Source organism: Xyrauchen texanus, chromosome 13 (assembly GCF_025860055.1).
Source record: "Xyrauchen texanus isolate HMW12.3.18 chromosome 13, RBS_HiC_50CHRs, whole genome shotgun sequence".
NCBI classification, from domain to species: domain Eukaryota; kingdom Metazoa; phylum Chordata; class Actinopteri; order Cypriniformes; family Catostomidae; genus Xyrauchen; species Xyrauchen texanus.
In genome coordinates, this window is record NC_068288.1 from 25,135,259 (window position 1) to 25,207,347 (window position 72,089).

At 37.2% G+C, this 72,089-nt stretch overlaps 1 protein-coding gene across 2 annotated transcripts; it reads right to left on the reverse strand.

Annotated features, from left to right (window-relative positions):
• Positions 1-11,587: 11,587 nt before the first annotated feature.
• Positions 11,588-58,901, reverse strand: LOC127654082 (leptin receptor-like). Of its 2 annotated transcripts, none has more exons than XM_052141062.1 (20): positions 58,663-58,901; positions 53,253-53,305; positions 51,395-51,447; positions 47,721-47,936; positions 45,861-45,987; positions 42,751-42,932; positions 40,532-40,677; positions 37,581-37,719; positions 34,561-34,833; positions 32,673-32,778; positions 32,025-32,245; positions 31,672-31,823; positions 31,280-31,433; positions 26,307-26,389; positions 25,720-25,933; positions 21,849-22,052; positions 21,654-21,731; positions 21,057-21,150; positions 14,504-14,579; positions 11,588-13,241 (listed from the first exon to the last, which is right to left on the reverse strand). In XM_052141062.1, coding segments are annotated over exons 2-20 (3,321 nt in total). In that variant the 5' UTR covers positions 53,255-53,305; positions 58,663-58,901; the 3' UTR covers positions 11,588-12,440. The 2 variants fall into 2 exon arrangements, with proteins under 2 accessions (XP_051997022.1, XP_051997021.1); XM_052141061.1 differs by having other exon boundaries at positions 58,634-58,901.
• Between the last annotated feature and the right edge of the window lie 13,188 nt (positions 58,902-72,089).

A 72,089-nucleotide genomic window follows, 5' to 3' on the forward strand; every position in this document is an offset into this window, starting at 1 on the left:
CCCACAATACTGATTATTACCTTAGGGTCACCACTTTGCAACAGATATGACATAATATAAAAGTAGGAACAAATCATTACAGTTCCTGTGGAGTCTGAGATACGTCCATCAAATGTAACCTAATGGAGTAGCTCATAAGAAATGCAGATTCCAGCAGGAGCAAAATTTTTGACCTGGAAAAAGAGCTACTTAACTGCACTTAACCTGCAAAGATTGTGCCATACAAACACAGCACAATCCGATTCCATTTCAACCCATTTAGTACTATCTTCCCAGCCACAGGTTTTCCACTGAGCTGTTTAGTACCTAATGGTTGATGTGATTTTATAAAAGCTTTAGAGTTACTGTCCATACAGGTTTGCGCAAAGGATTTTACCGGCTACTGAGGCACAGGCCAACTGGTTTATCTATAGAGGAAAAGGTTTTGCGCCTAAACACTTATTGTAAATTAACTAGTGTGTCATACTTAAGAGTAATGGTTCAACAGAAATTTAAATTCTGTGATTAATTAGTCAGCTTAATGTCCCTTATATACATGTTACAAAACACTTGAACACCAACCTGCGCCATAAGTGGCATATTATTTTTGAGAGCTGCAGCTGCGATTGCAGTATAATGACTTTCATTTCTGTCTATACATCATTACACAAACCATCTTATGATTTCAGACTTACAAACAACTGAAATGGATATGACATAAATCTCTAATTTGATTACACCCTCCACAGTTTTCCAGTTAAACATTGCCTGCTTGTACACCATCATCCACAACACTTATGTAATAAAATATCATTTCCAATATTTTGACTGTGGGGGTGTCAAGCATGTGAAGCATTTCCTTAAGCTGTGAGGTTATTTAACGTATTTAACAACAATTTAAACCAACTAAGCAGTCATTTCAACTCATTAAGCAGTTATAACCACCTTTAAAGGAATAGATCAATTCTTGAATCATTTACTCACCGCCATGCCATCCCAGATGTGTAGGAATTAATTTCTTCAGCAGAACACAAATGAAGAATCTGTCCTCATAATACGAGTGAATGGAGGACAGAACTTTGAAGATCAGAAAGCATATTAAGGGAGCAAAAAATAAATCCATAGAACTCCTGTGGTTAAATCCATGTCTTCATAAGTGATATGATAGGTGTGGGCAGGTCCGGATTAATGCACAGGCCTGCATAGGCTGCAGCCTAGGGGCCCAACATGTGCAGGGGCCCCGGATTGGCCAGACTATTTTTTTTTTATTTTAAATGTATTTCAGTGCGAACAAAAAAAGACCCTCATTGGCCCCATAAGAAACATAAAAATAAAAAAATAAGCAGGTGATTGGATAGATGTGACTTGGGTCACATCTGTCTAATCAGCTGCTGGTCAAATCATGTCAATCATTTTCATATATGTCACTGTTATTGCTAGACGGCATAGCACAAAAACGGAAAATACAAAGGTTAAAGGAACAACATGACCAAGATATATTGCTAAAAAAAAATCCTTAAATTGACTGGGTACTTTAAGATCTACACAGGAGCAACTAATCTGCAGAATAAATATTCAGGTGATCTAGAGGAGGATTTTGTGGACCAAATTGGACAATTCAGACAATTTATCAAAGAAAGCGAGGACACCTCAGCAAGGTCACTGCTGCAACTTATAAGAGCAAGGAAACTACAATCAGTGTTTCAAAATGTTGATATAGCACTCCAGCTATTTATGACTTTGCCTGTAACCAATGCTAGTGGGGAGTGCTCTTTTTCAAAACTGGGACTAATTCAAAATAGTCTGAGATCCACGATGTCTCAAAACCACCTGTCTCTGTGCCCACTGAAAAAGATTTTACCAGCCTCATTAAGGACATCTCTGCCAGAAAATCAAGAAAGAAAAAATTCTAAAGGTAGGAATATGCAACAAAATGTACATATTCATTATTGCATTGCCATTTCATTATTGCTGTTATAATAACAGTGTTAATATGTGCTGCTGCTGTGCTGCTGTTTTTATTGTGGCTTTGTTTTAAACACAGTGTATTGCACAGTGGTTTGTGTCTCAGTAATGATGTTGTGATTTTGCCTCAGTAAAACAGGGTGTTCTGCACTGATGTAGATGCTGTAGCCTGCCTGTTGGTTTATAAAGCTAAAAGCTGTTAAACCAGTTTGCAGTTGAACTTTGAATGCAGGGAATTCTGTGGCTTTGCTGTTTATAGTTACATATTTCCTTTGTAATTGTTTTGTGGCTGTGGTGGCAGAGGGTAATATCTGGTATTATTTCCACTTACATCTCTGTTGATGTTAGTTTTGGTTGTAGTGCCGGTGTTTCTTGTGGACCATGTATATAGCACTAAATACATTTTTCCAGTAAAGCATAATGATTATGGGGGGCTCACACAAAGAACAGCCTAGGGGCCCCTGACCACCTTAATCCGCCTCTGGGTGTGAGTAAGAAACAGACCAATATTTAAGTAATTTTTTAATATAAATATCCCCATTTACTTTCACTTCAAAATTCTTCTTTTGTTTTTGGCCATTTGCCATCTACTGGGCATGGAGGAGAATTTATACTTTAAAAGGACTTAAATATTGATCTGTTTCTCACCCACATCTATAATATCACTTCTGAAGACAGAGATTAAACCACTGGAGTCCTTTATGTGCTTTTTGGAGCTTCAAAGTTATGGTCACCACTCCCGTGCATTGAATGGACCAATGGAGCGGAGATATTTTTCTAAAAATATTTGTGTTCAGCAGAAGAAAGAAAGTCATACACATCTGGAAAGGCATGAGGGTGAGTAAACGATGAATTGAGAAATTAGAGAATTTACATTTTTGGGTGAACTATTCCTTTAATGTTAGATGTGACTAAATCTTGATCATGAATACTCTTTCTGTCTTTTGAGATGTATTCCAGCCTTGAGATATTTATACAGTATACCTGTATAAGTAAAGTCGCTTATTTAAACTGAGATCTTCCTTTAAGTAACATGCATCTATTGCTGTACTTGTACAGGAAGTGTGATACACAGCAAGCAATTGAAACAAATGTCAGTTATTGTTGATGTAGTAGTTTTACCATTTGAATAAATAGAAATATTGCCTTTTAATCTCTACTACCACCACCACCAGCACACTTTTCCGATAAAGTCATACAAGCCATACATACACCGCTCAGTTTGACCACGTTGAGTTGCCTGTGGTCACTACCTAGACTGATTCCTACCCAGCGGCCACCAGTCAGGGGGATACTGTCATGATCCCGCTCTGTCTGTAGTGTTGTCTTTGTCTGTTTCTCGTCTTTGTGCATTTGTACTGTATATGAGCACATGGCTGAGCTTAATGTTTATGTTTGCCATGTATTCTCCCAACTCCATTCCCTCTGGAATCTCCCCTAGTCTAGTCCTTGTTATGTTTATTGTCTTCACCTGTTCCTCGTGTGTACTGCCTGTATACATTTTTTCTCTCCTGTTGTTCAATCTGTGTTTCATAAAATAAACTATACCTACAATACATTAATTCTCTTTAAAGGCTCTATGGACATGGACAAGTCTGAGATTTCACCTTGATTAGAGAGGTTTGTCGATATCTGGTGTATTGCTGATATATTTTCAGGCAGTTGAGGATTTTCTGTGCAAAAATTTTTATACAAGAGAATATTCCAAGGCACTCACATATTATAAATTAAAAATCCTTATTTAACTGGGCTACAACATCTAAAATGGCCAGCACATTTCAGCTAAGAAAGCCTTCATCGAGGTACAATTCCCCAGTACAAAGAGGCACAATATCTAGATTTGCCATCAGTAACAACATCAACAGCTGATCAAGTGGGAATGGCTCACAAATTAGCTGTAAAGTTGCCAAATATTCAGATGAAGTAGAAAATTAACCAACAGATAGTACACATAAAACAACAGCAACATCAAAAACAACAAAAATGACAAACACACACATCACGCATACATACATATATGTTAATTCAAATCAATATTTATAAGAACCTATAAAAAACGTGTAAAATATATTTCTTCGTTAACACAAGGTAACGCAGTGGCATGGTGTATATATATCCAAAAAGTTTCTCGTTGAAGTAGAAGTTTTAATCAATTACCATCTCTTGAATTGCATATTTGTGTTCGGCCAATCTCATCTTTTTTTTTTTTTTTTTTTTTTATTGAGTGGAAATTAGGCACAATCATGCAGGGTGACATAACAATTGACAGAGTAATACAACTCGTTCCACGAAGTATCAACCTTCCATATTTGTTTTAGTTTTTTTTACAACAACATACAAAACAAAACACAGAGGGATTAGAAAACCATAAGTAAAAGGGGATAAAGATTACCTAAATTCAATCATCAGGTAAAGTACATAGAGAATAGAAGTATGTTATAAGGGGTTGCCATTCATCATGAAAGGAGATAGCTCTATCAAAGTGAGAGCATCTTATCTTCTCCAGCTTCAAGAAATGCATCGTGTCCACAAGGCACTGCGAAGTACCAGGAGGATTGGAAGATTTCCAGAGAAACTAAATTCACCTTCTAGACAATAAAGATGAGCACATCTAATTGAGGAAAACTGAGTCCAGTCCTTAGGGACTCCAATAATGGCAGTAGTAGGGCACCTATTAACTTTAACTTTAAATATTTTAGTCATAGTTTCAAAATAATTGTTCCAAATATTGCATAGCTTCGGACAAAATAAAAACATATGACTTATATTGCAGGGTGAGATATGGCACCTATCACCTCAATCATCAACATTAGGGAAAATCGCAGAAAGCCGTGCTTTGGAATAATGAACCCTATGCCATATTTAAACTGTATGAGCCCCAGCTGTGCACACATAGAGCTAGTATTATTTCTGTTAAGAGCCTCCCCCCACCATTCCTCCACAAACCTCTCTCCCAACTCACATTCCCAGGCATTTAATTTTAACTATGGAGCAGTCCTCTAATCCCATTAACTGATAGTAAACCTTGGAAATAAGTGCCTTATGAGAGGAGTTGAGGACTTGAGGAACTCTTCCCAAACGAGCTTGGGCGGCAGGCATGGACAATTAGGAAGTAGAGAACGTGAACAATACATAGCCTGAAGATATTGAAACAGGTGGAACTTTGGCAGCTCAAAGTCATAGGACATCGTATTATAATTGTAAAAGGTGCCATCCTTAAAGAGGTCTCTAAAACATTTCAGTTCTTTATCACACCACATTTTAAATACAGTGTCCGTACTCGAAGAAGGAAACATATAAATTGATGCAGAGATAAACAGCTAAATTATTATCCAATAATAACAGAAAATTAAATCTCCAAGGCAATGAATAGCAGGGTCGAGCAGATAGCTGGATGTCTACAATAAGGGGACCATGATCAGAGACAGCAATAGTATGATACTTAACTGATTAAATGTATATATATATACACACAAATAAATTGTCAATACAGGAATATGACTGATGTACTGAGAAAAAGAGAAGAAAAAGCCCTGGCCAGAGCATTATGAAACCTCTACACACCCATTGCAAGCCATAAACTCTGATACTGCCGTGGACATAGAAGATGGAGTTAGAACACAAGGGATTTACTGGTCCAAAGCAGGATCGATTACACAATTAAGATCAGAAGCAAAAATCTACTTATGAGTATTCAAGGTTGTGAGGGTTTTGAATAGCCTATTAATGAATTAGGTGCATAGACATTCACTAACAGCACGGGGTTCAGCATTAACATGCCTACTATAATCAAATATCTGCCGTTTTTATCAGCAATGACCTTGGTGAGGGAAAATGTAACTCTTTTATTTATTAACACAGCCATCCCTCTGGACTTAGAATTAAAGTTAGAGTGAAGAGCCTTACCTACCCACGAAGCCCTGAGCTTCAAGTGATCTTTATTTCTTAAGTGGGTTTCTTGTAGAAAGACACTATCACTGTTAAGAAATTTCAAGTGGGAGAAAATCTTCAACCTCTTAACTGGATTGCCCATACCCTTAACATTCCAACTCAAAAAGTGAACGGAGGATCGCCTGGTACTATTACTAGAGCTACTAATGTACCAGTCATTTATTATACTATAAGAAGAATGTAAACTCTGATCCCCCAAAGAGAGACTTGAAATATGCTTGTGCCTTGTCGGCCAACTGAACTACTTTCCTACAACATCGTACATGACATGCAAATGAGCTGGGTGCCGAAATCCAAACTGGACACCCGGAATCCCTCGCAGCTGCCAGCGCACTTCCAAAAATACTGCTTTGACATGAACCAGCTTAGAGGTAAGGTCCAGGAAAAAATATATAGTTGCATCCTCGAACTTGAATTGCTTCGAGTTCCTTGCCCGCCACAGAATGTCCACACAATCCGAATGGTAGCCTAATGTCGATAACAGGTCGATAATGACTGTTCAGTGTACTCAATCGTAATTTTCATGGCTGACATGTCAGCCTGCACCGTAGCCATAGTATTGGTACATTCGACTGGTGAAAACCGCCTGCAGCTGACTCTTAATGGTCCCTCAGCATATCTTGCAGCTCGGAACAAAATATCTCTGAAATGTCCTTACGTATTGATGATAAATGTTCCGTTTTAGATGTGCGTTGTCGGCCGGTGGATCCACCTGAACGATGAGGTCACTCAAAGACTGCAAAACCGCAGGTGAAGCACATGGAGTAGGCCGCTGATATGACAATGCGTGTTAGCACCTTTACCAGATTTATTCTTCATTCTTCGGCGAGCAAGGCATGTTCAATATAATAAAAAACTATTAAGTAACACGTATAGACAGGGTGGATAACATAAATAAATTAAAAAATTTATGAAGAACTCTTTGATTGCAACCTACTCCATAGCTCACCAAACCGGAAATCCCAGCCACTCTCATTTTGCGCTTCCTTTTTGTTCGACCAATGAAAAAATGGGCACATTAACACTCCAATTTATAGACAACATAGGAAGAATTACAATTGATAAAAGACTAAATTGGGTTTATTTTATTTGAGAAAACATCAGTAAAAGTTTTGGTTTTAACCATGTTACTGCAGTGATTGCAATCCCCACAACTATGATTGCCTACTGATTGCCTAAATCATGTTCTCTTTTCAGGAGTAGGGAGATAGCTACGAACAACTTTATCCCTAATAGTATGTGCGTGTCTGTTACTAACAGATGGCATTTCCTAAAAGACAGCACTGTTGACAATATTCCAATTAGATTTAATGATTTGTTTATTTGTGCTGCTTCACGACTATAAGCTGTCACTAATTGCAACCCATTATTCTAGTGCCATTGTTATTTTTAGAGAGCAACAGTAGTAGATCTGACCCTTTCAGTGGCACGTGTGAGAGTCTGTGAGTCATATCCCCTTTGTTTGAATCTATGAAACATATCATTCAACTGAATTTCAAAATCATGCTCTAAATCACAAATTCATTTACATTTTTTGAAACTGGCCAAATGGTATATTTTCAATCAACCAAGGCGGATGGAAGAGGTATATAGAGGACAGTATTATGGCCCGATGGTTTTCTGAAAATCAAGGTATGTAAATCACCATTAGGATATCAGATTATTTTCAAATCAATAAAATGTATCTCAGTCAATGAGAATTCCAAATTCAGTTTCAAATGATTGTTGATGCCATTAACAAATTCATGAAAAGTATGAAGTTCTATTTCTGAACCTGAACAAATCCAAAATACATCATCTATATTTTTGCCCCACCATGAATGGGATCATTCAATTTGGTATATCCAATGGCAAAATATTATAAGCAAGCAGGCCATTGTAGTGATGGCTCCCTTCGAGTTACAAGAATATAATCCAACCATGTTCAAGAGGTGGTAATATATTAAACCGTCTACTTAAAACCGTGCCATTACTTTACCTGGTGTTAATGAAGAAATAGATTTTTACACGTTTTTTGTAGGTTTTTATAAATATTGATATGAATTAACATATGTATGTGTGTGTGTGTGTGTGTGTGTGTGTGTGTGTGTGTGTGTGCGTGTTTTTGTGATTTACGAGGACAATTTTGTAAGTTACAAATTAGTAATTACAAGGGTATTATGCTATAAATGTGATTTATGAGGACATTTCTAGTGTCCCCATAATTCAAATCGCTTAAAAATCATACTAAACAATGTTTTATTGAAAATGTAAAAATGCAGAAGGTTTTCTGTGAGGGTTAGGTTTAGGGGTTGTGTTAGGTTTAGAGGATAGAATCTATAGTTTGTACAGTATAAAAGTCATTATGTCTATGGAAAGTCCTCCTAATGATAGGTAGATCAACGTGTGTGTGTGTGTGTGTGTGTGTGTGTGTGTGTGTGTGTGTGTGTGTGTGTGTGTGTGTGTGTGTGTGTGATTTTGTTGTTGTTGCTGTTGTTTTAAGAGCACTATTTGTTGGTTATTTTTTACTTAGGATTAGGGTTTTTACTATTTTCAATATTTGGCAACCTTACGCTAGTTTGTGAGCCACACCTACTTGTTGATCAGCTGTTGATGTTTTAATTAATCTTCATTTTTGTTACCCCTTTTTCAAATGAGCACCAGTGGCTATCGCTACTTTTTCCCCTTTTATTATTTATTATTCTAGAGGACTTGAAATTATGGTAAATAATTGACAAAGCACAGATCAGAGACAATGTCAACCTTTTTATGGTGTTTCAAATGTGCAGCTTAAATAAAAACTCACTGCAAAACTGACTGACACATCCAACATACAGATAGATCAAAGTAGTGTCTCAAAGTACTAATATAAAGTCCAGACGTTTTCCTGCATCCATACAAAGCATGGTACAAATCAGAGAAAAACAGCCCTCTCTGGGATGCTAGGCGATGACTGACAGATCTAGATCAGATTTAATGTTGCGCATAGAGCTGCCAAGGGATTCTCCAAAAGTACAGATGTGTATTTGTTGATCTGGATAAAGCAGGATATAGGAAAGTATGTATGACAAGCTGACCTGTTGAGATAATTAAAGCTGTCTTATGTAGATTAAGGAGCAGTGTCAAAGAGTAGAACAAATGAGGATTGCAGTCTGACCTATTGTTTAAACTGTTATTGGATTGAGTCCGTTTTTTCATCTCAAGAGGTATAAGGAAATATCCCCCTTTCATATTTGGAAGCTGAACACATTACAGTTAACCATCTTAAACATTGCATAAGGCATGATCAAGCATGCTGCATTATGTGTAATATTAATGACAGGTAAGTACCCTAATGGTTTTATGGAAGCTCTGTCTTTATGGCTGTTTTAGATGTAAATATCTTTAAAGCAAATTGCATTATATTTAATATTTTTTTATATATTATGTAATTAGGACAGTCATGGCATGCAAAGACTCAGCACAGAAAAGTGTGCATGTCTTATTACATAATTGAACACTGATATGGCAGGAGTATTTATGTTGGCATTTAAAATGCAATCGTATAGTGCCATCTGTCGGTCGTGCTCGAAACAGATCATTATGGGTTCATTGACTTGGAGAATAATTATTTATGTCAGTTAGAATACAGTGAGAATACTTTTTAAAACAAGAACAAAATAAACAAAATTATATTTAATGTTAGAAGTTGCACTTGAAAACATTGCTCACATTGTGCATGGACAATGAAGGGTTCACTTTGTTTATTAGCATGTGATGCTTTCTAACCTGTGTCTTTGTTCAGTTCTCAGGGACGTACTGTCCAACACTTGCTTTTAACATATATATATATATATATATATATATATATATATATATATATCTATGGCTCCCTAACATTCATTTTGCAAATAGAATAGAAGAACGGGAGCCCAGCAACAGATGGCATTGCCCCAATATATATTTATTGCAATAGTAATGTGCCTGTAAACATAGGCCTATTAAATTCAACTCTCATTGAATAGTAAGGAATCAAACAGTTAATCAAAAGAACCATCTCAACAGGAAAATGTGTTCATTAACATCAAAGTTTGTGTTCAGAGCTCAACTCAATAAATAATCTCCTCAGTTAACAGCTCACCGATATGCAAGATTTAAGTTTTCAAGTCAAGTCAAGTCAAGTGGTTTTTATTGTCATTTCAACCATATACAGTTAGTACAGTACACAGTGAAATGAGACAACGTTCCTCCAGGACCATGGTGCTACATAAAAACCACATAGGACAAACACAGGACCACATGAGACTACACAACTAAATAAAATACCTATATATATACCTATATAAAGTGCACGTGCAAACATGTGAAAAAAGTACGGGACAGTACAAGAAATTTCTGAAAATGAACAGGACAATAGGCACAGTGAGAGACAGTGCAGCGCCGACCAGTACACAGTAGTGCAAGAAGATGACAGTTTCTAAAAATATAAACATAACATACTATGAGATAGTGTTCTATGCACATAGCAGTTATTGAGGTAGCAGACAGTTATAAAGTGACAATAATTATAGTGCAACTCAGGACACGTGTGTGTGTGTGTGTGTGTGTGTGTGTGTGTGTGTGTGTGTGTGTGTGTGTCAAACCAGTCTCTGAGTATTGAGGAGTCTGATGGCTTGGGGGAAGAAGCTGTTACATAGTCTGGCCGTGAGGGCCCGAATGCTTCGGTACCTCTTGCCAGACGGCAGGAGGGTAAAGAGTTTGTGTGAGGGGTGTGTGGGGTTGGCCCTAGCTGTTCTTAGGGCTGCCTTATCGCCTGCTCTGAAGGCGGAGTCTCGGGTCCTCAGCAGCCATCCATGGCTTCTGGTTGGAGCGTGTGGTGATGGTCTTGAAGAAGGTGACATCATCAATGCACTTGCTAATGTAGCTGGTCACTGATGCTGTGTATTCCTCCAAGTTGGTAGAATCGCCATATGTTGCAGCCTCCCTGAACATGTGCCAGTCAGTACACTCAGAACAGTCCTGAAGAGCAGAGATGGCTCCTGCTGGCCATGGCCAGCACAAAACCGCTCCTGCTGGACATGAGGCACAAAACCGCTTCACAAGCAGGTGAAAACCTGCAGGTTTTCACCTGCTTGTGAAGCGGTTTTGTGCGTCTGACGAGCGGTTGACTTAAATTTGGGTAGGTTCTTTACACAAAGCTATTTAAGAAGACTGAAAAAGAGGTTTTTGTTGTATTCGTTTACTATTTTTTACTTTACAGACATGGTCAATGTTAACTGTCATTTAAGTACAGAAAAGAAGAACCAAAAGTGTTCCACAGACAAAATAACAACATATGACTTTGATAATACATGAGGGTGAGTAATGACAGAATTATTAGTTAATTATTGAGGGGAATTTGTGATTTGCAAAATAGATCTAAACTATATAATATTCATAAGAGAAATTCACTTCAGCTTCTCCCAATTTATTCATATTTATGTACAGTATTTGAAATATTTTTTTTTCCTGCATTTGTCAGTCTAATATAATATTGTTGGCACAAAACACTATAAATGTTACATAGGCCAAGTTAATTTGAGAACTACTACTTTTCAGGAACTGAGCAGAGATAATCATTGCCCTAGACTCTAGAGTAGGAGACCGTTTTAGCCTTTCCCTCAAAACTACATGACAACCAAAATAGAAATGATGTGGTGGATATAGAGTCACATAACAACATCTGACTGCAATAAATAGTTTATTTGGATCAGAAAAATAGACAAGAAATACCTGTATGTTGAATACACATTCTTACCGATACTCTGTCAGTGAATAAATCTGGCCATATATGTTGCACTTGCATTCAAACATCTTTTCATTGGAAAATATCAGACAATGAAAATAGACCACATTTTATGCTCAAAATATTTGAGTTTTTAAAAGAACACAGACCTCACTGACAAAATACACATTCATATTGAATGATTAAGCCCAATGCAAATGCAGACATGAGAGGCTATTTCTTCACAAAGCAGATATCTTAATGGATGCCACTTAAACTGGACATTAAACTGCAGTTTATGAAGCTAAAACATGACTGTAGCCAGTGTTATCAATGCCACACAAGGAGAAAAAAGAAAGTCCTTCAAACTCTTCTAGTTAAAGTACTACATTCAAGTAAGTGTGGTCTGTTCAAGATTTTACTTCAGCCTTCAAATGCTTATGAACGATGTAATAAAGAGTGGAAAGCAGCAAGTTCCAGTAATTACAGTCTTATTAATCATCAACCTATCAGTGAGACATTCAGAGTTTAACTGTGAATGCCCTTAACAACTGAACCTGTAGGATCTGACTGTAATCCCTCAAAGGTATAATACACAAATAAGGAGTCAAATCGATGATAAATGTTATTTCAAATAATGCATGTAACACTGGGATGGCAATTGGTGACTTGTTACAGAATGCATGAAACGATCAGGGCAAGGTGGTAAATGTTGACAAGTACAGTCTGAGGGTGGAAAGTCAATGAGGCATCTTCATACAGTATTTGACCTCCAGATCAAAGATCAAGAACATGACCACTAGGGGGAGCTGTTCTAATTACATCAGGGTGGATTAATGCATTCAGTTTGAAAATGAGGCAGATAAAGAGGAATACTGTGAGATGCAGCATTCGAATCACTGGCCGTAGAATTTTTGCACTCCAAAAGAGGCCTGGGATCCACTCCCAAATCTATTTCCTCTTTGCAGAATGGGAATTCTCCATTCTTCTCCCATCCAGCTTGTGTTTCCTCATTAAATTCTGTCTTTTCCTTTTCCTCCACGTCCTTCTCCTCTTCATTCATATCAAGGCAGTAGAGGTATTTTGCACCGCCTGGGCTTTCTGAGGCTTCGTCCTCTTGTTCTGATGTTTCCGAAAACTCTTCCACAGAGTTGTAGGAGCTGGAATGGCAAGGATTGATGCTGTCAGAGCCAGCATGATTCTCCTGGTCCCAGAATCCCCCAGGGAAGGAGCCAGAAATGTCTGAGTTGTTGGCGGAGAAGTTGCCTTCATCGCTGGAACTGCTCAGGCTCTCTTGCTGCTTTCGAAGGAGCCCAGGCTGATCAATGAGGAGAATGGTTGAGTACGTCACTGAAGACTGGCCTGATGTTTCTGGAGTAGCAGCAGAACTGGAGGCCTCCAAAGATAGAGGTTCTGAGGAGTACTCCAGAAGAGGAGAGCTGATGGTTGTCCTTTCAATGTCTTCTGAGTTGTAAAGGAGAACTTCATTGTCTTTTTCATGTTCAAGTGTAGGATGATGAGGTTTTTCAATTATCTCCACCTCACATATGCTCTCAGAAACTAGCAGTAGTGGACAGGCAGTGAGACCTTCTGGGTGATGGAACAAGTTCTCCATGGTGTCAATCTGCAAAGGAGCGATAGACAGATTTTGGCAATGTTCTAACTGTTTTGTCTCAGCATTAAAAGTAAAGCGTGTATTAATGCCAGACTATGCCAAAATATATTCAAACAGAAGCGACATTTGCAATAGGTGCAGACAATCTCCAGCCAATCACACTCACATGTTCTGGTCCTGTCCAGGACTGAGAGAGTTTTGGTCTAAAATATTTGAGACTTTTGAAAGAACCTTTAATATATCAGCCACTCCAAACCCTTTTACAGCTCTGTTTGGAAATCCTTTAAAGCCTAATCTGCCCTCAAAAATACGAGAGGTTGTTGCTTTCACCACACTATTGGCCAGAAGACTTATTCTCTTTAAGTGGAAGCATACGTCCCCTCCTTCATATGATCGATGGATAAAATAAATTATTTTGTGTTTAAAGCTGGAAAAAATTCGTTTTTCTTTAAAAGGATCTTTGAAAACCTTTCATAAAACATGGAAGCCTTTGTTCAATTATATTGATACCATTGATCTGTCACTTGAAAATGCAGATGAGAATTAACTTTTAATGTAATTGTTTTTATTTATTTGTATTATTATTATTATTATTATTATTTATTTTTTTATCGTACTGTACATTTATTGTATAATTTATCTATTACACATAGGAGTATTGTTATCGTTATTTGTACTTCTTGTATGTGTTGTGTGGTTGTCCTTGTATGGTTGAGGGGGGATATTGCAAATGAAATTGCAAAGATTTAGTTGAGCACCTTGACTGGGCTGGCCATAGCAACAACGGGGAGAGTTTTGAGCAGGACTGTATTTATGTTTGTCCAACTAATGAAGTGGGTGGGGAGTGTTTGAAACTTTTTTTGAACATAGGCATTTTATTTGCTATTTTGTTGGGTGCAGGTAATGGTGCAGAAACTACACACTTTACTTTTAAGATGAATTTATTGAAATAACAATGTACCTAGCCTCTCATTGATCACCTTCTTTTTCTGATTTATAGTATAATAACCTAATTGTTGGACAAATAATGACATTTAAAGAATGCTTTATGGCTTCGTTCATTAATTTAATTTGTTTGATTAAAAGTGTATGTGCACTCTGCTTGAGAAAGATGATCACATACATTTCTCAAATGCATCTAAACCAACCTCTGTAGCCCCCGATGCCAAGGTAGGAACACTAAATATCGATATATTTATACTGTATGACAGCAAATTTCAAAGGAGAACAACATGTTTAGCTTTTTTTATATAAAGGCCATTCACACTGACCTGTCTGAAGTCCATTCCCTTGGCCCAAGAGCAGTTGTTGGGATTTGGAACGTCCTTCCACATCAGTTTTCTCATCCTGCAAGGTATAGATTGTGGGATTAATTTAAAATGTCATTTTAAAAAAATGGGCTTTCTTTAAAAATAAACACAATTTTTAACCATTTTGTCTTTCTATTATGTTTTTTGTGCGTTTATAGTGCAAGTCCCTTTTTGTGGTTCACATAGGCAAGTATTAACAGGAAATACCATGTAATCAAGTCTAAGCAGATGAATACTACTTCTAAGTTATTTCATTGAGGATCATGTGAAATATCTACCCTCATTTATTTAGCTACAGCTATTATTTTTTTCTTTTCTTTTGTCAAATAAAATCACTAAATATTATCACTATACAGTATTTTACAAACAGGGTTTGTACAGTCATGGAGAAACCTGGAAAGTGGAAACATCAGATAATTTTAAAGGTGCACTCGTTTTAAAAAGTATGAACAGTAATTTTGAATATAAAATCAATGTATAAAATCATTACTACTCACATGAAATGAAGACCTCAATAAAAGTATCTAATAAAAGCTGTTTTATTATACATGAAGAGGGCCCCCTAATGGGGGCTTCCATGGTAGGATCACGTGACCAACCCAATCCTACAGAACTCGCCCTGTTATTGGACACTTAAACACATGGATTACATTAATTATGGATAACTACTGTGTTTAAATGATGCTGTATCCATACCAATAGGTGTCGGTGTAATTCCAAGAGGACAAGTTAAAAAAATTACTGCAACTTTAAAATTGTTTGCAGGAGGGGGAGTCACGTGACGCCATGGGAAGTTAGGATGAGCGATGAGCAAGATCTGCTCATTTTGCTAGTTTTAATACTTTTATGTCATAAACGGTGAGATTCGATACACCCTGATCCTTATCTGTTCTAGGAAGACAATATGTCAAAGAATTCAAAATCCTCGGGCTCGGGAGACATAAAAAGACACTTACGTGCTCAAGCTAACGCCCCCAAGCAGGCCTTAAGGCCGGAAGCTGATTTGGCCTGAGAAGCGAGAATTGTTGAACGTGACGACAATGCATACGAAGGTCGTTGCGGACTTGGAGGATCTTGCTGTAATACGTCGATCGATCTCTACCATGGAGACGAAATTCACTGAGGTGGTTACAAGAGTGGGGGATGTCAAGAAACGGATCGATTATCTGGAGTCATTGGAGAGGGAATTAGCTGCTAATCCACTAGCAACCAAGATGGATTTGGAGCGCGTCCGGGAGAAGCTGGAGGACTTGGATAACTGTAACTGGTGGAATAACATCAGAATTGTTGAAATTCCTGATGACGAAGAAGGTCGGGATATGGTGAAATTCCTGGACGAGCTCTTTCCTAGTCTGCTTATAAAGATCTCGTGTTACACGAGGCGAGGAGTAAAGGAAGGCTATCTTAGAAGAACGAATGCATTTTCTTGTTCCCAGACTTTGAGAATTCGATGAGAGAAATGTGATCGACTCAAGGAATGTAAGAAATTCTTACATCAACGGAAGGTTGCTTTTACACTGATGTTCCTGGCCAAATTGATAAAAGATGCTAAGGAGAGCCGTACAAAATGTACATGTCCCAGGCAAGCAATGTCCTTTATAAAGTCCATGGACAGAGTAAGTTATTTTGTGGTACTCACGTTAGAGCCAAGTGGACCAACTCAATGAACATCCACTTGATCAACCGAGGAAACTGAGCGCCTTTTTTGTTTCTTTTTTGTGTTTTTTGTAGCAGCACTCCTTTGGGACAGATGAAACTGCACGTTCTTTGTGCTTATGCCTCAGAGTTTTTTTGTGGAATATTTCTTGCAGGACATTGGAGTGATTGGGTCATTTGTTGCACTCATGTAGCAGTCGAATGGGCCGGCTCACTGAACATTCGTTTGATTGAGGAAACTGAACAACCTTTTTTTGTGTGTGTGCTGTTCCGCTTGGAGTTTGTTTTGTGGAGGAACACCCTCGGGACAGTTATGTGGATGAATCTGCACATTATTTGTGTTTATTCTTCCTATTGGCTTGAGTTTGTTTTATAGATTATCTTCTGTTCTGTAATTCTGTTTTACAAAATTTTTATAGAAAAAATGGACTTGAGCAATCCAAAGGCAAAGTTGTTGCGGGAGCTCTCGTAGGCATACATGGACTGTTTGAGATTAGAGGGATGAATGCTAGTTGGCGCTGTTGTGTGCGGGATTAATGTGTTTTTCTTTTTTATGTCTGTTTGGTTTGCAGGAAAGTTTGGGGTTTAATTGTTGCACTAATGTTAGAATATGTCTTTATAATTTTATTTTGGATTGTCACATGGAAAGTGAATGGGTTCTGGCACCGTATAATAAGAAGGAAAGTTATTTCTCTTCTTAAATGTAAAAATATGATATAGTATTTCTTCAAGGAACGCATCCTTCCCCGCAGGATACTGAACAATTTGGGAAGATATGGGCTGGACATGTTTTCTTTAGTGCACTACACTGATAAGTAAGCATCTACAATTCAAATGTCTCAAACAGATTAAAGATAAATTAGGAAGAGCCATTATAGATTTAGCAGAAATTCAGGGGCAAAGTTTGATTTTGGCTAATATTTACACATCTAACACTGATGATCAGGGCTTTTTTATAGATCTTAAAGGGATGTTGCCAGCCGCTGGCACCCTTCATGACATGATATAATATTGGGAGGAGACTTTAATCCATTTATGCTCTCAGTGCTTGATCATAGTGAAGCAAATTATGTAAGCCCCATAGAGCAACACTGACACTTTAAAGGATGTGCAAAAATCTTGGTCTTACAGATATTTGGATACTTTGGAACCCATCTGGTAGAGACTATAATTTTTTTTCATCAGTCCAAAAGATTTATTCTAGAATAGATTTTTATATATATATATATATATATATCTAAGTCCCTCATTTCTTCTGTTGTTGATTGCTCAATTCGAAATATCTTAGTCTCACTCAGATCATGCTCTGGCGACTAATGTATCCCTTTTGTGAAATCCTGAATTCCAACAAATGTTAAAGTTTAAATGTAGACCAACTGGTCCTCAGTATCCTCTGTGGGTGTGGCTTGGGAGGCAACTAAGGTGGTTATAAGGGGTCGGATTATACAGTATGCCTCATTCATCAAAAAATCGAAAGCACGAGAACTTGTGGAGTTGGAAGGGAATATTAAAAGTGCAGAGACAGAGCTAAAGCGCAGAATGTCGTCTGATGGCTTTAGAGAATTGACCCGATTGAAATATAGATATAATACTATTTTGTTGCAGAAGGTGGAGTTTTGGCTATTCAGGGCAAGACATACATACGGGGATAAAGCAGGGAAGCTTTTGGCTAGATATATAAAGCAGAGAAGCAAAGCTTTTTCTACCATTCCCTCAGTGAAATCTGGTGGTGAAAGTTTTACCTCAGCCATTGATATTAATAATGCTTTTAAAGAATCTTGATCTCTATAGTTCCACATCTTTGTCTACTGATGAAGATATTACAAACTCTGTGGAACCATTAGACCTCCCTAAACTGATGACTGTCACGAACCCCGCTCCCTCGCTCCGCCCCCTCGAGCTTCCACGCTCGTTCCGCCCCCTCGAGCTCGCACGCTCGTTTTGCTCCCTCGAGCTCGCACGCTCGTTTTGCTCCCTCGAGCTCGCACGCTCGTTTTGCTCCCTCGAGCTCGCACGCTCGTTTTGCTCCCTCGAGCTTCCACGCTCGTTCTGCTCCCTCGAGCTTGCACGCTCGTTTTGCTCCCTCGAGCTCTCATGCTCGTTAGCAGGTCTCCCTCCTCGGGCTCGCAAGCCCGCTCTCCGTCACCACATTAGTTTCACCTGCACCCGTCTGATCACCCATCATTGTTTACACCTGCACTCGCCCCTATATATATCACAACCCTTTCGTCTCACGCCTGTTGGTTATTGTGTTTAGTTTACCTCTTCGCTCTGTCAGCGCTAGTGTTCCCCTAGTTTCCCTTGTCTTTTGCTCCCGGTAGTCCCGTCTAGTTGTGTCCTGTTTCCCGGCTTCGACCTCCCGCTCTCGTTGACCACTCTCTCCCGGATTTGCCCCTTTACCCTATCTTGATTCCCCGGCTTTCGACTCACGCTCCCCCTTGACGACTCTTCACTGGATTTGCCCTTTTGTACTGTTGCCTGTTTAGCGAATAAAGCTGTTTTTATTCGACATTGTGACTGTCCCTTCTTGTGCGCGTTACAATGACTGAGCAAAACAATTCTCTTGATTCTGAGATAACCTTGGAGGAGCTTGGCGAAGTAATTAAGCCGGGGCCAGACACTAAATTGTTAAGATCTTATTCTACAGAACTGGCTCCACTATTGTTAGAAGTTTATATAGAATCATTAAAGAATGGAAAGCTTCCTCCAACCATGACACAAGTCCAGATCAGTCTGATTCTTAAAAAGGACAAAGATCTAAGGGAGTATAAGAGTTACTGTCCAATTTACCTGATCCAGCTAGACATTAAAATATTGTCAGGGCTGCAGCTCTTCTGATAACATTAGGTGTTTCATTAATATCATGTGGTCGGTGGCGAATGATCAGACTCACTGCCAACTCACTTCATGCCGAAAAGGCGATTGATATTGTAGAATGGGATTATATTAAGATTTTGGAAATATACAGGTTTGGGAATACTTTTATTGGATGGATTAAGTTACTTTATAGACAGTATGTGCCCAGTAGTGGCAGTACAAACAAATAGATTAATTCCACATTATTTTACTCTTTCACCATTATTTTATTTATTATTTTCCTGGAACCATTAGCAGCCACGATAAGAAAGGAAAATGATTTTTCAGGGGTGGTGGCAGGAGGTATGGCGCATAAGCTTTTGCTTTACACAGATGATACTATATTATTCGTCTCCGACCCCACTAGATCTATGCCTTGCTTCCACAGATTTATTAATTCCTCATCCAAGTTCTCAGGATACAGAGTTAATTGGTCTAAATCTGAAGCTTTGGCTCTGACAGCATACTGTCCAGAAACGGCATTTCAGCCGGGCGCCTTCCAGTGTCCCTAACAGGGCCACAGTATTTGGGCATTTTATTCACAGCAAAATTTTTGTGATTTACTTAATTTTGACCCCTTAAAAAAAAAAAAAAAAAGGTTCAAGCAATGTGGGTAGGTGGGCTTCATTACATTTATCTATGATTGGGAAGGTTAATGTTATTAAAATGAATTGTAAACTAACCGGAGATGTTAAGTTACACCCCGGTATCTCGGATTTGCACGCGGTATGGACAGAAGTGTCAAGAGACTTTAATTCAGACATTTATTTAAATGTTACCTCAAGCATATGGCTAAACCCAAAATTATGTATTAATAAGTCCCCATTCTGCTGGTCAGAGTGGATTGTGTGAGAGTGGAATGTTGAGATCCTTTGAAAATATGGTTCAATATTTTAGGATACCCATATCTAAATCTCAAAATGTTTTAGGTATTTACAGCTGCACCACCTCCTCTGTACTATTTTTGGGAGTAGAATACACCTCCCTAAAGTGGCAGATACTCTGGAATTGGTGATGACTGCTTTTGGATAATGTCATGAGGCATCAGTGTATTACTCACTATTAATTAAGAGTCTGGGGAATGGAGCTTCAACTTCTCTCAAGAGATTATGGGAGAAAAATGTAAACTTGGAATTGGAGGAGGAAGTGTGGGCTAGGATTCTAAAAAACATCCAAGTCTACATCTAGAGATTCAAGGGTGCGTCTGATGCAATTTAAGATTTTACATTGATTCTATTGGACCCCCTTTAGATTGTATAGGCTTGGTCTTAAAGACACACCCACCTGCTGGCGATGCCAATCAGAAGATGGGGACACAACCCGTGTTTTTTGGGGATGTGTTAAGATCCAAGAATTTTTGTTGAGGATTCAGAGCTTTATGTGTGACGTACTGGACACTCAATTTTCATTTTGCCACAGACTCAGTATCTTAGGCGATGGACGGTCATTAATATTGGGGATAGAAATTTAGCCGGAGTTTTGATTGGCAGACGGATCACCCTCAGGTGATGGAAGGGGTTTAATGTATATAACTGATTCCGTATTTTATGTTTTGATTGTGTGTTTTATGAATGGAATCAATAAAAATGGTTAATAACAACAACAGCAAAAAAATCAGGATAGGTAAGTTATAGAAAATGTTATAGTGAATATAAAAAAATATCTTGATATGTTCAGCTCAAAAATGTTTAATTCCCTTTTATAGTAAAACTAGTGATGTCAGTAAGGTCATGGAAAAGTCATGGAAATTAATTGGTCAAAAAGTGTGGGAACCCTGTAATAAGCCTTGCCTGCTTAGTTGGCCTTAGTTGGCCACTGCACCTGCTGGAACTTTTCCAAGGGCCATCCAAAAGAGGATCCCTTTTTTCCTTGGTTCCTCTTGAGATTTATCCATTACTCTCAAATAACGGTTTCACTTTGTGCTTTCTCCTCCCTAGACTCCCATAACTTCATGCAATAACCATATTTATCATGATTATGAGAAGGTGGTTGCAGGCCTTACTGGTTTTGGGAGATCATCAGGGTGACGAACAGCACCACTGACAGGAATGCAATGATCATTAGGAGCATGTATGCTGCAGGGTCTCCCCTAGTAGCTGCATGACAAACAAGACATTGAAGTTAAACTTGATTTAACAAAAAAATTAAAAACCATCCCATTGCACAAAGATGTAACATGCTATTATTTCTACAGTACATGATCAAACCCTTAACATTTACTTTTGTTGGCTTAACATACCATAGAAAGATTGGTTCAGTCATATAAAATGGCTTGGGGGGGGGGTACCCGATGAAACATTTATACAGTTTGTACTTGTAACTTGATTTCCATACATTTCATTTCAATAAAATATTTAATTAATATTTTTAAGGGGGGGGGGTATCCGATGAAACATTTATACAGTTTGTACTTGTAACTTGATTTCCATACATTTAATTTCAATATAATATTTACTTAATATTTTTAAAGTGCCATGTGTTCAAAAAGAGCCTACATAAAATTACATTCTAGATTACATTCAAATATCTCATCTATGTCAACTATAAGAGCACATTATGCAATGCCTGCATGAGCTGATATCAATATAATCAGTCCTACCTCTGCATTGTACCGGCTCCCACTCACCATCCACAAACACGGGATACAAGGTGAACTCCTCTGATCCGTAAAAACGTCCTGTATAACACATTTTTTTATCACTGATCATTTATAAGGAGGTGATTTGAAATATCTTTCAATTTTTCACTTGCTGATATGAAAATGTATGTATAAAAATAAAGGTTCATAGCATACGGCAAAGAGAGAGATCCCTTGAGGTGGATTGCACTCTGACCCATTGTATTCTTTCAGTTAGAGACCTGTCCTGTTCGGGGTCTTTGTTCAGGTCTAACCACTCTATGACAAATGACTTTGGCATTGGTTGATCAGATAGTAGTGCCCACGAGAGATAAACACAGCTTGCATTTGCCACTGCACTGAATGAACGTACACATCGTCCTAAAAAAAGAAAGAAAAAGGAGGCTACTATTAACTCAAAGGAAAAGTTTAATCATTGCTATGTGGAATAGAGTATTGCGATTGCACACTTATGAGGATACATCTAATATCTCATCAAAACCTTTTGAAGAAACCTTGTACTATTTTGAGAGAAACTAACTATTCTCCATCAAAACAACACAAAGCTTCAATCAAAGCAATTAGCGAGTAAAATAAGATCTGGGTGAGATAAAACGAAGAATGCCATCAACAAAAATATACAAAAATGGAAACATATTTTGCTTAAGAAATAATTATATATATATATATAATATATATGTTCAAGGGCTGTCAATTTAACACATTAATTTAGTGTGATTAATTATATAATAATAATAATAATAATAATAATAATGTGTTAACGAGCAATCCAAGCTTGTAGTACATCTGTTTTTAGGTGGCAACGTGCCTCAACAAACCTCACAAGCAGCGCAGCCACAGAATGAGAACCGCTCACTTAGGAGAAAGCACAGTAACTGAATACAGGAATCTTGAGACATGCTTTTCAAAGTTTCCACTACATTTAACTTGACAAACCGTTCTAAATATTGAAATCCAGTGAGACTGTCTGGGGCATGCAAATGTTCATAGCGCGACAATTAAAAAAAAAAATCACACGTACTGTGAGAACTGGAAACATTGATAATGTTGGCTGTCAACTGGCTTGTTCAATGTTATGAGAGTAAAACGAATAATATATTGAGTTCTTAAGCCACTTTTTGTTTTGTCTAATCAATGCTATATTCATCTGTCACAATAATGCAAAATTTAAACTGAATTTCAATCCTTATTATATATTTATTATAGGTCCTTTATATTATATTTATTTACATTATTATGCATTATTTATATTAATTTTGTTTATTTGGGGGCCTTAATCGATGTCATGTAATTACAGCCCTAATATATATACACTCTAGTGTTGTCACGATACTAGAATTTCTAACTTCGATACGATACCTTGAAAAATATCGATATTCGATACCATTTTCGATACCACAGAGAAAAAAACTGCCACAATATTAAGAGGGTAGAACTGTCTAGAACATGACAATGAGGTATATTTTACATGAACAAAATGTCCTGAGGTATTGCACTTGTTCAAAAGCCTCTCAGATTGCCATACATTCAAAAACCAGTAAAGTGCAAGTAAATAAAAAGTGCAATCTTTTGTATTTCCAAGTCAAATCAAATCCAATCTCAATGTCAACAAAAGATACTTAAACGGGGGGTTGGGGTTGACTAGCTTTCATAAGGTCTCTCGCTCTCTCCCTCTCTGCCGTGCACGCGCTATCTATGTTATGCGTGCTGTATGTTCTGTCTCGCATGTGCGCTATAGATTCCGGGAGATTTGAACTAAATTGCGGGCATCAGGGAGAAGCTATCAATATGCGGGAGACTCCCGGAACTTCCGGGAGACTTGGGATGTCTGGCTTCATATCAGAGATATTTCCAGATAGCACTCCTGCTGTGTTCTTTATCAAACAAAACTGGTCGCGGGGGCGCCGCATGCACTCGCCATCTTTACATTCACTTCACTTTTGCTATTTAACCAGAGCGAATGAGAGGAGTGCGAGTGTGTGTGGTGTTTGTCAACGCGCCTTTGGAGAGAAGTGAAAGTGACAGCTCGGCTAGTATCGATACTTAGGGAAATTAGTATTGTTACCGTTCAGATATTTCAGTATCGATATTTAGCGAAATATCGATATTTTTGACAACACTAATACACTCACCTAAAGGATTATTAGGAACACCATACTAATACTGTGTTTGACCCCCTTTTGCCTTCAGAACTGCCTTAATTCTACGTGGCATTGATTCAACAAGGTGCTGAAAGCATTCTTTAGAAATGTTGGCCCATATTGATAGGATAGCATCTTGCAGTTGATGGAGATTTGTGGGATGCACATCCAGGGCACGAAGCTCCCGTTCCACCACATCCCAAAGATGCTCTATTGGGTTGAGATCTGGTGACTGTGGGGGCCATTTATTACAGTGAACTCATTGTCATGTTCAAGAAACCAATTTGAAATGATTCGAGCTTTGTGACATGGTGCATTATCCTGCTGGAAGTAGCCATCAGAGGATGGGTACATGGTGGCCATAAAGGGATGGACATGGTCAGAAACAATGCTCAGGTAGGCCGTGGCATTTAAACGATGCCCAATTGACACTAAGGGGCCTAAAGTGTGCCAAGAAAACATCCCCCACACCATTACACCACCACCACCAGCCTGAACAGTGGTAACAAGGCATGATGGATCCATGTTCTCATTCTGTTTACGCCAAATTCTGACTCTACCATCTGAATGTCTCAACAGAAATCGAGACTCATCAGACCAGGCAACATTTTTCCAGTCTTCAACTGTCCAATTTTGGTGAGCTCTTGCAAATTGTAGCCTCTTTTTCCTATTTGTAGTGGAGATGAGTGGTACCCGGTGGGGTCTTCTGCTGTTGTAGCCCATCCGCCTCAAGGTTGTGCGTGTTGTGGCTTCACAAATGCTTTGCTGCATACCTCGGTTGTAACGAGTGGTTATTTCAGGCAAAGTTGCTCTTCTATCAGCTTGAATCAGTCAGCCCATTCTCCTCTGACCTCTAGCATCAACAAGGCATTTTCAGCCCACAGGACTGCCGAATACTGGATGTTTTTCCCTTTTCACACCATTCTTTGTAAACCCTAGAAATGGTTGTGCGTGAAAATCCCAGTAACTGAGCAGATTGTGAAATACTCAGACCGCCCGTCTGGCACCAACAACCATGCCACGCTCAAAATTGCTTAAATCACCTTTCTTTCCCATTCTGACATTCAGTTTGGAGTTCAGGAGATTGTCTTGACCAGGACCACACCCCTAAATGCATTGAAGCAACTGCCATGTGATTGGTTGATTAGATAATTGCATTAATGAGAAATTGAACAGGTGTTCCTAATAATCCTTTAGGTGAGTGTATATATATATATTATATATATATATTAGGGCTGTCAATCGATTAATTTTTTTAATCAAATTAATTACATGATGTCCCGATTAATTAATCGCATATACAAATATTTGCCGAAAGCCGCTCGTATAAAAATAATTCAATATATAATGATGAAATAATTATACATAGTTATCTTTAAATATTTAAAAAATTATATATTATATTATATATATATATATATTATATATATATATATATATATATATATATATATATATATATATATATATATATATTATAAGAGTTGATCATTGATAAGACAATACAAAAAGCGGCTTTAGAATACAAAGTATTGTTTACTACCATATTATTGAACATAAGCCAATCATTGGCATACAGCTCACAGCAATCCATTTCACAAGTAAATTTGTCAATCAGTTCGAGATTTATTATGAGGGCTTGTTTAAGGGCCCGTCAATTTCAACAAGCGTCAGACGTGCTTGTGTAGCATCTCGGGAGCATTGCGTTATAAACATACAATTTTTAAATATATATATATATATATATATACATACATATACAGTATATAAATAATCAAATGAAATAAAAAAAAATAGTCCTATTGGGGACTGAAAACGTTGAAAAAGCTTGGGTAAATGTGAAAGATGTGTGACTGACAGGAAGTGTGAAAAGCATGTCAGCTCACGTTTTGGTTGATGCAACAGCGTCATGTTGCTATTCCATGTAGATATGCCCAGAGCATTGCGAGACATTACAGTGACTGTGTGTGCATCCTCCCTCCACTGGAATGAGTGAAATGAAGCCAAAGTTGTTTCATTCGACCACACGGCTCCCCCTGAGACATGGTGCACAATCAAGAGTCCCTCCACACAACTGTATGGATCTCCTGCCAGAGCAGACTGCAAAAAGTATGGCGAAAAAGATATACAATGTGTTGCATTAATTAATAAGTGGTCCGTAAGTTTCTGAGGGTTGTTTAGGGACAAATGCACATTGTGATACTGTTGTACTTATTTTTATAGAATTTTCACATATATTTAAGGGAAAGTTCACCTAAATGTCATTCACTTTCATTGTATGGAGAAAAGACGCAATGAAAGTGAACAGTGACTGCAACTATAATTCTTCTTTACATCTCCTGTTGTGTTCCAAAAATAAAATAAGTCACACAGGTTTGGAACAACATAAAAGTGTGAGGATATGATTACAGAATTTTGTTTTGGGTGAACTATCCCTTTTAGTCTTTAAATCACGCACAGCATCTTGACCAACCTTGAAGATCAATGTGACATTTGTTGAATTCCTTTCAGGATCCTCTTGAATAATGCGCCAGAAGTCTGGTCCCATCTCTGGTGCTGAAATTACATGCCAAACAGTTATCATTTTACACAACAGTTTATGTCCAACCCCTCAAAATTGTTCCACCAAACAATGCTTAAAGGGACAGTTCACCTAAAAATAAAGATTCTGTCATTACATTCTTTCTTCCGTGGAACATAAAAGGAGATGTTAGGCAGAATGTTAGGGACTGACATCCTCAGTCACCTTCATTTCATTGTACAGAGAAAAAATGAATGGTGACTAAGATCTCAAATATAGAACTTCTGTAATCTAATATGCCCATTTGTGTTCCACAAAACAAATAAGTAATACAGGTTTGGAACAACATCAATGAGAGTACATAATGGCAGAATATACATTTTCGGGTGAACAAGCACTTTAGGTGCAAAACTGAAATTAAGAAACTCGTGTCTGAGTTTTTTTTTAACCATCCAAAAAGTGATTGTAAAAGGAGTTTAAAATGATTTGCAGCTGTATGCATTTATAGTTATGTTTACGTTTTGAACGGTGTTTTATAGTGCAATAGCACAAATGTTAATTTACGAGTACACACCACCAGGGCTAGACTATAGACTAGACTAGACTAGAGGAATCGGCCTGAGATTTTACATAGCAACTGGCCCAAAATTTTAGCGGGGGGGTTCGCTGTCCTTTTTGGCATTCGCGGTGCCGTTTTGTGGTCCGTTCTATATAACGCGGCAGCTCATTTTAGCTTAACGCGGCACATTCTGCACGTTTTCGAGGCCGACCCTCTGGCCAGCTTGGTTCTCCTGGTGGCCAGCCCACCCCTGATCGGCCCCAAAGTGCGTCGACCCACCCTGAAAATGCCCGGTATGCCGGATTACCAGTCCAGCCCTGCACACCACACTACTGTGCATTATAAATTATATGCATTGATACAGAATTGGGTTTGGGTCTTTAAAGCTTTGCTGCAAAATTTATTTATGAGCTTATTTGAAGCTCTAAGCACTTGCCACAATGCTTTGGACAAATATTCAACTTTATGAAGAGCATTCCAGAAGTACTTGTTTTGGATGATGAGCTGTTTGGTTGTTTGGCTTGGAACTCACATTTCTTTGAACTGGTAGCAGAGAAATGAATGTTATGAATGGTAAAGGTGTTGTCTTCAGGCACTGCTCATCACAAAATGGAATATATCAATGTTGTCTATCATTTGACATCTGACAAAACCCTCCACCTGAATCTTCCCTTAACTAGGATAAGGTGTGGAAAATCCCTATAACCCCATACTTAATGTAACAAAAAGAATGAGTGATTACACCCTACCCTTTAATGCTGACGTCAATCAATTGTCAATATTTACTACTGAAACATGTCTCAGCATGAGCTTCGCTGAGGGGCACTCAGCTTTGATCTAGGAGACAATTCTGCACCACGGTAAAGATGTAAGAAATACATTGTTAAGAGATGACAAATGGTGAAGGGAATGTTTATAACTTGTGAATGCAGGCATTACAATTCTGCAGGATTATCCAAAGTGGAATTAAATATGGTAAAATATTAAATGGAACTGAGAATACTACACTATTCTTCCATTGCTCCATGGTCCAGTTCTGATGCTCACATGCCCATTGTAAGCACTTTCAGTGGTGTACAGGGGTCAGCATGGGCCCTCTGACCAGTCTGCAGCTACGCAGACCCATAAGCAGCAAGCTGCGATGCACTGTGTGTTCTGACACCTTGCAACTTGAGCTACAGTAGCTCTTCTGTAGGATCGGACCAGATGGGACAGCCTTCGCTCCCCACATGAATCAGTGAGCCTTGGGCACCCATGACCCTGTTGCTGGTTCACCGGTTATCCTTCCATGGACCACTTTTGGTAGGTACTAACCACTGTATAATGGGAACACTCCACAAGACCTGCCATTTTGGAGATGCTCTGACCCAAAGTCTCTCAGATCCTTATGCTTGCCATTTTTCCTGCTTCCAAAACATGAAATTCAAGATCTGACTGTTAACTGACTGTTAATGAGATAATCAATGTTATTCACTTCACCAGTCAGTAGTTTTAATGTTGTGGCTGATCGTTGTATATATATATATATATATATGCACTATATACACTCTATACTGTACACAGTACTGTGCAAAAGAGGCACATAATCTTCACAAAAGCATTTGTCTTAAGATGGTTATTTATATTTTCAGGTTTAGTGTGTCAATAGGAAATATACATTTTAGCCTCAAAACATTTATTTTGCAAATAGAATAGAATAGAATAATGGAGCCCTGCATGGTATGGTCCCCACAGAGCCCCCCACTGAATATTGAGTCAGTCTGGGATTACAAGAAGAGACAGAAGCAATCGAGACAGCCTAAATAGATAGAAGAACTGTGGTGAATTATCCAAGAAGCTTGGAAAATCCTATCTCCCAACAACCAAGAAAAACTGTATCCAGGTGTACGTACTTCAGAGAATTGGTGTTGTTTTGATTGCAAATGTGGTCACACAAAATATTGATTTAGCTTTTTTATGTTTACTGGACTTTGTATGACGTTAATTGATAAATGAAAACTATTTATGGCATTATTTTTGAAGACCTACTCACTATGCAACATTTCCCCAAGTGCCTAAAACTTTTGCACAGTACTGTGTGTATGTGCATGGCCTCGTCTTGGGGTGGATTTGATTTGAAAGAGGTTAAAAATATATCCCATGTTTCATTAAATGCTGATATATTGGTTGTTTTGTAAGTGGTTATTTTTTCTATTGAGATATATTCTGTGCGTAGATTAATCCAGTGAGTGATGTGACAAGCATTCTTGGATTTCCAGTTTAGAAAGTTTACTTTCTTAGCGACAGTTAGAGAAATGAGTAGCTGGTTTTTACATTTATTTGGTAGAGTAATTTGTGTAGTATCCCCAGTAGACATAGTGATTGGGACAATGGAATTCTGCAGCCCAAGATCTGAGAGAGTTTGTTAGTTACTGCTATTCAGAGGGAGTGAACTGGTTGGCAGGTCCAAGTGGCATGGAGGTAATTATCTGTGTTACCTAAAGTGCATTGTGAACAAATACCTGTATCGGCCAGTCCCATTTTAAACATTTAGTCTTGGGTGATGTGTGTTCTGTGGATAGTTTTATATTGTATGAGTTCCAAGTTTGTGTTGGTGGTTATTGAGAAAGTATTATTGCAGATTTGTGTCAGGAGAAACAGCTACATCATTTTCCCATTTTTTCCCAATTTTTCATTGTTGTAGTGGAGGAACTATAACATCCAATTCCCAAATAATATAATACATCATACCCAATAAGCACACTCACAGACAATTTTCCCTTCCTTCTCTATTACTCTCTTTATATATCTCTTATCTTATTATTTGTATTAGCAATGTTTTTGTTTCATTTTGTCACCCCCCCCACACTTTTTTTTCTTTCTTTTTTTCTCTCTCTTTAAATTGTTAACATCCACACCCAAATCTTTTGCATACATGCATACATACATACATATGTACTATTTTGTGTATTATTTTATTTTTCATGTTTTCCTTAAAGATTAACTGTTTTGAAACATGTTATTGTCCTGTATGATCTAACATATACCCGTCTTTCCACCAATCTGTTTGATTTAAAATTAAAATAAAGGTGTCCTCTGAAGGGGGGTGGGGGGTGGAAGGCTGGCCAAAAAAAGAAAAAAAAAAAGAAAAGTGGGGGGTTGGAAGGCTGGCCAAAAAAAGAAAAAAAAAAGAAAAGTGCATTAACCATGCATGTGCATGTAAAATTATGAAATATGAATGTGACGAGCAGGAGGGCGTGGCCGGACCGTGATGACGCACACCTAGCGCTGAGTTGTCTAATCAGAGAGAGAGCGATATGGAGGGGACGGGATGACAGTTAGAGAGAGAGAGATGTGTAGTGTGTGTGTGTGCGTCTTTGTTTTGTTTCCTGGCTAAACAGTCAACGTGAGTTTTAATGTGATAAATTAATTTAAATAAATTTAAACACAAACATATGGACACACACACAGTAGCCGCATATGGCTCTCTCTCTCTCTCCCCCGAACTGTCTTTATCCCCCTCCCGGCTGATTAGCCCGATTCAGGACAGTGTGTGTGTTCTCACACTCAAAGAGTTTCCGAAATCACTTGACTGAAATGTTACTCATGATGTTAAAAATGTTTAAAAAATGCTTAAATGTTTGAAATTAGTTTTGTAATTAATTGTGCCAACATATTAATTTATTTCATTAAAAAGCTCAAATGTAATAATAATTAAAAAAAAAAAAAAAAAAAGTTTATTGACATTAATGACTTGGACCAAATAATAAAAAAAAAGCAGCCAACAAGTGCCCAACAACTGCTTCAATACTATTTAAAAAGCATCCCAGGGTGATACCTCAAGAAGTTGGTTGAGAAAATGTCAAGAGTACATATTTGCAAATTCTAGGCAAAGTGTGGCCACTTTGAAGATGCTAAAATATAACATAGTTTTGATTTATTTATGGATTTTGTTTAGTCACAACATAATTCCCATAGTTCCATTTATGTTCCATAGTTTTGATGACTTTACTATTATTCTAAAATGTGAAAAGAAAAATTATAATAAAGAATGAATAAGTGTTTCAAAACTTTTGACTGGTAGTGTATATGGTAGGTAGGCTGATTTATAGTGAAAAAGTTTAGATTAAAAAAAAAAGAGAAAAATTACGGTGATCAATAAATTATGAACAATTTACTGCCGTTGCCTAATTAACATGTAATCCTTAAAAAGTAACTGTATTCTGACTGATTACGAGTATTTTAAAATATAATTGAATCTAATTACAAGTACTTGATTGTTGTAATCTGATTACATAATCCAAATGATATGTAGTCCATTACTACCCAGCACTGTGTATATCTTATCATAAATTACAAATGTTAACATAAAAATGTATAACATTACCTTTTCTGTTGTAAACAATGGAAATGTGACTCTTGCTCCAGTCACTCCAGTATCCAGAGCCATTGAGTCTTCTACAGCGCACTTGTACCTTATACCGAACACAGGACTGCTCAAGAAGAATCTCTGCTTGCGGTTCTAATAGAGGGCCGATAACCTGTAAGGGACACAACACGCATCCATAAATGCCACAGAAAATGATTCTCCCTGCCCTATAGATGGCGATATGCTTGAAGAATGTGAATCATCAAAAACAAAAGAAGAATGTGAAAGTTAAAGTGGAGATTGACTGAGCACGGAGGAGAATTTATAGTAAAAATTGGCTTCAATATTATCGTTTCTCACCAAACAAATCATATCTCTTCTGAGGACATGGATTTAACCAATTTTCCTACCTCCCATTGCATATCAGCCTTCCCACGAAAAGCCACGAAACGCACCTCATACTGCATGTCATACACTGGTAAAGAGGGGCGTCTCCACCGCAGACTTAAGGTTTTATTGTGTAAAGTGAACGCTTCCAATACTGTGGGAGGTGATGGTTTCACTGGAGAAAAAAACAGAGGAAAATTCACCTAACTATGTTATTCTTTTCAACTGTGTCATTATCCTTAACACAAAATAAAACTAAATATTTGATAAATTAAATATGAATAAAAACTAAATATATAATTCAATATATATAATTCAAAATAAATAAATGTGATCTAAATTCAACACAATATTGATGGAAAACCTTGGAACTCACCATAGTCAATGGGTGCAACATAGATAGGAAATGACCTCACTTTGCCACGAGCACCTTCCACCTCCACCCACATTTTGTAGCATGAGAATAGGCTAAGGTTGCTTAAAGTACACTCTCTGTGGTCTCCTGGTCCTATGCCTTCCTTTATCAAAGACATAGTCTCTTCACCATCTTCAGTGTACTCCATCTTTGGTATATCTTCACACATTGATTTATATTGTCTACCAAAAAACAAAAACAAATTACGATCTTCACAATGTCATCTGTAGAACAAACAACCTGTCTGCAATAGACCTTAGTCACGCTAGTGCCATCTTTTATTTTTAATGGGAATGATGAGGCTGTGAGGGATAGACTTACAGTCTCTTCAATGGGCTGTACTGCAGTTTAAAGTGTTTTTGTGTCGTTCCACAGACAAAACATTGATAAAATATCTGTCCAAGTACATCAAGTATACAAAGAACTCAGGACAACAGGAGCAAAATCAGATGTGATCAAGGAGCTTTATACAGCTTTATAAAGTCCGTGCCATCGAAAAGATAGTAAGTCTATCCCTCACAGCCTCATTTTCATTCCCATTAATAAACAAAGATGGTGCTAGCATGAATAATGTCTATAGCAAACTGATGAAAAATTAAGTGTGCATACCTATAAAGGAATCTGACCATTGCCCAAGGACTCTTATTCCATTCACAAGTCATGGTGTCGACCTTTGAATTCTTGCTTTGGCAGGTAATATTTGCATTAAACATCCCTAAAAACAAAGTGACACACTGTTTTTATTTGAAATTAGGCACCAAGACTAATGAGATTTGTACAAATGTTTTCTGGTGCCAAATGTTTGGCCAGCTTTTCAAACAAGCAGCAAAGTTTCATTAAATTATTTCTTCATTAAAAGGTTTTACACATAGAGAAATGAATAGTACTTTTGAATACAATAATGTTTAACCTAGGGCTGTCAATCGATACTTTTTTTAAATCAAATTAATTTCATGACATGCCGATTAATCACTCAACCTAACTGCAATTAATCGCATGCATCATTATATGTTGAGAAAGGCCCCCAAATAAAGATAATTCATATAATAATGGATTGAAATTCAATTTGAAATAAAGTGCATTTTTGTGGCAGATGAATAAAGCATTGATTAGACATTACAAAATATTCTCATTTCATTGAACAAGTCAGTTGACAACAATCTGTTTTGCAATTATCACAGTTCCTGATCTTGCGCTCTGTCTGCGCTATTTTTAATTTTCACTCTATGTAAATGTCTCAAACGGACATGTTTGGAGCATCACACTGGTATTCAGCATCATAAACGCCACAGTTTTAGGATGCTTTGTCAAGTTAAAAGTAGTGGAAACCTTGAAAATAGCATCTCAAGATTCCTGTATTCTGTTGTGCTAAGTAAGCAGTACTCATACTGTGTAGTATTAGGTTGTTCATGAACGATTCGTTCATTTTGAACAAATGTTTTATGTGACTCAGAAGAACGTGTAGTCACAGAGAGTGATTCCTTAATTTTATGTTGGCCGCTCATGCACATTGCGCAACCTCCGTTCGTTAGTTACATGAAAACCACATAGGCGCTGTAAAGGAAACAGAAATTATTAGTTCACCTTTCAACTCTTTTGGTCTGAGTCATTCGTTCTTTTGTCACGTGACAGCCGTATATGCAATGCATTGCTCACAGGAAACAGAAATGATTAGATCACCTCTTGAGTCATCTGATCCGAGTCTTTCGTTCTTTTGAATGTCACGTGACAAAAGAACGAAGGACACAGACCAGAAGATTCCAGAGGTGAACTAATCTTTATGTTTCACATAATTTGTCCTTGGCTGCATTATAATTTTTTCCTTATTGGGACTATAATCAAAGTTTACCTAAGTAGACGAGTTGGGAGGGATTTGGCTATTGAAACTGTAACGTTTTAATTTAATTCTGCTCAAATGAATGAAATTACTTGAATAAAGATTCGTTCATTTTGCTGAACGAGACTCAAAGATCCAAGTCAGTAAAATTATCCGATCTTCCCATCACTAATTCTGTGGCTGCGCTGCTTATGAGGTTTGTTGAGGCGTGCTGCCACCTATTGATGCAGCTCGTAAAAACAGATGTACTACAAGCTTGAATTGCTCATATTTGAAAAAATCTGTACTTTTATTATGGAATTTACATACGAGTCAGGGATCTTGATTAATTGCATAACATTTTTTAACGCATTATATTTAAATATAATTAAATCGCACAAAATGAATGCGTTAATCGTCAGACCCAGTTTAATCATGAACACTTATATGTGATGAAGACTTAGTCTTATCAGTGGCCTAATACAGCTAGGTTACCTCATGTTGGCTGACATGTTAAGATCACATAAGCAGCCTAACAGCAAATATGCCATTTCTACAATGGCACTGGACAATGAAAACTGCTTTGACATTATGTTGTATTCACGTCGTTAGGAGTCAGAATAGAATAAGTTCAAGACAACTGTGAGTGCAACATTAACTGTATGGTAGATATGTCCTTACCTTCTGTATAAATTTTGGCATAGGCAATGCTGCCTTTGATCCCCTTTCCTAATGAGTAGCAGCACATCAAGGTATGAAACCCTGGCTGGTCCGCCTTCAGTGTGACTGCGCTAACCTGCTTGTTGATGACCTTGTACTGGCTTTCTGGAATCTCTACCTGCCCATTCAGCATCCACACAGCTTTGCGGGCACTCCAGCTGCGGTTGTGGAAGACGGCATAAACAGTTACTTCTGATCCAGGTATGGTAAAGACCTCAGCAGGAACGTAACTAACTTTGAGGAGAAGGGAAAGTTTGTGTAAGAGAGAGATATTAGAAGATTCCAAGCTTCTCGAAATGCTTATCAATTCATATTGCTAAAGCACTGTGAGGTGATGTGAGTGCGTGTGCATATCTGAAAACGAAAGCTAAAACCTCAGAGTCATAAATGTTTCTTGGATGCCATTATAGGACCTTTCACAAATAAATCACAGTAGTCAGATGCATGTAATTCTTTAAATGTTTTATTTAAATGTACAGTAATTAACAGTGTATTGCATGTATCCCATAGCTAACACAATAGACCTGTAAACCAGGGATTTTTGACATAAGACACTTAATTTGAAATTCATGTTTATTTTTGGTAAATGCATGATGCAATGGCATGAACGTGTTAATTGAACAGAATTTGTGTCTTTGTGTGTTATGAATTCATGTCACATCATCCTCCACTTTGCAATCAATCTTAAATCAGTTCAGCAGTGTTGTAATTAGGTACGCCAAGCGAGTGTTATAATATCATCAAATAAATGAATATAGGCCTACTATAAATAATATTCATCCTACACAACTGGATATAAATGTAAATTATAGAAATATATATATTTACATTATAAATCTATATTGCCAGGAAGACTTTTGTTATTGTTATTATGCTGTATATTGTTTTCATAAAGGCCTAGATAATAACAAATCCAATAAACTAATCATATAAAATGATATTTATTGTGAAGCGTAAGTCAGCATCAGTAAACGACCACACGCAAAAGCCTCATTTAAATATGGGTGTGTCTAACCAATTTGCACAAGAGCAAAAGTTTGCACATTTATTCTTAGTAAATTACCTGCAATATGCCAACATAGCACACAAGCAAACTTATATTAAGAACACAAGAAAAAAAAGTGCCTTTCTTTGGGATCTTAGTAAAACTCAATGTTGAGTTCCTAAGTGTATGAAAATGATTTTGGTTTGATTTTCAAACCAAATGCAGTATCTGACCTTGGGTTACTAAAAAATTACATTGTGGTTGTGGGGGTATGGTCGAGCGCCGGATTGTGAATGGAGAGCGAGCTCGGGAGAGGAGAGTGTTAAGGATTGACACCTGAGGGAAATTATCTCCGACACCTGTTTTGTGTTACAGAGAGAGCTGGAGAGAGATAAAGGAGCAGCCAGAGTCACAGTGGGGGGAGAGAAGAGCCAGAGTTCTGAGACGATGCTCTTTATGTTAAAGAGGAGAACTTACTTTTGTATTTATCACTGAGCAACGGAGTGTTTATTATTGGTGTGTGTGCTGGAATGCGACCTGTAATAAACAACGCTTAAGAGTGTGAGCTGGTTCCCACTTCCTCATTTTCCTAGAGACTGACATGAGACCTGTCATAGACATATAAAAGCTCCAGTACAAAATCATAAAAAAACTGACTGTTTAGCATAAAAATTTATAATGAAAAGCTCTAAGGATAATTAATTATTGGTACTTTTTTTGGGAAAACATTTCAAAGAAATATGATCAGAGTCAAAGTACTGTACAGAGTAACAGTGAGTAGACATGCATGTAATTATCAAACATCTAATGGGATGTAAATGGAACATGAGCAGATTAGGCAGGAGCATTTTAAGTACCCTTTCACAAATGTCATATTTGCATATATTTACCCATTTCCTAAACCTGATTAGCTGTTCACTTTTACAAAATTGACAGAACTCAATTAATTCAAATAGCTCATACACAGAGCACAAATGTAGTATTTAAAGAAACAGTTCACCCAAAAATAAAAAATGTCATAATTTAAACTTTGCAAACCGTATGACTTTCTTGCTTTTGATATTTAAATGAATATTCTGTGTCTCTTTTCAACACAGCAAAGGATGCAAGATTTTCATAAAAGTAGTCCTTGCAACTCGTGTGTCATATTCCAAGTCTTCACGAGAACTTATTTAAACATTATTTTTAGGACTAAACAACAAATAAAGTTCTCACATGAACATGAACTCATGACGCTTATGAACGTGCAATAGACTTCAAGGTTTGCACTGAAAAATTACTTATGTCTTTAAAAGACTGTGGCAGGGCGGAGGGCGGGGCCGGGTCGTGATCATACACACCCGGTCCCGTATTAGGCTAATTATGCCTCTGTGAGGTTTAAAGGCTGACTGCAGAGGGCCATGCGGGAGAGAGATCGTTAGCGGACATGTCCGTCATGTGTGTGTTTGTGTCTTCTTTTAAGTTTATCATTAAACCTATTATTTATATTGAAAAGCCGGTTCTCGCCTCCTCCTTTCCCTTGAATACGTTACAAAGACTTCAAACATGGATTCATTTTATAATACTTTTGGGTCCTATTATAAGCTTTAAAGTGTTTTAAAGTAGGCATTGTATTGAAATGATGAACCACAATAGTCATTAAAACATCTCCTTTGTGTTCTGCAGAAAACAGTAAGTCATACAGGTTAAATTAGTGGTAGTGGTGGTGGCGTAGTGGGCTAAAGCACATAACTAGTAATCAGAAGGTTGCTGGTTCGATCCCCACAGCCACCACCATTGTGTCCTTGAGCAAGGCACTTTACTCCAGGTTGCTCTGGGGGGATTGTCCTAGTAATATGTGCACTGTAAGTCGCTTTGGATAAAAGCGTCTGCCAAATGCATAAATGTAAATGCAATGTAAAATGTAAATTATAACAGAATTCTACTTTTTGGGTAAACTATTCATTTAAAGCTTTCAGGGTAGAGGTAAAATTCTTCTATACAACAGAATCCTTACCATCCAGTGTGAAAGAGAAAGTCTGGCTCCATTCACTCCAATAGTTTAATTGGTTTTGGCAGCGCACTTGAACCATGTATCTGATCCCAGAACTGAGCTCATTCAGAGGCATCCATGAACGACTTGTGAACTTCATCACCTAAAAGGGCAATAGTTCACACAGACTAATTTCAATCAATGTGTTGGATAAATCACTTTTCCAGACTAGACACTATATACAATAAAGAAACTAGAAGAAAAAAAATTTCTTTGACGATTATGGAAGAAATCTGCGGTAAAATGTGTTGTTAACTACCCAATAAGTTTCTATATATTTAACAGTAAATGTATTAGGTATTAAATACAAACAAATGCAGATTAATACTGCATTTATTAATCTAAATGCTCTGTTATACATTGTTATTTCATATTAAGGTCTTAGTACAAGTACATGAAACTAAGGTTTCAGGACAAGAAAAGCTCAATCGACAGCATTAGTGGCATATTATTGATTACCACAACATTTTATTTAGACTCTTCCCTCCTTTTCAGTAAAAAAAGTAAAAATAAGTATTACAGAGAGGCACTTACAATGGAAGTGAATGGAGACCAATTTTTGAATGTTAAAATACTGACTGTTTTAAAACAATCATTCTAACAACCTTCAACACCTTCTGGTTTGAAAACTGCAATGCTTCAGATCGCAAGGCCCTTCAACGCATTGTGAAAACAGCGGAAAAAGTCATCTGACTTTCACTCCCATCATAACAGACATGTACCAAAAATACTGTCTGCACAAGGACCACAGCATCATATTGGACCCCACCCACAGACTCTTTGACCAGCTACCATCTCAAAAGAGATATCATTGCATACAGGTCAAAACACAAAGACTCTGCAACAGCTTTGTCCCTCAGACTGTCAGGCTCCTCAACACTCTGACACATCCTACCACCTACAGGACAATAACTTAAACCTGACTGAAAAAAGAAAAGAAAGCTTGCAATATTTTCAGCCTGTATGTTTACGTACATATGTATATATAGATTTATACTGCTCATAGTGTTTGTTTCTTAATCTCTTGTTTATTATGTTTGTGAAGTGTGCCTTGTTTTTTTCTTTAATTGTTCACTGCAGACCTGGAAAATTGCCATTTCGTTCCACTGTATACTTGTAAATTGGCTGGAATTACAATAAAACTTGAAACTTGAATTTGAATTTGAAGTATAGCCACAAGATGTAAACATTATGCGTGAAGACATACCTTTATTAAATTTGCATCCTAAAGGAAATGTGCAAAGTGAATAAAAAGCCAGACCGTCTGGCTTTTAACTCACTTTGCAAATTTTTTTAGGATGCAAATTTAATAAAGTTAAATCTATTTGCTAGACCCTTTTCAATTCAGTTTTGCAATTCAGTGTACGGTTAGCAACTTTTGAACTCCAAGTCCAAATATTATGTGTGTTAAAATTATATTAGTATGATAAAATCGCTTACTAATCATTTCTGTGCAATGTTATAGCCTGTTTTGGTGCCATGACAATGTAATGTCAACAAACCCTAAAATTACTGTAAAAATGACGATTTAAACAAATTTACAGCTCAAATAATACATAGGTTTTAACAGAAGAATTAATGTGCTTTTATAAAATTATAAACTTTGCATTTCTGTCATGATCCTGCTAATTTAGTCTTAGTTTATTCTTGTAGTGGCAGGATCATGACAGTCTCCCCCTCCCATTGGTTATGTTTGTACATGTGCTTGTGTTTTCTCTCTTCTTCGTGTCTCCCACAGGTGCCGCTCATCAGCACTTATTAATAAATCAGCAGCACCTGTCTCCTATCTCCTTTCCCCCTTTTTAAACCCTTCTCTTTTTCAATCTTGTACCAGATTGTCACAATCAGTCATTAGTCAGTAAGTTCCTGTTCAGTCCTGTCTTCAATATGTTTATGTTTTGCTTTCTTTTTATTCTCTCCTGTGAGAATTTTTGTTTTCTTTCTTGTTGGTTTTGTTTTTGTATTTTTAGATTCCCTCCCTTGTTGATGATTAGAAAATATTTTTGTGGTAATCAACATTATGCCATGAATGCTTTTGATTGAGCTTAACTGGTACTGAACCTGGAATATTCCTTTAAGGTAACTTAAAAAAATGTTTTAGTAAATGTAGAAATCGATATATCAAGAACTGTCAGTTAATAGATATCGGTAGTAATATAACAGGAAAACAAAAACTATGGTAAAAAAAAAAAAAAAACATAATTTTGTATTTATTATGGTTTTACTACTAATATGGTGTTTGTAGTAAAGCCATAGTAACCACAAGGTTAATCTAAAGTGAAACCATGGTTACTATATGGATACAGTATACTGTATTAAAATCATGGTTTCCACCAAAACAAACATGGTTACTTTTCATAGTTTCTAAAATATTACTATAGTAAAATCATGGTTTCTGCAAAAACAAAACCTTGGTTAGCATACTACAGTCATAGTTACTATAATATTACGATTAGAAATTATGGTTACTATAGACTATATTATTACTATAGTAAAACTAAGATAAATGTATTCAGAGGGAATGCAAAAATATTGTTAGGGCAAGCAAAACAAATTTTGGGAAATGCAAAACTTATTGTGAGGGAGCGTAAAACTTATTGCGAGGGCATGCAAAGGTTTTTCAGAAATAAAAATTCCCACCTTGTTCTCTAAGGGGCTCCGTAGTTAAAGGTAAGTGTACTGCACTCTTATTTATTTCTGAAATGTTTGTATATTTATAACTCCTAAAAACATACAAGGGTTGGAGTGGGGGTTGGGTTGTAGAATTTTGTGGGTGATGGGTGTTCCAATTCTGCTGAGCTTTCTGTGGAATTCTATGGGCACAATTTCTGTATAGACCTCACAAACCTTACTGCGTAATACAACACTTGAGAATCACATTCATACTATCACACAAAACAAATGAGGCTGAATACCTCCCAATGATGAAGTGAAGAGTTGGATGAGTATCGGACCTCATAGTTTATTGTATCTCTGTCAGTTTGAGTACCATTCCATCTAAGTATCACTTCACCCTCAGTAGTTACATTGTAATGCAGATTTACTGGCGGATCTGGTTTTCCTGTAAAAAGACAACAAATCACAAAATATTAAACCACTGTCATGAGGGATTCTTAAACCAGCCACATGCAATCTGGTAATGATGCTAGGAATAGAAATGAACAAAGCACTGAAAATTACATTCAATGTATTAGTCCAACAACATACATTTTATGCACATGACTGCCAAATTATTACTCTCAAAAATTAACAATCAGCGATACTGATTAATCATATAAAGAACTTCCATAATTGCTGTAGCTGCAGCCCCTGCACACATAACACAGAAACGATCATGAAACTGCACATTTCAACTCACAAAACTAACAAATTTATGTTCTATCACGTGATCCTTACACAAGCCATTTAAGATTCTGGAATACCGTTAATCCATTACCATTATTGTCTATATGGTGGGTCATTGGCAGTGACTTGTATTAGTCTACAACGGTATCATGGTTAAGATTCTTATTTGGTAAGAATAACCTAAATTAAAATGATTATGATTCTTCAATAAAAAGCATACAACATAGCTTTTATGGTTCAATATAAGCTATCCAAATTTCGAAGGCCAGGGTATAAGTGCTCTTTTACTTAGTCAGTCTATATAATGCAATATAAAATCCATTATTTTTGCAAGCAAATAATGACTGTGACAACTGAAATTTTTTTCAATTGATCAGTTATGAAAGATCAACTGAAAGGGAATCAAGATTGAGAACTGAATGTATGTTAAAAAATTGTAAGAGTTTTCACATAAGCCGAAAGATTACAGCTGGCTTGCTAATACAGTTGTTTTTGCATTTTAAGCTGAGACGTGTATTTTATCATTGAAAAAATTACACACTTCACATTAAGATAAAACCATGGTATTATGCCTTTTGTAGTATATTTTAGTTCCTACATTCAAGTTATTTTTGTTCCATAGAACAAATACATAAAACACCCGTCACACTGGTACCTGCCACCAAGAGCTTGTGTTTAACAGTCCTTGAGTTTCATAGTAACATTTAGGCTACAATCATGCATTTACAGGTGATTGTGAAAATGTATTTCACTTAAGTATATTCTAACAATTAAAAACTGTGAATAAAGTACTTTTTCAATGCGTTACAAGCTAGAGTATATACTTATTTGGTCACTCATCATGAAAACGTGTTGCAATTTCATTGAACACTAGTAAGTAGTGGGGGGAACACTGGTTCATGGTAATTTAAATAATCATAAGTTTGGTCCTTTCTACTTGAGTTACCAAATAAAGCAGACAGTTTAAATGAATCTTAACCAAATAATTGAGCAATGTTCTTCAAAACACGGATGTTTGAGGGGCCTGGGTAGCTCAGCAAGTAAAGACGTTGACTACCACACCTGGAGACGCAAGTTCGAATCCAGGGTGTGCTGAGAGGCTCTAGTTAGGCTTCCTAAGCAACCAATTGGCCTGGTTGCTAGGGTGGGTAGAGTCACGTTGGGTTAACCTCCTCATGGTCACTATAATGTGGTTCTTGCTTTCTGTGGGGAGCGTGGTAAGTTGTGCGTGGATGCCGCAGAGAATAGCGTGAGCCTCCACACACGCTACATTTCCGCGGTAACGTGCTCAACAAGCCAAGTGATAAAGTGATGTGAGTGATGGTCTCAGATGCGGAGGCAACTGAGATTTGTCCTCCGCCACCCAGATTGAGGCGCGTCACTACGCCACCACAAGGACTTAAGAGTGCATTGGGCATTCCAAATTGGGGAGAAAAAATTAAAATATGGATGTTTGAGTTTTGTGACCATGATGAAGATCCATTTATAGAGGAAAGTCAAATCCCTTAGTCTGCAGTACATGTTGTCAAAAGGAAATAATATTCTGCTAACATTATAGTCCTAAAAGTAAACATGTACAGGAAATAAATGCATTGTGGAAATGAAAGAGATGCTTCACTTTGATAACAGCAGAGTAGAACTTTATCAGCATTATTACCCAGAAACTTTCTGCAACTAACTGCTTGTTCAGTGACTACATGTTATGCAACAAAAAGCACTTTCACTTAATGATATTACAGAGAACATCATAGACAGCCAGACAGATAGACAGCCAGATAGCTAGACTTACGTAGATGAAATGTGTTAATTAGCATCTTTGGTGAGACCACAGAAGTCCCGTTCACAGTTATACTGATGAATAGTGACACAGTTTCTTCATTGCCATAAAGAGAAGTAGAGCATGTGGCAGTCTCTTCCCCAGCACACTGAGCAGTATGCTTTGTTTCATTTGACAGTAAACCCATCTCTAAACTGCAATGAGAAAAAAGTTGTTTCGTTAAGTAGTTTAATTTCATTTAACATTTGTTAGTACACATATAACTAATAGGGACTGTATACGGTACAGAAATAACGAAAAGAAAACAATTATAATATAGTGTCCTAAGTGTGGGATCAATACAGGCAAATCACATGGGAAATAATCTCAAAGCCAGGATCTACATACTGAAAAGATTTTCCAAATTAGTCATTCTTAAGTAAATGAGAAAGGAAAAGTACAGCAAAACAAATCTACAATTACAATTCAGAGACACAACAACAAATCAGAAAACACAACAGTAAATCAGAAAATGACAGAAAACGAAAAATCAGACAAAACAAGGGCCAGTCTGTCATGAGTCAATCATAATAGTGGGCGTTTACTAAAAACCTCAAGAAACATATTAATATACACTTTAAAAATTCTGTAAATTTGCAGCTGAATTCTAACAGCAATCTACTGTCATTCTTAAATACAACAGTTTGCTGTAAAATAAATTGCATTCTGGGAGATAAAGAGCAGTCATTATGAAGTGACAAGTTTAACAGTAAATGCTGTTATTTGCAAAGCATTTTGGAAAGCTGAACATTAAAAAAAATCCTAGTACCATCTTGGTGAATGCTAGTGACATTTTGAAACATATATTTAAAACCCAAATTGTAGTATAGATCTGTAGCTTATTGTTAATGTTCACATTGTTGACACATAAAAACAATATTGAATCCAACCCTGTCACCCTCATACTTCACTAGTCTAAATGCAATTAAAAAAGTACAATTAAATCTTTTTTATAAATAACTTTTTAAAAAAATTAATTAATTTTTAAATAAGTATACATTTAAAATAACAGTATTGACCTGCATTGTGGGATCCTAAAATTGTGAAATACAGATCTGACCTTATACCACTTGAATAGGTACTTTATGCTTGGGTAATGCATCAGGGTTTTATGGGGACATGTACAGAAGTTTTAATTCATAATTAATAGAGTTCTTATCACCATTTAGAGTTTTTTTCTTTATCCTAAATAGTTGTTTTGTTTAAAGTCACCATTTTGGTGATTGGTGTTCCCTTGGGCTGGTACCTTATTTCTTATTTCTTTGTTAATGAGCTGTAGTTTAATACAATCATGTGCACTGTTACTTGGGAAGGACAAAAGCTGAATTTAGGGTCAGACTATTAGTCTGATCATAACTTGCAAATGCCACTAAATGAGGCAATAGCATTATGTCATTATACAATACATAAGTAATTTAATTTTAAGCATTCAAAGAGAGTTCTGCAATGCAGATTTTTATACTACATGTCTATTGTTAAAGGTGAACTTGTCAGTTGTCAACTAGACACACAGATATCAACACTCAGCATACAAAACTCAACAATGGTGACAATTAACAATCATAACTTTAGATGAAAAGTAAAAACCCGACCCTTAAAAAACAAGTAACTAAAACTGTAGCAACAACAAAAACAGCAAAATAAACCAGTAAATAGTAAAATAAATTCCTGTAATTTCTTTGTGCCACAGTGCATGCTGGGAACTGAAGCAACAACATAGTACTGTAGAACAGTACTGTAATTACTTTGAAAAACAGCAGCTGCCAGAATTTGATACAGTAAACTTTTGAGCATTTGAGCTTTACATTCAGTGTGCTGTATACAGTATATGCAGTAAATTGCTGGTGAAATTGCCAGTGTTTTACTCTAAATCTAAGAGGATATTTTTTAAAGTTTAAGGCATAAAATAATAACAATATAAAAAGGCATGTCATGATGACCCCTTTAAATTATAACATGTTAGTCAACTGAATGAATGCTTGGAAGGCAACAATGGTTTGTCACAGTTTGTTGACTTTTAGACAGTCCCTTATGTTTTCAACATAGATGAATATCGTACCTCAAACTAACTTTCTCCCACTTGCTCTTTTTGCTGTGTTCTTAAGTGTCCCATTACTGTTTTTCTGAGTGAGAAACCACTCCAAATGATTAAGATTTTCAGTCAGTCAGCTTTTCGCATGGATTTTAAAATAATTAGTGAACCAATCAAGAAGAAAGGATTAGGTATCATCCACACAGCCAACAGGTGAGAAGCTGTGGGAACTATAATTTTCCGTATCAACTAACTTGCTGATTTGTTTTCTGATGTGCTGTTATGTTTTCTGTCTAGATGTGGTATTTTCTGTGTTGCTGTTGTGTTGTCTGATTTGTTCTTTTGTTTTTGGATTTGCTGTATTTTTTTGCGGGCGGCACGGTGGTGCAGCGGTTAGCACTGTCGCCTCACAGCAAGAAGGTTGTGGGTTCAAACCCTGGTTGCCCGGCCTTTCTGTGTGGAGTTTGCATGTTCTCCCCGTGTCTGCGTGGGTTCTCTCCGGGTACTCTGGCTTCCTCCCACCATCCAAAAGACATGCAGGCTAGGTTAATTGGTGTCTCCAAAAAAAATTGCCCTAGATGTGGATGTGGATGTGGAGGTGAGTGTGAGTGTGAGTGTGAGTGTGAGTGTGAGTGTGAGTGTGAGTGTGAGTGTATGTCTGTCTATGTGTGGCCCTGCGATGGACTGGCGACCTGTCCAGGGTGTCCCCCGCCTTTCGCCCAATGTTAGCTGGGATAGGCTCCAGCCCCCCGCGACCCTGTACACAGGATAAGCGGTTGACGATGGATGGATGGATGGATGGATGGATGGATGGATGGATGGATGGTATTGTTTTGCACAGTATTACTGAGACAGAGGCATAGAAATTGAGGGGGAAATAGGGGGCCATTAACAGAGACGACATGCATTATGCATTATTTGCATGGGCATCAGGCATTCAAACACCCCAATCCCACCAATCAATCCTATTTAAGCACAAATGGGACCAGCAATGCACCAGCAGCCATTTAATGAAATGCAGTGAAGAGGTGAATGAAGAGAGGAGACTTACACTAATTGTTGTTGGCTAGCAGTGACCACAATTTCTGTGACTGGAACTGCTGCTCTGTGGCTCTTTGCATTACAAATTATATTTGCCAGATCACTTTCGAACCAGCATAGAATGTCTACACAGTTTCCTGAAAACAGATTGCATTGTCTTGTTAGTGTCATTCTTCACAGCCTATTGCAATTACAAGCCTCTATTTCTAAAAAAAAATTCCTGTAAGAACACAGTTTCATTAAATGCTCTGCAGATCATGTGAAAGAAATAAACACCATCCTTTAAATCAAGCAAAAGGGTAGTATGGTACATCTAAGAGTCTGGTTGAGATTCTAGAAAGATTAAATTCTTAAAAAATTGATAGTTCACACAAAAATTTTAATTCTATCAGAATGTTTTAGGAACTTAAATGGAGATGTTTAGATGATGTCTTTTCAAAATTGAGGCAGTTGATAGTGCCTCAATTTAAAGCTTAAAAAGTACCCAAAGATGTCATAAAAGTAGTGCGATTTGTGTGTCAAGTCTTCTGAAGTCATGTTTTGGCGAGAAATAACTAGAAATGTAAGTAATCTCAAAAAATAAGAAAAGAAAGATTGCACATCCATTTCACAATCATGAGTGCATGAGAGAAGCTTGTTCACAGTGATTCCTTGTCATGAGCTTCTCTCATGTCTGACAAGGAATGACAAGAGACTGAGTAAATTATGACAGAACTTTCATTTTTGAGTAAACTATTCCTTGATGCTTTAACTATTGCTTCTGCTTTACTGTATGAAGTCTTTGTAAGCATTAAACTCCTTGTCTTTCTGAATAGCCATTTTGCACTTTAGTAGTATTACTAATTTTCTAATTCAATACCATACATTTATTCATATTTCATTCTTGTCCTGAGGCCTACCTTAGAGAGGAGAAAGTAACAGAGGAGTGAATTCTCCCCCACATTGTTCACCTTCTTTCGCTATACAGCCTTAAACTTGTTAACAGTCTCTTCCGGTGCATTTTTGCCAAGCCAAAGTTTACAAGACCTCTCCACCCAATTAACAATCAATTTATGCAAATATAAATAAAAAAGCCCTGAGTTATGAAAACGATCCATTGTCTTTAAGAAATTGAAGAAGTCTCAAAACAGCAATGGCAAGACTAATTGAGAAATTGCATTGCATTTTCATACTGGCCTGTAATAGTGAAATACTCAGTGCTTTGTGCTCCTTAAAATTAACATCTGGATAAACTGACACATTGCTTACAATTTTTTTTTTGTTAAATCCATGCAGTGTACAGAATTAAATGACACAACTAGTTGTTTTTCATGTTCTTAAAAGTGCATCTTAGATGTCTTCCTTCTCCTGGAGCACTGCAAGAAAAATTAAAAGACAGAAGAGTATGTCTTACACAGCGCATGCTGTATAAAAGCAGCAGTTTAACAAACATAAAGAAAGGCAGAGCATGTGTTGATGGCAGTTTACAAAAAATTGCTGGAAGTCAACATGTCTCTAGTCGCTAATATTAATTTGGTTAGAAATAATTAACATTGAACGGCTTAAACGTCATATTTCTTGTTTGCAAACACTCCCGCAATTTTGGAAGTTACTATTTTGGGGGATTCACTCAATTTAAATGCGGTTGTCACTCCTAAAACTTTGCAGTGGCTATGTGGCCAATGTTGAAAATGTTATAGACATAATACTTTATAATACATAATTTTTATTTTATTTTTTTGCTAAAAGAGCACTTATATAATCCTACTTCAGTCTGAAAATGTAAGTGTTCATGTGATAACCCCTCATAATAATAAAGAGTAAGCAGGGATGCTGAAACTACAAATAAACTGATGACTTGATCATTGTATTATCAGCAAGATTGTTTTACCAGAAAGGGTTTGCGATTTACTTGAAGGTTCCAGGTTTGCAGCATTTAGCAGTTGACACTGTTTTGTGGGTGGGATTTCGGAAAGAGCACTGGTGACAGAAGTAAGCTCACTGCCCACTGTCTGAGCTAAGGGCAGCTCACAGCATAGCTGAGTCTTCCACGTTAGGTCTTCATATACACCACCCTCGCCATCAGCGGGACTCAAAGCGGCAAGACCTGCAACATATGGATCTAAATGTGAGTGACGTGCTTTTATGTGTTTTAAAACAATATACTAATATATACTGTACAAGATCCTAACCTATATATTGTATATTTTTCTAACGCCTTGTATTATGACCAAAAATGAACATATTCATGAAAGTATTCAAGAATAATGAAATACCTTATTCCAGATTTAGACTCTACATTATCAGGAAGATAAGACCCTTCCTCACTGAACATGCCACACAACTGCTTGTTCAGCCACTTGTCATAAAGCTCTCATTGCAGGCCTCCCTGCATGTGCAATTAGACCTCTGCAAATGATCCAGAATGCAGCAGCACGTCTGGTCTTTAATGAACCAAAGATAGCACGTTACACCACTCCTTGTCTCTCTCCACTGGCTGCCGGTTGATGCACGTTTCAAATTCAAGGCTCTGATGCTGGCATACAGAACAGTCACTGGGTCTGCTCCAGCATACCTAAAATCATTTCTGCTTTCGGCTAAGGAACGTCGCCTTGTACCAACACAAAGAGGCACCAAAACACTTTCCAGGACTTTCAGATTCATCATACCACTTTGGTGGAATGACCTTCCCAACTCCATCCATAAAGCTGACTCGCTCTCTGTCTTCAAAAAACAACTTAAAACACATCGTTTCCATTACACTTAACCAGTCACACAAAAAAAAATTCTTGTTGCACATTAATCTGTTTTGAATAATCTTCTGATGCTAGTGAAACGTTGTACTATGGCACTTTTCGAACCACTGTCTCCTTAAGATGATTCGCATATGTTTTCCTCTTTTGTAAGTCGCTTTGTATCAATTCTAGGGAGTGCAGTGTTTATCTGAAAGCTGCTTGTTCAAGGATAAAACACTATGTATGGCTGTCACATCAGCTATTATCCTTTTGCTTCCACACATAAATATGTAGAATTGAATATGTGTCCATTTTTGCTGAAAAATCATATTACTTTTATGATTAATACTTAATTATTTTGTTTTTTTATCAACACCGTTTCAGAGCATTTATTTCGATGCAATGAATTGAATTCATTATTTTAATTTCAACAACTTATTTGATATAATTAAATATTTTAATATAATCATTCATCAAAAGACAAATCAAGGTGCTGCAACAAAATCGTGATTTCCTTCACTGGCCATTTGCTCCCCGAACTCCCCGCCCGGTAAGGAATATGTGTTTCCTTATTGTGTATCCTGTTATTTAAAAAAATTAAATAAATAATACTTCTATTTTCAATAATTTTTATTGACATATTAATTGTAATAAACTACTGAAAAACCCATATCCATTGATAACTAATCTGAATAGCCTATAAAGAGGAACACATTTCACTATGGTGTTTCTCTGAATCTCAGAAATGTACTAAATCCAGTGTTTCTTAGTCAAGAGCATCACTTTTTAAGCCCATCCTCTGGAAACCGAGCAACTAAATTCTATTATAAGAAACACATATAATAATGTATTATATCGCACTGTATAGCCCTTAACCATTATTGAATTAAAAGCTACATTGGACTTGACAGCAAACATGCAGCTGGTGTGTGAGCAGACACAGAGAAAGTGTTCAAAATTGTGATATGACCCCTTTTACAATTCAGTTACCAGTTCAAATGCTGTCACCCTTCAGGTCTGTAGAGCATCAGTTTATATGTGAAGCCCCTTGCTGATCATTAAACGTTTATGTATCTGATTCATGATGTGGGTTTAATCACCTCTCTCCTCCGCCCCTTACTTTCAATCTACCTCTCCCTCTACTTTCTACTTTCTCTCCCCCTCTGTTTATCCTAATCTCATTTATCAGCCTACTGCTCTCTGTGCGCTTAACCATATCCCACACTAATGCATCTCTGATTTGGGCAGAGGGATTGCTGACAGCTGGTGGGTGTCCAAGACACTTTTTAGGTTGTTGCCTTGGCAGCAAATGGGAAATGGAAAACAACGAAAAAAACGCTGGATTGTTGGTCAGGTTATGTACGACACACTGAATTTGAAAAAAAAAACAAAACAGGAAGAGTAAGTTCTATGAACTTAAAATAGTGCCTAAATGATTTACATGCACAGACTAAGATTTGTGAAAGGATAAATCAAATTGCAAGCGTAAGAAAAAAATATCAGCAATATTGTAATGCTTTGCCTTAGTGTAATTCATGTGTTGTGAATCTGTAATTTTGTATAAACACAAAGTTTATTTGGTGTGCATTCTTCTGACTTCATTTTTTTTTTACACTTTTGGCACTGTTTCTGCACCTAAACATTTGCTTGTTCGCTGTCCTTTTCTGCATATCGCGGCGCCGTTTTGTGGTCCGTTCTGCATAACGCGGCAGCTCATTTTGGTTTATTTCGCGGGAGCAAAATCGGCCTGCTCAGTTCTCCCGCTGGCTAGACCACCCATGATCGGCCCCAAAGTGTGTCGGACCACCGGGAATATGCTTGGTATGCCAGACTGTCAGTCCAGCCCTGATGAACAGCAAAATGGATTGGCTGTGTAGAATCAGTCTGTATGTGTAACATAAACTACTGCAAATGTGTAAATGACTTGGGTTTGTGGCATAAATATTTTCCAGAAATAATCTGAAATACACCGTTCTGTCTTCCCTTTGTTGCGCTCACACTTTTGGCATGAATTTCTCAACGAAAAATGTTTTGCAAGCGCGAGGAGGAAGGCGGGTCTACCTGTTTCTAGTAACCAATCAAATTAGGTTTTCCTTGACCAGTTTACTCTGACCAGATTGGTTTAATAATGTGACAGATCGCTTGTTCTTCATATTCCTCTGGGTATCTCTCCTCTCTTAAATATTACATTTACATTTTACATTTACATTTATGCATTTGGCAGACGCTTTTATCCAAAGCGACTTACAGTGCAATTATTACAGGGACAATCCCCCCGGAACAACCTGGAGTTAAGTGCCTTGCTCAAGGGCACAATGGTGGTGGTCGTGGGGTTTGAACCAATGACCTTCTGATTAACAGCCCTGTGCTTTAGCCACTACGCCACCACCACTCCAGTGGTGAAATATATTAAACTGAAATATACGCTGTCAATCCATTTAGCTGTTCGTGACACTCTTTCTTTGCTTGAATATCGATGATTGCAGGTTTGCAATGTTTTTGTCAGTTTAACAGTACCAAAAGTGTAAACGCAAAAAAAGGAAGTCAGAAGAATACAAACCAAATTTACTTAGTGTTAACATGCAATTACAGATTCACAACACATGAATTAGACTTAAGCAAAGCATTAAAGTATTGAGATATAAGTCTTTTTTTCTTAAGCTTGCAACATGATATACACTTTTACAAAACATTCTGTGCGCATGCAATATATTTTTACGCTTGCAATTTGATTCACGCATCACAAATCTACTCTGCGCATGCAAATCATTTAGGCACAAATTTACCTTCATAAAGTTCAGTAAAGTAGGGAAATGGAGCATCCACTCACCTTGTGAAATGGTAATGAAGTTCACAAGAAGTGCAAGCCTGATAAATAAAGACCTGGGGAAAGAGACAGCATCTGTAAAATGGTTCAATATGGATATGACTCACTATCTTTCTCCACCGTGGGATGGTTAAATCTTTCAGTTCATGCAGCGTGACAGTAATCTTCTTTGGTTTACTCATATATGCGGCAGAGACTCGTTTAAAATGGTATCTTGATTCAAATGCACTGTTTATAGTATAAGAATGCTTAATTTGTCTAGGAATTAAATCAGTATTGATCATCAGACATTAGACTCACTATTGATCGGAGAAAGGTGCATGAAGTATGATGCACCTTTAAATATATGTGATTTGTGTTCAACTGTGAATAATGAGATTTGTGCCAAAAATATATAAAATATGTACCTGTACCTGGGTATGCGCTGTAAAAAAATGCCACTCTGCAATTCTTATCTTAATGTGCTATTTCTATCTGATCTAACTCTTGTGGAAACCTATTGTAAAAACCTACTCCATTCAGGTTGATTCAGTGATGTTAAAGGGTTAGTTCACCCCAAAATGAAAATTCTCTCATGATTTACTCACCCTCCTGGCATACCAGATGTGTATGACTGTCTTTCTTCTGCAGAACAGACATTAAGATTTTCAGAAGAATATTTCAGCTCTGTAGGTTCTCACAATGCAAGTAGATGGGTGCCAAAATTTTGAAACTCCAAAATCGACATAAAGCGAGCATAAAAGTAATCCATACGACTCTAGTGGTTAAATCCATATCTTCAAACATGTTATGAAAGGTGTAATGTTTTGGGCTAAGTAATTTTTTATCATAAATTCTTCCCCCTGCCTAGTAGGGGGCGATATGAATGAAGAATGTAAATCACCAAAAAACAGAAGAAGAAGGATTAGAATGTGAAGTGGAGATTGACTGAGCAGAGAGGAGAATTTATCGTAAAAAATAATAATAGTAAAAGAAGAAAAAAAGATAAAATATAAATATATCTGTTTCTCACCCACACCTATCATACCACTTCAGAAGATAACGATTTAATCACTGGAGTCATCTAGAGTACTTTTATGTTGCCCTTATATGGATTTTGGAGGTTCAACATTTTGGCACCCATTCACTTGCATTGTGTTGAGAAATTTTTCAAAAAATCTTAATTTGTGTTCAGCAGATGAAAGAAAGTCATACATATCTGGAATGGCATGAGGGTGAGTAAATGATGAGATAATTATTATTTTTGTGTGAACTAACTAATCTAAATATAATTTCTTACTTGAATAAAACATTTTAGCACATGGACATTTTTAGGTTAACATTTGTTAATCACAATTTTAGATGTATATTTACAGTATACAGTATGAATGTATAAGGGAAATTGCATATCTTAGGTTCTGTCATGTCATCCTTCTTTCTATGAAGTTTTAACAATTTTTAAGTCTCTAAATGAATCTGAGCAAACAGCTGCATGTATAATAATAAAAAAAACTATTTGCAAATTGCAGTTTAAAATAGTTTTAGATAAGAGTATAGCATGTCACACCATTGGACATTTCAACTTTTAAGATTATTTACTATCAACAACCAACCTATGACTGAGTTTAACAAAGAGTATTAGGAGAAAGTGTCAACAAACTCTATTTCTCAAAGAGCAATATGAAATGTGCACATTATCACATGAAAAGTTCAAAATAATTCAACTGATTTACTCACAGCAATGGAAAATTTCCTCTCATTAACAATTCATTAACCACTAAACAGGTAATTAATAATACACAGAAGTAATAGTCTACTGCTTGCCATAAGCAGCAATGCTCAAATTGAAGGCAATCATTAAATTCCAATTAGAGATACTTACATAATTTCACTTGATTCTGAACATCATTTCTCTTGTTGATGAAGTAGATCTTTCTACGATGAGAAGAGAAAAAGGGACACAGACAGAGAGAAAGAGAGAGAACAGAAAATAAATGACGATGAGCAAAACATCTGTGTGGAAAACTTCTCAGACAGACAATTTTGATTGAAAATTGAGTATGAATGAGTATACTGAAGAAAAATGTGGACTTTAGTTTTACTCTCTTAGCCTTAACAGAACTCATTTCTGACTCACTTGATGGAAAATAAACAGTAAAGCACAGATGGTTTTATCAAAGCAGGGACAAAAAAAACGTTTTGGCATGCATTGAACACATCAGGCAGTAATGTGACACCTGTTTCAGAGTGAATTACTCTGCTCGATCACATTAGGTTTTGTTCTTTCACAAGAAAAAAGGGCTCTTGGCTTCCTCTCCCTAAGGAGACAAATCACCTTTCTTGCTCAAGTCAATGAAAAGCATGACTGCGTCACTGTTTTCACCTTGATTAACCAAATTTAAAGCATTTTATCTTTATTTCCTCACCAAGCTGAACATTTTACTGCTCAGAGATTGCTCTTTCATTGCTCATGGAGACATAAGGGAGTTCTCAGTTATGTATTATAATTTTTTTCGCAGATGTTTCTCATAAAATCCCTTAGAACAAATAAGAAATAGTTATTGATAAGACAATTTTAATATACAGAAATTCTTCAGAACTATAGAATTAATGTGATTAGTAATTTAAAAATCCGGCAAGAGAAATGTTTGAATTCATTTTGAAATTGCTGACTTTTGATTGTAGACAGGTATGAGATTACTGAGGTCTGATTCTCATCAGAAAATTCTGAGAAGCAAGAGCAGACTTAAGCAACAGTTTTTAATCTCCCGGAGATCTTATTTGTGATTTTTTTTCTTTTCCATGATCAGTGCCTCTGGGTTTCTTCAAATGCTAGGTTAAATACACATTGCACAACATTGTTTAGTTTATATGCCGGCACAATCCAGTCAATGGCAGCAACACACCATTATGTTTAAACATAATTACCTGGCATTTTATTCTGTATATTACGAAATCTAAACCTGCTTGAGATTTCCACAATGCTGTCACAATGTGTCAGCCAGATAAGTGCCCTACTGAGCAAAACTACTCATCAGGACAAGCTCCATATGAGGTAAATGCATAAGAACTAAGAGGCACAGTATATCAGACATCATGCTTCATTGCCCTGCATTCAGCAAATACTGTACACAACTACAGGTCCCATAATGCAAGGCTTTCCACACCATCTGTCAGAGACACCTGGAGCATTGTGATCAAAGCTGCTGAACCAAACATCATATAAGATAATCTAACACAAAAACAGATCAGACCTGAATATAGAGGGAAGCAGGCAAGTGGCCATTCACTCCAGTAGAGCCTTTTTCCAGGAAGGATCTTATGATAATAAATCATACATAAATTGTGTAGCCTTGTTTCAAATATCAAAACAACTTTGATTATGTTCTATTTTGAATCAACAACATAACACCAAATGCTCACCAAAATGACTATTAACGCAGCATACTTTATATACCAATCTAGTTCTAAGCTGATAGCTGAATGGTTTGACTATTTGAGCAGAAACAAACTTTGATTTTCTAGTGAAGCCATGATAAACATGGCCCAGATGCTCTTAGTCATTAGGCTCATGCTTTTATTAAAAGCAACTTTACTTAATACTGGGACAGTACCTCCTGTAGCAACCTAGATTCTTGCTCAAAGGCAAAATGGTATTAAACGACATAATTTATATAATTGAAATCCCACTCCTTGGGCTAAATTCCTCTTCTGATGTTCTCCATCTGTCTCACAACATTTTTTATATACAATACCTCCTTTCTACACTGACATCATGGAGCAGGGAATCCTGAAATTTCTCCAGATACAGATGGGGAAAGCCAAGAACTCTTGGGCTGGTCAGACCAAACGCTTTCTTAGGCTAAAAAAAAAGCTAGATGCAGCGAAGCAAGTAAAACAGAACGCTGGTGTCTCGTGAAGCATTTTTAAAAGTTGAATATAAATACGGTGCTGCTGCGCGAGACTCTGAAAAACACTGAAATGTCACGCAGCGGTCAAAGACGTCGGTTTATCCAAGCGCATGGGGCCCTGAGGCCCCCAAAACAAATTTCCACGCTGTCTTTTTCCTATGTATGCGGAAGTATGTGGTTTAATTTGACTTATTTTTTAAGCATCTTACACAGCAACATCACATTTTTTTAGATGTTAGGTTAAGTTAAAGAGAACTTCAAGCAGAGCCCCTCTACAACAGTGAGCCTACAAGTTTAGCAATAAAATGCATAATGCGACAGTCCCAGACATTCTATGGATGGTACACTGGTGAGGACACATGTTGACCATGTTGATCAGTTTAAGGCTCTTATCATTCATTTGTGTGCAATCATAGGTACAAATGGTGATTTGCTGTTGTAAAACGCTAGATGACCTTTATGCCAGAGATTATTTTATTTCCTGAGATAAAAAACCTCCGCAGTTCTATCATATGAGAGAGCTTAACAGCAAATTCTTTTAAATAAATTATAATAATAATAGAAATAGAAATAGTCTCTGGTAACGGTCAACTAGCCTGTACGTCTATGGTTACGATGGTGAAATCTGATGCTGAATTTTTTATTAAGAATATTGTGGTTTTGGCCAATTATTATTTAAGTACATAAATGTCGATTTTTTTTTTTTTTTAAATCATCACATCTTCTTGCATTTCCAGAAGGAATTATTGGTCTCCAACAAATCGTTAAAATGTATGCATAACAAAAATGCCCTAAAGTTGTGTAATCTTTTGGAGGTGTATTTTGATTATTAACCCCTTTGTGTTGTTTTAATTTTGTCTTCTTTTCCCTTCCCTTTGTTGATGTATTTTTTTTAGATATAATTTATTTAATTATTATGTTTTCCTACTTGGATTTCTTGATATTGTATTAAGTTGTTGTTTATTGAGGCATCTTTTGTAATACGTTCACGGGGGAGTAAGTCACCGTTTGCGGATAACATACAAATGAGTGCAGTAGGCTGACACAGTTGTTAAATCATAGTGTCTTCATAGTTAATTATCAAAGCCAGACTTTAAAATACATTACCATAGAAACAATTATGTGATTTGATCAAAAATACAGGGGACATTAGGGTGATTAGACATTAATGTAGCTGTGGCAATTTACTATAACATATAGGGGGATGATCTAACAATGATTCTCAAGCTTTACGGTCATCACAGATCACCAATAGTATTTTTTGTTTGTTTGTTTTGTAACAATACAATAAGGTTGTATTCATTTAATATAAGTTAAGCTTAATCAACAGCGTTTGTGGCATACTGTTGATTACCACAAAAATAATGTCAGTTTGTACCACCATGATTGGTGGGATTAAAAGGCAGAATTGTGAAGTTTATAACTTTATAAAAGCACTTGCATAAATTGTTCTGTTAAAACTTGTGCATTATTTGAGCTGTAAAGTTGTTTAAATCATAATTCAATTTTTTTATTTGTTTTAAGGTGACGACATTAGGTCGTCATGGCAACAAAGTTGTAAAATTGGATATAACCACAAAGGTGTTTTATATAACTATAAAGGTGATTTTAATCAGATTAACATGCAATTTGTGTATGTCTTTTGCTATACTTCTGACATTTGTGGATTGGCCCAGTTCACTTCCATTTTAAAGGTATAGTTTGCCCAAAAATTAAAATTCTCTAATCATTTATTCACTCTCATGCCATCGCAGATGTGTATGACTTTCTGTCTTCAGCAGAACACAAACAAAGATTTTTGAAGAATATCTCAGCTCTGTAGGTCCACACAAGTGAATGATGATAGTTGGCTGACATAGTTGTTAAATCACAGTGTCTTCATAGTTAATTCCAAAGGGATTGTTTTGTGTTAAACAAATTGAAGATTAGTGGTGAATGTCAATGCATTAAGTGATCAGCTGTTTCCTCACAAAAGTAGTTTATTCAGCACACTGAAGCATCTCCTCCACAGACATCCATTCAAAAAAACTGCCTCTTGTCTCCTCACCAGAGTACCGCCACAGATGTTATGCTATTTTATGCTAAGCTTGCAGGCTCCCCTTATTAGAAGGTAGGGATTGATGATACCACTTATTTTCTTTTCGATCCAATACCAAGTACTTTTAGGCCAGTATCGCCGATATCGATACAAATACCAATACATCTAATACGTTGAATTTTTTATGAATTCCTTGGATAAAATTAGTAACTTAAATTATTACTTAATTTTCTATATATATTTATAGGCATAAGCAGATAATTATTAGGCTGCTTTGTTTACCTTTTAAAATGTTGTAAGTATAAGCAACACATAAAACCACAAAATTAACCATAGATATTAATAAATGGCTACTAAAACCAAGTTACAATATGGATAGAGTAATGCTGTAGCAAAACCATGTTTAATTCTATCAAAACCTTGGTTACTGAAAAAAATAAAACATGGTTACTGCAGTCGTGGTTACTAGTCATGGTTAATACAATATTACTACAGTAAATCCATGGTAGATTTTCATAAGGGTATCAATTATTAACGAGGATTAAAGATCATTATAAAAATTTTAACGCCACTGAATTTAAATAAGCCTGTAAAAATGGTCACACAAGTCCATTATAATACATGTCATGTTTAGCTTTGCCATTACTTATTGTGAATAACTCCAGTTGCTGTTTTTTACCTCAGGAAAGCACTGATCCCTCTTTGAACGAGCTCTGTGACTGAAATGGTGAGCCTGTCTTCTGGTGTAGTTTAGCATTTCTGTGCGTCAAGATTGGCGGAAGAAAAAATAGTTCCGGTGCCATTCAACAATTCACTAATAAAATATATTTTTCCCACTTTGAAACTTATAAGATGCATTAATATTCATGTTATCTAAATAATAAGACCACTAGTTGAAAATAAAAACTTAATAATCTATATTTGTATGTGAGGATCGATATGCTTGATACCACATCAATATCGGAAATATCGATCCTTTAGTATCGATCCGCCCATCCCTATTAGAAGGGATCTGTTACAATTATTCTCTGTAATGAGAATAATTGTACTCTGATAGATAACTCTGGAAGAAAGACCAAGACATCGCGTCTACGTGTAAATAAAGTTGGCACATTATACTGAAGGAAACGTTTAAAACGCATTGCCCAGTTTACAGCATGCAGGTTTGTAAAATACAAAAGACCGTCACAAACAAAATAACAAACAATCAAATAACTAAATAGAAAAAACAAATACAAATTTGCTGAGGAAAGGAATATGATTCAAATAGCGCGATCGGAATACGGACTTGCTAAAACTCCACAACAGTCTTACCGCTAGAGATCATGTGCAGAATATCACACCTGGGATCGCACACTGTCCGTGAATCTGATTGAAATGTGTTGTCAAAGTCTTGCGTGTCTTAATTTTCCACCCAGAAACTAGGACAAAGCGATCCAATGTAAAGTTCAGCTCTTCGTCCTTTAATGTAATGACTGTAGAGGCGAATGCAGAAGAGCAAAGGCGTGTGAATTCTGAAATCATCAGCGTGATTTTTCAGAGCTGTGATGTGGAATCGGCATCTTCAACTGAAGCATTGCTGCTGTGCTGAGTTTCCCGCCGGAGGGAGTGGCATCGATCTTGAGCGTGTTGCGTCACACCATCATCATCGCGAATGTTTATTTTTTTCTCAAGGAAAGAAGGCATGCAAATAAAAAGGAGAACAAAAAGGAACGAAGGTATGCGCTTGTTTTATAAATGTAAACATGAACTTAACTTCTTATTTACATTAATTATTTATCCCATTACATAAACTAAGAAACTATAAAAAATAAATAAAAAAGCCCACTTTTCAAACTACTGAACATGTTGTTGAACATTTGGGTTATTTTTTTATACCTTATTATTTAATTATTAACAAGGACTACATAAGGACACATTTCACATGAAAATGTTTAATCTGCTGAGTTGAAATTTCACACTAACCTTACAATCTCATAATAATGCGCTTTTGCGTCTGTCTTTTATTTACGGCAACGCATGCACGTCTTTTGTCGATACGTCGTGTCTTGTCTCGAGCGCCGTGTTTTAGACGCATTGTCAGTTTAAAAAGAACGTCAGCATTCAAAAAGGATTCTCGAGAGACCTGTGTTCACTTCCAAGTGTCCGTCTACCTTGACACAAGGATGCGTTTGGTGTGAACGGCCCTTAAGAGATCTTCCAAAATAAATAAACAGCAATGGAATAATGTGGGCTCATTCAAAAGAACGCCATCTTGAATACGGTGGCGCGCTGTATGACTTCACTTGTAATGTAGTAATTTAGTAACATGAAGTCATCCACATGATCTCATCATGCTGTCATCCTCTAATCAGCCCCCCACGTGACATGATGCTCTCCTCACATGCTCTAACATGATGTAAGCAAGCAACCGTCTGGGTTGTTGAAATTAAATTTAGTAGGCCTACACATCTCTTTATCTCTCTCCACAGTAGATCATTTTTAAATAAGATTTAGACTCCATTAAACATTTAATAATGCTTAATCCGATATCTCATTATTTATTGGCCTATTAAACATTTAATAACACTTACTTCTATGTCTCTCTTATCATAGCATTATATAAACTTACTATTAAACCTAAATATTATAACAACAGCAAAGTTTTCGTTTCTGCCTCTGACATCTAGTAGACCTTGGATGATATTGAACCCACAAGCTATTCTGCTCTTTACTGTAATGTACACACAAACATTTTCCTTTTGGCACACTATATTTGAATACAAATAACTACACTAAAGCAGCACAGAGGTTAACATGGATGTTCAGAGGCCCAAATATTTATCAACCTTTTCCAGCCCTGTAAACACAATGCTGCTACAGCCAGTGCTCAAAATTACTATTTAAATGCACAACATGCACTATGCTACCCCTCATGCTGTGACAGAGCAAGAACACCATTTATCTCCCTCAGCAGCTCACAGCAGGTTGGACACTGCCAGCGGGATGCAAATCAGATGTACACGCCCATGCTTATCAAAGAAAGACTTTAAAATACATTACCATAGAAACATACAAGAAACAATTATGTGATTTGATCAAAAATACAGGGGACATTAGGGTGATTAGACATTAATGTAGCTGTGGCAATTTACTATAACATATAGGGGATGATCTAACAATGATTTTCAAGCTTTATGGTCATCACAGATCACCAATAGTATTTTTTGTTTGTTTGTTTGTTTGTTTTGTAACAATACAATAAGGTTGTATTCATTTAATATAAGTTAAGCTTAATCAACAGCGTTTGTGGCATACTGTTGATTACCACAAAAATAATGTCAGTTCGTACCACCATGATTGGTGGGATTAAAAGGCAGAATTGTGAAGTTTATAACTTTATAAAAGCACTTGCATAAATTGTTCTGTTAAAACTTGTGCATTATTTGAGCTGTAAAGTTGTTTAAATCATAATTCAATTTTTTTATTTGTTTTAGGGCAACAAAGTTGTAAAATTGGATAGAATAACACAGAAAAGTTTAGTTAGTGATTTTATCAGACTAAAATCAGATTAACATGCAATTTGTGTATGTCTTGTGCTATACTTGGGACATTTGTGGATTGGCCCTGTTCACTTCCATTTTAAAGGTATATATAGTTTGCCAAAAATGAAAATTCTCTTATCATTTATTCACTCTCATGCCATCCCAGATGTGTATGACTTTCTGTCTTCAGCAGAACACAAACAAAGATTTTTGAAGAATATCTCAGCTCTGTTGGTCCATACAATGCAAGTGAATGGTGATCAGACCATTGTAGCTCCAAAAATGACATAATGGAAACATAGATGTAATCCATGACTTTGTAATACATCTGAAAATAAAGTTAAAGGGGAGATCTAGATTTAAAAAAGTCTTAAATATTGTTCTATTTCTCACCCACACGTAGTATATTGCTTCTGAAGATATGGATTTAAACAGTGGAGTCTTGTGGTTTACTTTTATGTTTCCTTTATTTAATTTGTGGAGCTACAAATGTCTGATCATCATTCACTTTCATTGTATGCACCTACAGAGCTGAGATATTCTTCAAAAATCTTTGTTTGTGTTCTACAGAAGAGTGAAAGTCATATATCCCATTTTCATCTACATTTGCAGCATACATGAATAAAATTGACTGTAATAGAGTGCAAAAAGATGCATGTTACAGCATTTAAACAATTCATTTTATTTTCCACATAGACTCTCCAAAGGTACGTGTTTGTGCAGATAATAGTGACTGCAGAACAGATTTCTCACTGTGTGGGTATGTGCTTACATGTGGGCTGCACAAAGTTTGCATGAATTTCAAAGAGAGTGTGTTCATTGACAGTAGGGGGGTTGATGCTGTCCTAATGCCAGGGTCTAACCCTTAAGAATGAATCTAGTCATGCATAGCATGAGCTATGGATAAATCACTAACGCCTGGGAGAACATGCTCAGTCTAAATGGCGAGGGCAGATGAGCATTATAGAAAAGACAACAAGGCAGACATTTGGAATGAGTCACAGCGTGGTAAAGTCTGCATTATTACTGCACAGCAACTGTCGCACTGATATACAGTGATTGTTATAAAATGAAACCATAAATAAAAACATCTGAAACCACTGATAAAACCTAATCTGAAACAAAAAATGCTTGCTGTAATAATAGCTTTCATTAAATACATCAACAAACATCATTACATTACTGTATGTAACACTTTAGATACAGTTATACTTAATGTTCTATCAAAGAGTTAAAGATGTCATAAAAATGTAAGAGCATTTTATGTTTGATATGGTTGAAAACAAAAAAGCTCAGATTGAGGCATGCACTATACATTCCCTTTGTTACAATATTGCAAGATGTCAATGAAATCATCTCCCAAAATCATACTGGAGGGTTAAACACATGATGTCATGCACTCATTATGTCATATCCCCAAGAGATTTCCCACATGCAGCATTTATTAAATATGCATGTGTTTTAACTCATCACAAATTTACATAGACATCTAGATTTGGAAATAAAGGAGGACAATTGCTCCTTTATTCCAAGAACCACCTTCAGAGGTGTTCATGTGTGGCTGTGATATATGATTGGACATTAAGCAAAGCCCTTGTAAACAGAGAGGGCTCTGTCAGAGATTTGTTCCTTCTTGGGAAGGAGTGAATGCAATTGATGAAGGAGAATTTTACAGTGTGTATAACAGTGTAAGACTAAAGGAGATTTACAACCAATGACAGAAACAATCCTTTGGCAATAGATGCAGGCACCATTGGCTCAGTGTGCAAGGGCCCTTATTTTCTCAGAACTGAGATATCTATTACAAGGGAAACTGTGCGATTTATGGACTAACTAATTGGAAGGATAGTTGCCTTAATGAGTTTGCTAAGCATCATTTAATCCTGCCCCTGCATTTGGTGGACAGACCAAGGGCTGTTGCTTAATATAATATTGAGTATTCTTGGTGAAGGGCAAAGGAAGATCATTTGATAACAGGAAGATAATAATGGAAGGAATATAATAATGACTCTGGCCAATTTTAGGATTTATACAGATTGTCTTGTTTTTTAATGCCCAATGTTTTCTTTTTCAGCATGTTTTCATGCGTCTTATTTGATATCAAACTTCTCAACATCATAACGCTAAGGCACATGTCGCACATTATCCAAGAAACCTTGAACTTCACATCTCCTTCTTGCAATGCAGTGTGTGATCTGCAAGCCCTGAAAAGGTCAGATTTAGATGATTAATTCGGAACATGAAGCCATTGTTCCCAGACAAAACTGACACATATTTGAGATGTAAGTCACCATTCTAATTAACCCCCTATGAGCTAACTCATAAATGCATCTGGCTCATCACTGAATGCAAAGGGTTTTCAATGGCGATCAGGAGGAGGATATTTGCTACATTTTTGATATAGTGATATTATGTCAGACTATTGTATAGATTTGTGATGAGTTGCAGTGTTTCCAGTAATCGAGTCCACTGTAATTTGCAGACTGTTGATAATTTATTTGTTTGCTTTTTTATTTTTTTTATTTTTTAAAGACTCTTTTCTTTTGCGGGAATTAGTGTTTTAGCATATGGACTAAGTGACCCAAAAACGTTTTTGGACGCATAAACCAATCTTAAAAATTTAGGAATGTCTTTGTATTATTGTGTATTATTGTAATGCGTGTGTGGGAAGCAGGAGAAGGCAGACAGGGGGTGCAGATCCAAACGCGGTTTATTTAACAAACAAATAATAATTATACAAAACACAGGAACAAAGAAAAAGCCCACGATGGGAAAACTAACTCAAATACAAAACGACACACAGGAGAACACAGGTTGGGTAAAACATCCACGAAGGGTAAAGTAGAAGACAGCAATAACAGGGTACCTCTTGCAAAGAACATGACACGTGAACATTCAACATGAGCAAACAACGATCGACAGAGACTGAACAAACACACAGGCTTAAGTACACAAACACAATAATGACTAAACGAGACACAGGTGAGAACAATGATGAGTGCAGGCAGTGAGGGAGGCCGGGAATTGTGGGAATTGTAGTTTAAGACAATAGACTAGTTAAACACAGGGAGGACAACAAGGAAAACGTGACATGGAATATGAACAGTGATGAGTGAAACAGAAAACATGGGGCGGACAACACGGGATCGTAACAATTATTAGCCTCTCAAGGCTAATTAGCCCTTGAGAGGGATAAAGGCCGACCGAAGACGGCAGTGCGACAGATAGAGATATTTACAGACTGCTGTCCGAAACCTGTGTGTGTGTGTGTGTGTGTGTGTGTGTGTGTGTGCGTGTTTGTATTTTTGGTTGAGTTTTATTTTAAACTATTATTTATATTGTCAAGCCGGTTCTCGCCTCCTCCTTTCCATTAACTCCTTTACAATTATATAACAAAATATCATACAAAGTGGAATTTATTTTAAAGAATACATAGCAAAAGCACACTTTCCAAGCAAATAAAATTAAATAAAAAATTGTTTTAGGTTTTCAAATTATAAAATAATAGATAATGTTCAAAATTAAGAATTATTTAGGCACTTTCTTCATCTGGTGTGATACTCTGCTAGGGCACCAGTGTGAACTTGACTGTGAACTTCATACATCCACCCACTAAAAATTACCTTTGGACCACTTGGTTAAAAGTAATGGCAAACTATAAATAGGAAAAATTCAGTTAGTTTGCAGATGCCACATGGTTTTATATTTTATCTAATGAAATGGCATTCATACACGTTTCACTGTGACTTATTTTAGGAATAATTGTATTTATTACTGAAGAATGACTGTTGAATTGACGTCATATTTGGCATTTACTGATAATCCCGAACCAAAGGCAACATTTTGACTTTTCTGTCTGAAATAGAGGACTTCCATGAAAGAAACAACTCAGGCAGAGTATAAAGGTTGATTCAAATTATGTAAATATTGTGAGAAAGAAGTGGTGCTGGAAGCCTAATGCTTAAGGATCCAGACGACAAATGCAAAGCCTGTTAGTAATTCTAGCTGTGTTATTATGGGGTCCTTGAGCAATGCACTTATAACACCAAGATGCTGCAGGGTGCCAACGATTTAAATTGGTGATCTGTAGGCCTCTTTGGAAAAACAACTTCTGCGAAATGACGGGACACTAAGTAATGTGTGATCCTTTCTTCCTTTCATGTGTGCAAGGGTGCCAATCATGGACAAAAAAGTTTCCCCTTGAAATCATACGAGAGGGTTTGATGTGTGAAGGCGTTTATGGAAGGTCTATATGCTAGTATTGCTGGGCTTGTGCCATGTTCCTCGATGGGGCTAGTATGAATTAATCTGTTTGAGGACTTGGATTAATCACATTGAGATGTTAAAGGAATGGTTCACCCTATTAAAAAGAGTGTCATTATTTACTCACCCTCATGTCATTCAGAACCCATATTTATTTGGAACTCTAAAGGGGAATTTTTAAGGATATCCTAACACTTTTTTCCATATAATGAAAGTGGATGAGGACTGGGGCTGTCAACTTCGAAAATTAAAAAAACGTCTTCAGCAACATATCAGAAACTTGTCCATATGACTCATGCACTATAATTATAATTATATATATATACATATTTATGAGGAACAGAACAAAAAGTCATTCTTAGCTAAGAATCTTTACATACACCATAGTTCCCTATGGTATGTTCATGAGTTTTCAAAGGAGAAATAGCAATATCTGATTTCTGATGGATATCTGAATTATTATTATTTTAGTCAAATCTTTTAATTGCATTGGTTGTAGATCCAGTTATCAAAACCAGTCTGAATGATTCAATCTGTTAAAGTTTTATTAACTAACTCAGTGCTTTGGTCATAGCAGTTAACAGCTCACTGTAGGGGGGGATCAGAGAATAATGACTTAAATCTCAGACTGTTCTGCACACAAAGCTATTGTATGATTCTGAAGACTTGGAACAAAGACTTTTCTGATACTTTACATCCTTTTTGAAGCTTGATATATTTTCTCGAATATAACTTTTGTGTTCCATGAAAGAAAAAGTCATAGAGGTTAAGAACAACATGAGAGTGAGTAAATGATGAATTTACTTTTTGTGTGAACCAAACTTGAAGTATTTACTGACCAAAAGCAGCACTGAATAAAGTCCAGTTTGTCCAGTTTGTTCACTGTGGAACAAAAAATAAATGAGTAAATAAATAAAATAAATATATTTTAAGCCTCCATTGCAGTTTTGTGAGAAAAAGTAGATGCAAAATTAACCCTTTAAATCATGTGCCATCAAATTTCGGTCATTAGCCGCTAGCTAAATGTTCAGATTTCACTCACTTCAACTCTGCTTTTGGTTAAACTGTTCAACAAACTGAAGTGATGTTTTAACACATATGACTTTTCAGACCAGTGTAAAGCATCTGTTGGATTTCAATAGCTACAGAGAGTTAAAGTTTGGTTTGACTCGTTCTGTGTAATGTGCATCCAAACATGAGATTAATGCAATCCATTTTTATTTTATAAAGACTCTATTAATATCTTTTCTGTTATCAGTTGTTGATCAAAAAATTTAAATTTAAATCAATTATAATCACACATAGTATAGATGTGGTAAAGAAACTACATTTAAAAAATGTCTATGAATCTCGCTGAACTGTTGCTATTCTTAGAGATAGTTAAATTTTAGCCCTATACATATGTATATACACTGATCAGCCACAACATTAAAACCACCTGCCTAATATTGTGTAGGTCCCTCTCGTGCTGCCAAAACAGTGCCAACCCGCATCTCAGAATAGCATTCTGAGATGATATTCTTCTCACCACAATTGTACAGAGCGGTTATCTGAGTTACTGTGGACTTTGTCAGTTCAAACTAGTCTGGCCATTCTCTGTTGACCTCTCTCATCAACAAATTCATTTGGCATTTCCATCTGCAGAACTGCTGCTCATTGTATGCTTTTTTGTTTTTGGCACCATTCTGAGTAAATTCTAGAGACTGTTGTGTGTGAAAATCCCAGGAGATCAGCAGTTACAGAAATACTCAAACCAGCCCATCTGACACCAACAAACATCCATGAGATTATCTAATTAGCCAATCATGTGACAGCAGTGCAGTGCATAAAATCATGCAGATATGGGTGAGGAACTTCAGTTAATGTTCACATCAGCCATCAGAATGGGGAAAAATGGGGAAACAGATTCCGACAGGAAACACCCTATCGGGGCAAAGGGGAAACAGATTCTGACTACAAAAATATTCAATAAATTCACTCTCACAAGTGTAGTGTCACCAAAATCAATTCACACATCAGTGGTCTCCTGTTGGTTATACTACGTAACATAGGCCAATTTTGCTAAATCAGCCTCTTGAACGTTGAAATCAAAATCTTTTTCAGCATAGCGGCTCACAGGCTTTCCAGGCTCTTCTGGGTGTTTAGAGCACTCAAGCAGGATATGGCATCAAATCCAAGCTGCTAAAAGGGATGGACGAGATCTCCACATCAAAACCTATTTCCAGGACATGCAGCTATGCTTGACGACAGCAGAGTACACAACAGAATGGCAATGGCTGGAAGTAGGCATCATGGCAGGATGAACCATCTCCCTGCTAGCCTTCACCATGGCTATGGAGGTCATCATCAGAGCATCAGGATGGGTGGTGGGAGGAGAGCAGCTAAAATCTTGTTTGCGGCTCCCTCCCATCAGGGCATACATGGATGACTTGACCACACTCAGTTCAACCAAGGCATGCACAATGTGACTGCTGAGAAAGCTGCAGGAGAAAATCGAGTGGGTCTGGATGAAGATAAAGCTGAGCGAGTCCAGGAGCATATCAATCGTTAAGGGGAAGCTGTCAGAACAACGCTTCCACATTGGTGATGAGCCCTTACCATCTGTGAGTGAGAAGCCAGTCAAAAGCTTGGGATGCTGGTATGATGCAACCCTCAAGGACACAGATCAAGTGGACCAGCTTAGGCAGGACACCACCAACAGCCTAGAGAGTATCGATAGATCCTTGCTTCCTGGCAGGTTGAAGCTCTGGTGCCTTCAATTTAGTCTTCTACCCAGGCTAATGTGGCCATTGACCATCTACGAGGCCTCAAAGGTCAACAAGTTGGAGAGGATGATCAGCTCATTCACCAGAAAGTGGCTAGGTCTCCCCAGGTGCTTTAGCAACATAGGGCTCTATGGAAAAGGCATCCTGGAAATTCCTATCCCCAGTCTTTCAGAGGAGTTCAAGTGCACCAAGGTAAGGCTAGAGATGACACTGACAGAATCCCATGACCCATGTGTAGCCCAAACTGCTCCCACCCTGGCAACTGGGAGGAAGTGGACCCCATCGGCAGCTTCACAGCAGGCAGAGTCAGCCCTCAAGCACAGGGACATTGTTGGCCACGTGCAACAATGGGGAGGAGGCCTCAACCTTGGAGAGAGCAAACCATCCTGGTACAGGGCAACTCCATCTCAGCAACGAGGTCTCATGGTCGAGGAGGTGCACCAGCAAGGGCAGGCAGCAAGGTGCGCAAAGGCTGTTTCTCAAGCAAAGCAATGGCAGTGGATGAGATGGGAGGGAGTTAAGAAGAGAAAGTTCTCTTGGAAGGAGTTGTGCGACATGGAAGCATTTCGAACCAGCTTCATTATACAAGCCACATATGATGTCCTGCCATCACCCAAAAACCTCAGAAAACGGTACGGCGAAGACCCTACATGCCCACTCTGTCATCCCCAACATACCTGAAGCACATTCTTGTCGGCTGCAAGACAAGCCTTAAACAAGGCCGCTACACTAGGCGGCACAACCAAGTACTGAAGTGTCTAGCAGCTATGCTGGAGAGCAGAAGGACAACCATTAAACCCCTGCCTCCTCAGTCATCCCATCCTGCATCGACAAGAGAATTTGTTCGGGAAGGTACGAAGCAACCCAAGGCCGGCACTTCAAAACCAGAGACCGGGCAGCTGGGAGTGGCATGGGACTGGAAGCTACTGGCGGACCAGGAACAGAGGCTCTGCTTCCCAGCTGAGATCGCCACGACCAACCTCAGACCGGACCTCATGCTCTGGTCCACCTCAATTCGCACCACTTACATCATAGAGCTTACAGTGCCCTGGGAGGATGCTGTGGACAAGGCCTATGAACGGAAGAGCCTTAAGTACGCTGAGCTGGCAGCCGACGCTGAACAAAATGGCTGGAAAGCTAAGTTTTGTCCAGTGGAAGTTGGCTGCAGAGGCTTTGTAGGCACGTCAACTACCAGGCTGCTTAAGGACATGGGAATTCAAGTCCAGGCCCAACGGCAAGCCATCAAAGCCCTTTCCAGTGCAGCTGAAAGGGCAAGACAGTGGCTCTGGATTAAGAGGAGAGACAACACCTGGGCTCCAAAGTAAGATCAAGAACGAGTTAACGTCAAGAGGGGTGAGCCTTGGACGCCAGGCCTCATTGCTGAACCCTCTGGAGGTGTAGTGGGTTCATCAGTGAAACGCTGAGGAAGGAGGGTGCCTACTTGAAAACCCTGAGATGTCATCTTATATAAAAATATTAAATATCTTACGCAGTGTTGTTTCTAAAACAAGACCAATCAAATTGATATTGTTTTAAGGATTTTATATATTTTTACAGGAAAACAATACAACATTATTATCAAGAATAAGATTTTTACCCTAATATCAAAGGTCTTACTAGAAAAAATTAATTATGTTCCAACGTGAATTTTCTTGATAAAAAATATAATCGTGCCTGGTAACATGTGCATGTAAAATGGCTAGAAATAGCATTTTAGCTTAGCGTAAAGCTGACAATATACACAAGTTATATTTCAATATCTTCTGCTCCAAACTTACTTCAAACTTTCTTCTCTGTCTGCTCGTATGTAACACATCACAAGAAGGTGATTCACAGCTGTTCAAATCCACTTTGGATCGCATCATTTATATGGATAAATGCTTTTCATCTGAAAGGATTAAATATTAAATGAAACAAATGACAATAAAATGCTAAGTAATCTCTTCAGTAATCAAAATAAATTTTGAATGTAACTGTATTATAATTAACAATGATTACTGTAGTGGAATACAGTTACTTATATTTTGTATTTTAAATACGTATTCCCACTACATGTATTCCATTACTCCCCAAAACTGTATGTGAGTCACAGGTTTGCACAGTATCTTTTTCAGTTTTCAGTTGAATGTCGCTTTCATGTCATGTCAAAAGTCTGACATGACATGAAAAAGCAAATATTTACTTGCCAAAGGCAATTCTTTCTCCATGTCTGTAGATGATTGGTCCTTATCTCCCTGCAGATATAGTAAAGCAAATTGCATGTCATCAAATCAATAATCTGATTTTGTTTAGGGGCCACAGGAGACAATAAGTTATGCTGTCTTCTTAACAAAGGACATTTCCTCTAGCCTAAAGGTTAATCAATCTGTTTTTGTCATAGAAGGTAAAGGGCTAGTCTTAAACTCTTGGTTCAATGGTGCAGTTGTCAGTCTATGGTTCAAAGAGTGCTAATGCATTTCCAAGCTGCAACTGGTTCTGATGAAAACATGTGAGAAAAAATCTAGAGCTGCCCTCAATTTGTTTTGTGTGATTTTATATCACTGCTTGACAAAGACCCAAGCGGTCAAAACATTGACTTTATAATAACATGGGAGCATTAATAACAGTGTGCCATTCTCTCCTTTTTTTAGATGGGAACACCCATATGCATTTTTGATCTTAAGGGAAAGGGTAAGAGCATGAAGCATGTCTTAAAAATAAAGTTAAGCACATCAGGAAACATGTATTTTCCTAGATGATAATGTTCTAAATTGCATGCTTCCCATCTGTTGATCTCAACAGTCTCATTAAGTAAACAATCTTCCAGCATATAAAACAAGAATAAATCTTATTGCAAGTTATGAAATTCAGGCTTGATAAACATCAAATATTGGATTCACCCTCATAATCCTACATTATGCATGACAAGGGAATGTGTGTGTGTGTGTGTGTGTGTGTGTGTGTGTGTGTGTGTGTGTGTGTGTGTGCGTATAATGCCCTTTGCATTCAGTCTTAAGTGAGCACCATTCATCTGACAGGCAGGGGAATGCAGGGCCTGTTTGACTCATTCATGTGCAGCACTGCTCCATTTTTCTGAATGACCTGCTCGAGTTTAAAACAGATTAAAAAACTAATGGTGTGTGAGGCACGAGTGGGCGATTACTCACAGAATGAGTTTGAGATCTTGACACTGTGTGTATGGGGTGGAACCCTACACTACGGGGGAAAACATTTATATACAAATATCTATTTTATTGCCTGAAAGTGCACCACAGTTATTAAATTAGTTAGTGTAGCATAATCTGCTTTAGAATCATATGACAGGAGTGAAAAACATAGAGTTATCCATTTAATGGAACTTCATAAACAGCTGAAAAGGATCCTGACACTGGAGAAACTTAAAGACCCAAAGTATGGCTTGTGAGTGCAGTTTTCCTTCCTATGTTGACCTATTTTAAATCTTAACAGGAAGTTGAGTGGGACATATCAAAGGACGTCTAGCTTCTTGCTATTGCTATTGCTAGTAATCTCTGTATAAATCTTATAGATTTCTCACACAGATCAACATTTTAAATCGAAACAATGGATTCCTAACAAGCCATTCACACCAGGAGCCGAATCGCACGGCAACAAAATTGGCAAAGTTCAGCGGCAACTTTCTGTTGGCAAATTGACACTTTTTCTTTGCCGGGAAATGAAATGCCCTGGCCAATAAATTACCATAACATGCGTTATATAGTATCCATACCGTATAGTATACTGTTCTGTTGACTTGTCCAGATGAGGACATGTCTGCTTTGAATCTCCAGAAGGAAACATCTCAGTGCCAACCATACCGTCATTATTTTCAGACAATTTACATGTATATGCCATTTTAGCCACTGACCCATCCAAATTCCGTTGGCTGGATTACCTTCGTAAACAGAACACCAACCCATGGTGGACTCCGTAAAACAGATATGTTTCATGGTAACAGGGCTCGGCAACATCTGTACATGACTTTGAAAGGACCGCATCCCCAAACTGCATCATCCATGTGCACCCTCTCAGAACGATACAGAAAGGGGTAATGGGGGAAAATGGATCCATCTTCCCTACCATCTAACAACAAATCCTCTTACCCAGCGTTTCCTAATGGTAGCAGACTGTGAAGCGCATGGTTTTCGCACACATGTTCACCAGAAAATGACTGCAAAGCTGGGCTGAATGCCAGCTCTTACGGGCATGTCCAATGGGCGA

Excerpts from the sequence above, each read along its gene's own strand:
- LOC127654082 (XM_052141062.1), bottom strand. Across the intron at positions 22,053-25,719 it reads GCTGTTGCATCAACCAAAAC|GACGATGTGTACGTTCATTC; the intron begins GTGAGCTGACAT and ends TTCTTTTTTTAG. Across the intron at positions 21,732-21,848 it reads AAGGGATCTCTCTCTTTGCC|GACGTTTTTACGGATCAGAG; the intron begins GTATGCTATGAA and ends TGTGTTATACAG.